Raw genomic sequence first — 72089 nt, 5'->3', positions numbered from 1 at the left:
ATTTTGTTCATCATTTCTATTCTTCCAACCTTTATCTTAGTTTAGTCTTTCTCCACAGTATATCCAGAAGTAGCATCCTAAGAAGGCCTTTCCATCTCTACTTTATTTCCTGTTTTATAATATCTTCTGTATCATGGCCAAAATTATATTTCTTTTATATTAATCAAAAATATCACTCCTCTGTTTGGCACTTCTCACAGGATGTCCTTTGAATACAGAGTAAAGTTTCAATTATTTAGTCTGACATTTAGATTATTTTGCAATTTTCATGAGGAAAAAGGCTGTGATTTATGAATGAATGAAAACCATTTATTTAACACTTACTGTGTTGCAAACACTATGCTAAGTGCTGGAAATTAAAATAAGACAATTCTTGCTCTCAAGAAGCTCTCATTCTAATAAAAAATTGTTGTTATTGTTTATCCTTAGTTCTTGAAAAGGACCAAAGACATCAGGAAGAGGATGCTTTGACTTGCAAGTGAATTGGATTTAAGTGAGACAGGACTGTATCGGAGAAGACAATGCATGTAAGAGAATTCAGTGTCAGAGAAGATGGAAAGGCCTGGAATTCCTAGGGGTGCAAAAGCAGAAAATATGGCAAGACTTCTGTGTCTTTATGGTACATTAACTGATGGTGGATATAGTGGCAAGGCAGATGGTAAGATCTAGTGATCCTCCTTTTCACCAGAAGAATTGTAGTTGGTAAGTTCCAGCTTCTCCAGGTATGGGCAGCTCTGTTGCTATTTTGGTGGGGAAAAGAGAATGTAAAGGGAAGGGCTTCCTTCTTGGTCAGCTGAGATCTCAGGTTTGTATTTCTCTGAGCACCTTGCACAGTGATCTATATCCACTAGGAACTTAATAAATGGTTGTATAATTGCACTAGCTCAAAACTTGGTCCCCTCAGTCTTTTATAGAACATGTTGACACTCAGACCTACACTCATTGAACTCTTCCTGGACTTAATCCTTATAGAAGTGTGATTCTGAACCTAGATGATCCTTTTTGATTCTGGTTTTTGTTTCAGCATGAAATCATTCTCTTAGCAGTTATCTGCATGACCCTGGAATCTTCTGACTAGTCATTTTACTTTTTAAGGGAACTTAGCCATTTACTCAATTTTCTTGAGTTTTGTTCATTTGATCAGTATGTTCTGGATTCCCTTTCACTTTATTTCCTGGTTTTCCAGTCTTTTCTTCTTAGCAGATTGTCCCTGATACTTCACATTAGGTCAGCTTAATCTTAAATTCATTTTCTCTACTTTTAAAATTTTTCCTAGTTCCAGCTACTGGTTTTATTTGCTCATTGGGTCAAGCCCAAAAGTCTCATTCTGTACTTCAAATTCACCAGAAACATAATTAGCAAAAAATGGATTTCTTTCAACCTTATCCTTCATCTTGCATTTAAGATGTTGATTTTTTAAAGCCCAACTATAAATTCTTTTTGCGTATTTTAACTCTTGAAAAGGAGTGGGGAATAATGAAGAGTGTTGGGTTTGGAGGGATAAGTTCTTGTTGGTCAATTCTATCTAATTCTTTGTAACCCCATTTGAGATTTTCTTGGCAAAGATACTGGATCAGTTTGTCATTTCCTTCTCCAGATCATTTTATAGATGAGGAAACTGAGGCAAATAGGGTTAAGTGACTTGTCCAGGGTCACACAGCTAGAAAATGTCTGAGACAGGATTTGAACTCCTGTCTTCTAGACTACAGGCCTGGCACTGTATCCATGATGCCATCTAGCTGCCGAAGGAGGCATAAGATTATGGATTTCAATCTTACTACTTTTACTTGATACCTATATGAATTTGGATAAGTCACTTAAAATCATTATGATCCAGCAAATGAATAATTTGGACCCGATGATTTCCAGTGTTCCTTGCAGCTGTAGATCTACCATTCCTGAAGTGCTATTTATTCTAGCTGCATTTTCATTTCATTTCATTCATTCCAGGTCCTTGACCGAAGTCAACCCAAAGACTCCTAATCTAGGAGGATGTTCTTTGCCAAGGAGAACACCAAGTGATTTGCATTGGAATAGGTCTAAAAGGACTGTTTTGATCTATGGAAAATATCAGACAATGAAGCTGGCTTCCAAATTATATCTACCCAAAGGGTTCTAGGACTGCCCATATCTCAATGGTTCCAAATTTCCAAAGCAGTCTAAGAGCCAACATAACTTTTGGTGGCTTCAAAGCTTGGAACTAGTTTGGTCTCTGGAGATGCAAGTATATGGAGACAGTTAATCTTCAATTTATCTGTTGGCATTTTTCCTCTATGGGGAATCCAGTACTGTGCCAATGGCCATGGGGATTATGTTTACTGTGTCCCTTTATCAGTATTTTGTTATTTTTTTCTCAACTGATGGGGTACAATTAGTAAGATAGATCCATGAAAACATTCTACTCATAATATTTAAAAGGCTTTATTCACATAATCACAGAAACATATCGAACTCCAGAAATGTATTTATATCTTTCTTAGAAACACAGATGTAGTCTAGGTAAATAACACAAAACAGTTATTCTTCTGCCAAGGGGAAATGCTGTGTTTGTATTAATCTATTTTTTATAAAGGCAAAACAGAACCACTCATATCACAGAATGATACAAGGAAGATCAAGATTTTAACCATATTGGCTTCTTATTAGTCTGTATCATTATTCATCTCTAGCAGTTAAAGTTTATATCTTTTTTATCTCACTGTACAATGCTATAGGAAGGCCTCCATACTTTTAACTCAGCATGGCTAAAACACCCAATTATCATGTTATCTTGGCTCGTACTCCAATTAACTTCTATCTTCCATTTTTTCCCCTCCACTATCAGTATGCAACAAAATGACATTTTGAAGACAGTGACTTGCAGCATTTGTGTGAATTACAGAAAGAGAGATATCTGGATTAAGGATTGTCCTATCTTTGGTAATGCTTTAGGATTATTTAGGAAATTGAAATTATACTGATTATGAATTTGAACTGCAATGGAGAGGACAAGTAAATACAGATCTCTGCAGTAGGCAAGAGAGAGCAAAACTCTTTCTCCTTTTCTAACCAGATTATCCAAGAACTCTCTACATCCTGGCTCCCATTCATGGAAAGAGTACATTGACTTCCTGAAGTCATGTCCAAATGAGATGGCAATTTCTTATTGTGACCCTACTATACACTAGGGAAAAATAGAAATTTTTTCATTATAGAATTCTAGGAGTAGGGACATAATATATACACATATGTATATATGTAGGTTTATACATATGTGTGTATTATACACAATATATACATACAGTATATATGTATGTGTATGTATGTATCTATATATCTCCTTGCTCACAGAATGTTTGGTTTTAGAGCTGGAATAGATGAATGAATAAAAAAACATTTATTATGTGCCAGACTCTGTGCTAAATGCTAAGGATACAAATCCCTAAGGCAAGGCAGTCTCTACTCTCAAGATGCTTATGTACTAAGAAGGGAAATGATGCATATAAGGGAGGAGTGGTCAAGGAAGAGTAGTTTGCACTAGGAAATTACTGAGATGGTAAATGGAGTTAAAAGTCAATAATTTGACCATTATTATTTCAAGAAATGGTTATCTAATCCCCTTCCTTTTACAAATGAGGAAAGTGAGACCCAGGAATTTGAATGACTTTCATGATATTGCAAAGTTAGTAAATGGAAATCAGGTTTGAAATACAAATGATCCAATATCAAATTCCAGGTTCTTTTTACTGTATCTCATAGAATCACAAATATGTGATTTAAGGAGACCATGTATTTTTGTCACTTAAACTAATACATGATGCTGATTTTAATTTACTAGAATTACTTTATAATTTGAGTCCTCACTACTTTAACCATCCTATTTGCTTTACTGAATAGTTCTTGAGTACTCATCCCTCACAGGATCTCTATAGTAGACTTGCAAAAGAATACTGATGCAAATTGAATAATCTAGTCATGATGGGGAGGAGTGATATTTCTAGAGAAGTCTTTCCTGATGGAGGTCAGTGGAAAAAACTCCTAGCTGTAGGAGTTCCATGGCTCTACAATGAAATGTTTCCCCCCTCTCATTCATAGGTCCACAATCTGTAATGGCCCAGGGATGTGGAACTGAAACCATCATGTTGACTCCTGAGCCTCAGGCAGTTTCTTGTCATGCTCTGCAGTCTCATGGAGTCCATCCAAGTATGATTTGAACTTCTGAGGCAAACAGGAATACCATGGCTGGATTAACACGTAAAAGTGTATATATAGATGAGTGGCTAGCAACCTGACAGGTGTGATGTCCATCTATTATATGTTCTCTGACCTCATGCTCCTGGAATGCCCCTAATGGTTTCTTTCTTTTTTCTTCCCCTTCCTTCCTTCCTTTCTTCCTTCCTTCCTTCCTTCCTTCCTTCCTTCCTTCCTTCCTTCCTTCCTTCCTTCCTTCCTTCCTTCCTTCCTTCCTTCCTTCCTTCCTCCCTCCCTCTCCCAATCTCTATCTCTTCATTTATCTTTCTCTTTTATTAAAATAATTAATATAATTTACACAATCAAACGGAAAACTCAGAACCAAATGAAATATCTATTAATCCTCCTTATGAAGAGCTGAACTCATGCAATCTTAAAATCAGAGGTTAAGAAGTATGAACACTCTCAAAGGATCATTAATCTCTCTTTTTGCATAACTATTTTATATTACATGAGCATTCATGAGAAAAGTAGGTCTTTACAGACTCAAATTTTTGTGGGTTAAATGCCTCTTCTTGTGTGTGTCTAAGCACTCTATTCTGGGAAGTTCAGGGTTTCCCTAGTGCTCATTAATTCTTATTGCATTTCTGTACATTAGAACTTCCTCCTTTGCTATAGCTGAGAGTCTGACAGGAAGCATAAGGTAAAACCAAAAGTAGAATTTTCTCTTTTCTAGTATAAATCTCTTCCCTTTAGGATATTAATGTGCCAAAACTTCAAAAATCTGACAGATATACTTTTCTAAATTGTAGGCAGTTTGGTTCATCTTTTATAGGCATGCACTTTATTAAGGAATCACATTTGATACATTTTTAGGATTATTACTTATCGTTAACCAAGTATATAAATTAAATATAGTCTAACTTACAGTAGAACTAGTAATAGTCAATGTTGTCCATGAAATGATGCTGGCCTTTAAAGATGTTCTCTGGCCTTAGGATTGTAAATATTTTTATAGCGAAGGGATATCATAAGAAATGATGAACTTGAAGATTACTCAAGAGCATGAGAAAGTTTATTTGAATTGATGCAAAGTGAAGGAAGCAGTATCAGAGCAGTAGGGAGGGGTAAACTTATGGAATTGAAGATGAGATAAAAGCAAATCACCATTTAAAAATAAGGGAAATAGAAACTCTTTAGTGTGGATTCCTTATTAATTTATTTTTTGGTCTGTAACAGTGGCTTCCTAAGTGTGAGAAGCTTTGGATAAAGAAACTCCTTCCACTAATGCATGCCATTAATTTGTTTTTACTTTACAATTGTAGAGAGTTGAAAAGATCAGTGACTTAACCATGATCATATAGCATGTCTATGTCAGAGGTAGGACTTGAAGCCACATCATACTGACCCTAATATTGACCCTCTGTCTACTTCTTCATGTTGCCTCTCATAAATTCCTCACAAATCACACAGGAAATTTTAAAATAAACTAATTCTGCTAGAAATTAGATAACAGTACATATGTGTATATATATATATATATATATATATATATATATACATACACATACATACACTAAGATAAATATATCTATATATGTATATGCACATATATATGTACAATATGTGTACGTATATATACACACTGAGTGAATGCAATGTATATGAACATATGTACACCCGTGTATGTGTATAGATACATATATACAGGTCCTCCATCAGTAAGCCCCTCACTATCCATATATAGAAACATCAATTATGGCAAATGGTCAAGTTTTGAAGGCTATGGATAAGTTCACTTACCTTGGCAGTATACTTTCCAGGGATGTCCACATTGATAATAAGATTGACACATACATTGCCAGAGCTAGCTCAGAGTTTGGGGGGCTCCAAACGAAAATATGAGAGAAGAAAGGTATTAGACTGAAGGTCTACAGAGCCATTGTGCTGATCCAATTGTTGTATGCCCAGGAAATTGAATGGCTTCCATTTGAATTATCTTAGGAAGATTCTGAACATCATCTGGCAGGAATAGATACTAGATGCTGAGGTCCTCTTTAGAACTAAACTGCATCCAAACTCTCCTGCAGAGAGCACATCTCCCTTGGACTGGCTATGTTGTTCAAATGCCAGATGATCATTTTATGGAGAACTCACAGAGAGCAAGTGCTCACCAGGTGGTCAGAAAAGGTGATACAAGGACACTCTCAAGGCCTCCCTTGAGAACTTTAGAATTGATTGTGTGACATGGAAGACAGTGGCACAGGGATTGCCCAGCATGTTGTGCCCTCATCAGAAAAGGTGTTGTACTCTATGAACAAAACAGAGGTAAATAAGCTCAAAAGAAACATGAGATGTGCAGTTAGAGGAGTCCCTGAATGTTCATAGGGGCTATTTGTCTCCAAACCTGTGCCTGAGCCTTCATATTGGTCTGATTAGCTACAGTTAGATACAGTGTAACTCTATTCTTAACATAGTGATGTTTTGGTTCTCTGAGAATGAACAGCAACTAACCATGTGCAGACACTCATGTACAATACACACATAGATGTATATATGTATACCTGTGCATGGGCACACACACATACATACACTCATGCCTATATATATATGTATACACACACACACATACACTCCTTGCTGTTGTGTTACTCCTCCAGCCTTTATTGACTTTTTTGCTTATGAAATTTCTAACTTAATGAGGTTTTCCTAATAATTTCCCAAACCGAAAAAACTGCTTTTTGATGAATACAAGACATAGATCTGTTGAAAAGGAACAATTGAATATGTGTTTGTTTTAGAAATTTACTTGCACACTGAATTCTCATGTTCAGTCCCTTCGATAGGAATAAGCTTTCTTTGCTTTATGTAATTTCTAAGTGAATGAGGTTTTCCTAATCATTTCCAAAACTGAAAAAACTGCTTTTTGATGAATACTAGGCATAGATCTGATGAAAAGGAACAAATGAATATGTGTTTGTTTTAGAAATTTACTTGCACACTGAACTCCCATGTTCAGTCCCTTCAATAGGAAAAGTAACTGATTTATTGGTCCCGAATAGCACTTGATAATTTTGCCCTGATTTGAGTTATAAGGCTGCAAATTTAGTCCTATTATACATCATATTATTTGTTAGCTCTAACAAGAGAAAGAGAAATATCAAAATCTTGAACCAAAACATATTTGTTATTCTGTATATTTGGAGCACAAAACTCTTCAGAAGCTCTCAGCACAAGCAAGCAATGTCTATTTTAGTTTACATTAGTCTGGGAGCTGGAAATTTGCTGCAAATCAGTGTTCCTTATGTGATGTTCTGCCTTGGACCTTGACCTTGCTTTTTTTTCCTGAGAGTATTGGAGTCATATGACTTAGGGTGGCCACTTTCCACACTAAAAACCTTTCTTACTAAACTTCTACTAATTTTCCTATGTCTAGAAACATTCTGCTATTTAAAAAGCCTAATACTCTCTCTTTAATAAGCTTGCTTTTCTTTCAAGCTGCTCTCCCATTCCTCTTGTCCTCCTCACTGTCAGACTTCTAAGAGAAGTTGACATTCACTGGCTTCACTTCCTCATTTACACTTCAACTTATAAACTTTTAAAGTAAGTCTTCCCTGAGCACCCAACTGAACTGCCCTCTTGGAGATTACCATTAGCACTATGACCATTTGGTAAATTAAAATAATGAACTTTTCTCAATCTTAATCCTCCTTTATTATCTCTGGAGCAGATGCTGTTCCTACATCATAGGATCGTATACCTAGGGATGGAAGGGACATCAAAATTATTTAGTTCAACTCCTCATTTTATAAAAGAAACTGGGTTTTAAGGAAAGTAGTTGACTAATGCACAGCCATACACATGTATAAATATGTATATGTATATATACATATACACAAACATATACAATTTGTCTTTCCCTTTTTGATGCTTTCCCTGGCTTCCATAAAATTATAATCTCGTTGTAATTTTTCTCGTCGTTCTTCTTCTCCTTCTCCTTCTCCTTCTCCTTCTCCTTCTCCTTCTCCTTCCCTCTCTCTCCTTCCCTTCCTGCCCCCTAAATGTGCTTACCCCCCTCAAGTTTCCATCCTCAGATTTCTTCTACTCTCTATGTCTTCTTTTTCTTAGGGCCAGAGATTAATCATTCTTCTCCTCAGAGAGAGAGAACAGTGAGTTAGGATTATAGCTATCTTTTCCCTTAAATATTGTTAGAATAGGAGAGATACTTTTTAGATTCAAGTTGCACTCCTGACCATGGTCTCTTAGCAAGCAAGAAGTGCCCCAAGTAATATATCTAAGGCATGATTCTCTTGCCACCAATTATGAGTTCCACAATGAACACATATGGCAAATAGGGAATAAATCCATTAATGCAAATTGAGAGCAAAACAGAATTCAGAGAAAGTACACATAGGAGGCTATATATGAGACAATAAACAAGGGGAAATCAACTTTCCCATTGAGAATGGTTTAATTCATCTCAGAGAGTTTCAGATCTCACCTAAGGGGAAATTCTCTAAAGTCCCTTGGAGACTCTCCTACATGTTGGCTTCTTTCTAGAGTCTTTCTCTCCTTTTAGAGATTTAAAGGGAGTATTGATCTATATGTCTAATCTCTTAAAGCTAGAAGCCAGACAACCAGGCTCTTTTCTCTCAAGCTCTCTCACCAATTCTAGTTCTTACTCAGGCATGGAACATTGTTATCATTCTTCATCAATGAAGAGAGTCCTATACAAATGGTTCTAATTGTTTGGACTATATATACTACCAAGATCTTCAACTTAATATATCCATAGCTGAACTTGATGTGTTTTATCTTCAGATATGTCCCACCATTTGGAATTTCTAATGTGGATTTTTGCCTGTTTTCTCTGCCTCCAGATTCTTTCTTTTTCTAATCTATTACACAATTCATGTCAAATAAATCTTTCTAACTGAACCTTTGATGATTTCTTTCTCTCTCCTTCCTTCCTTCCTTCCTTCCTTCCTTCCTTCCTTCCTTCCTTCCCTCCTTCCTTCCTTCCTTCCTTCCTTCCTTCCTTCCTTCCTTCCTTCCTTCCTTCCTTCCTTCCTTCCTTCCTTTCCAGAATAAAGTTGAAATCCTTACCATGATAGTCTATGTAACACCATACTATAACTCCAGTCTATCATTTCCGAATTTAACTGGTAGTATGCCCTTTCTTATATTCTATAGTTCAGCCAAACCCAGCTACTTCTGTTCCCTGAAACATTCTGTACTTTCATCTTCTAGGCCTATATTCATGCCATATCTCATGCTAGGAATGGCTCCCTTTCCCTAGCTAGACTTTTTCCTTTGAGTCCCTGGCTCAGGATCCAGCTGCTTCATTAAGCCCTCCCTTCCAACAACAACAACAACAACAACAACAACAACAACAACAACAACAACAACAACAACAGTTTTCTGCTAGAAGCAAATTCTCTCTCCTCTCAATTGTCCCATCACATAATAAAAATCATATTTACATATTTATCATGTTCTACCTATTATATTTGTGTGTATACAAGTGTAAGTTGCAACTAGTTTGAAATGACTCAGGAGAGCTAATTGATGAACTTTTTGGTCTGAACATGTTCAGCCCAGATATTCACACTCCAGAAATCAACAAGTGCTACAAATTAGGGCTTGATTTATTGTTTTGCTTTTTTTCTACACTTAAGGGATGGAGAAAATGTTAATAATGTAGATTAAACTTGAAAATGTGTCATGCATACATATTTTTCCTTAGAAAGTCAGTTGTTCAACATTTACCAGCACTCCAATATGTATATTCTTTTATGCATATTTATTTTGTGCCTATGACTGGAAGATGATGTGAACTTTTTGTATAATAAGAAGAAAGCCTGTATATGCTACTTATATCCACACCGTATCAAGAGATCCAGGAGAAGATCCCAGCATGTTTATTGCATGCCTGTGTTTGATTGGTTTATGGGAGAACATGGACAAATAATTCACAGGATGAGAAAAGATAGATGGGCTGCATTCTGTACAACTGAAGAGAGTGCCTTCAATAATTAGGTTTCAGATGCATTGAAGTCTTTGTTTTAACATTCCTATTAGATTATTAACTCCTTGAGGGCATGAACCATGCCAGATTCATCTTTGTATTCTTCAATACCTGGCAATTTGCCTTGTGCAAAGTAGGTACTAGATAAATGTTTGCTGAATGAATAAGAAAATTACTAGATATCAAAGAGAAATTCTTGAAAGAAAAGGACTAGAGTAAGAATTAAAGGGCAGAGACTATACAGAAGTTGGGGTCATGAGAGGTAAGGAGCTCTGCAAGTGAAAATCTGAGATTCTTTTACAGCTGAGAAAAATAACTTCATGCCACCTTAGGGGGTGAAAAAGATTAAGTCAAATCAGTTGTGGGGTTTTATTTTGTTGGGATGTGAATGAGGAAAACAGTTTGTTAATGGTTTCCACAGAGACATCACTTAATAACTCATCACCTCCCCCATATTATCATTGAATCGTTTCTTGGGAATCAGGGAAGAGAAAAAAAAAATTTTTAATGACTCCAATGCCTTTTGAAATCTTAGGAGACTAGTGCTTCCTTTCCCTAATATAGATGCTGCCTCTGCAAGGCTTTTCTGAGATTAGAGGATAACCATTGTTTGTGTGTTAATCCTATGCAAAGCCAAACATGAAAATGGAAAAGATTTGGGGCAGGAGATGGAATTGAACATCAATCAGGATTTGGCTGTGCTCAGATTTAAATGATCACTATTTTGTAAGCAATGAGAACAGGTTTTTTCCTGGAATAGCTCAAATGACTCACCCAACCTTCTGAGGGCCCAAATTAGAGGTTTGGTGGCAAAGGAAAGGGAGGAAATTAAGCAGTTCTCTTATGGACTACAGAATTTGTTTATAAACATTTAGTACTCTCTAGGATGCAGCTTTAGTGGGGAAGCTGAATGACATTTTTAGGAATAAGAAGCATTCATTAAGAAACCAATTCTTGATTAAAAACTACTTTAAATAATTGAACACAGATTTTTGGAGCTCAAAGGAGTCTTAGATGTCATTTAGTTCAATGCCCTTATTTTACAGTTGGGGAAACTGAGGCCCAAAAAGTATTTAGAATGTGGAAAAGGTTGAATTTGGAACCAGATTCAACACTGCTTTCTTAATACCATGCTGACTATTGGAAGGGTGTTTAGAGATCATTTAATTCAATCCCTACCTGGTCAATCATTCAGTAAGAATTTATTGTTTTCACTATATGCTGGTCACCGTACAGAGACAAAAATAAAACAGTCCCTCTCCACAAAGAATTTACATTCTATCAAGGAAGACAAAGTTAGGCAGCATGGTACAGTGGGAAAAACAATGGTTCTAAAGTCATATTACCCTGATTTGGATCTTCCACTTTTTACTTCCATGTACAAGCAAGTCATTTAATATCTCCAGGACTCAGTTTTCTCATCTGTAAAATGAAGGACCTGAACTTTCCACCTTTAAATCTTTGTCTGCACATGTGTTATACAAAATAAATGCAAATTATTTTTTAAAAATTTAGTTATGTTTTTTAAAGAGGAAGGTACTGGCTGCTGGAGGAAAAAAAAGGCTCAAGAAAGGGAAAAGGTAGCTTATGATTCTTAACTACTAGGCATCAAATCTTTGCTTCAATACCTCAAGGAACAAGTGTTGAATCCTGCTCTTTACTGTTATAGAGGCAGTCCATTACATTTTTGAATATGTTGAATTATCACGACGTCATTTTATTAATATTTTGAACCAAATTGGGATGAAGTATTTGCCAGTCTTCTTACAGATAGATATTACAGAGAGTATGCACAGATGTACCTTAGCCCTGTTCCAACCTTTATTTCTAGACAACAACTAAAATTCAACAAGACAGGGTAATTAGTGTGGGTCAGCTGCTGATCAGAACAGCTGTTTCCTAATATAGTGAGTTTCTAATATATTTCAGGACTTGCGTATTTGAAATGTACTTACTTTTTGAAAGCATTTAAATTAAAAAGTCAAACATTCAAGAATGTAATGAAGTACCTCAGGACACCTCCCTTTCCCCTTATTACCCCCTCATCTTCTAACTCACATTTAAGTTGTGCAAATAAGACTTTGTCAGGTTCAGAGTATTCTTTGGGTCTGCATATATTCAAAACCATAATAAGCCCCCACCAATGTGCACTCTTTTATTGGTCAGTCAATGTGTTTAGTATTTAGTGTAATAGCATAATAATAAAAGCAGTCATAAAATATTTCTTCTATAGATATGGGACACCTTCTATAAATACACACAGCATTCATAGGAGGAACGGACATGTGTAGAAAATTCATATGGAGAACACACGTGGAGAAGATGCATGTCTAGGGCTCAAGGGCAAAAAGGACACTAATTTCACTGATGCTGAAAGATCACCAGTGTTTTTAGACAATATAATTGAATTCCTCCCACTAGACATATTCCCTATTAATCTTATATGTCAACAGATATTGGGCATGTAATTTCTCCCAGGTGTGAAGGTGTGGCAAATAGATCTTGCTGGAAATTGCTTTATGATGCTGTTGTGTAGTTTCTGCTTGGCAATATCTAATGGTCCTGTGGTCGCCCCCTGTTTGCTCCCCATGCAATTCTACAGTACTAGGAAAAATGGGATCTGCCAAGGCTTTCTCACTTTCTTTTTAAAAGGCAAGGCCCTAACATGTGTAATCATTTGAACAGGGGGAAAATCCCTACTTAGCTTTGCTTGTCATAATGAGTTTTTAGAGTCTTGGCTGAAATGGTCATTTTCTCTCTCAAAGGAAATTTCTTGCCCCTCACGCTAAGCTCTTTGGAAAACAGCTCAGTACAAAATCAAGTCTAATTTTAAACTTTGACTTCCTGGTCACTAAAGGAAACATCTGTCAGGCTCTCACTTCAGGTTGGTGTTTGAAATGATCTTTTGGTTCCCTGATAAACTTTTTGATCACTAATCTATATCAAGTTAACACCAGTTTAGATTCTATACTTTAAAGGCTGCTTTTTTTTCAGAAAACTACCAAGTGTTTTCTGGGTTCAAATCCCTATAGCACTCTTTTGAATAGAAAAAGGAAAAGATACCAGGATAAAATGGAATTCAGGTGGCAAGGTCATTCATTGACCTCCTCCAGCCTTTATTACAAATATTTCGTTACCATTAAGTTGTCTTACAGTAATATCTGAAGCTATCAGGTAATCAGTCAATTGCACAGTCTTTAAACATTTTATTTACATAGAAAAGGATTGAATCTGGGTCTCGAGAATAACCAAATGTGATAAAACTTTTTGCGTTTTATGGGAGACATTGTGTTAACAAGTATTTTGAGGATAGATCTTTTTAAAGTGAATTTGTGACAGGCAAATTCATTAAGAATGTTTGATTTGCAAAAATGGAATATATGAATTATAGAATAATAATAGTAATAACAATAGCTAGTGTTTACATAGCACTTTAAATATAGAATATTTAACATAGTAATTTTTTTTAACTGTCTAAAGACTTTTGGTCCCTATTCTTGTCAACGACAGTTAGGTGGTTCACTAGACAGAGTACTAGAACCTGAATTAGAAAGATGAGTTCATATCTGACCTTAGATACTTTATAGCTGTGTGAGTATGAACAAATCATTTAACCCTGTTTGCCTTAGTTTTCTTACCTGTAAAATGAGCTGGAGATGGAAATGGCAAACCATGAAAGGTCAGATGGTACTGAAACAATTAAAGAAAATAAAAAATGCCATTTTGTCCCTGTTCATGCCAATACAACAAATTTAATTACTTTTGAAGAATATGTAGGTTTAAGAATATAGTTTTTCACTATTTCTCTACTTTATTTATTACTTTCAGATCTTTATTCATCAGTAAAGTAGAGCTGAGTTTTGCAATAACTTGGTAGCCTCATCATTCTGTAATTAATAAACTATAAGACATGAGCATTTCTTAAGCACTTATAGAAGAAATATCCACAAAAGTACTACAACCTAAGGTCTTCAAAAGGGGGTATATCTTAAACTAAGTCAGTGTTCCCTAATTGTCTTCAGTAACCCTTATTCAACTTCTGAACAATCACAAATTTAGGAATGGAGTGTTGAAGCTGGAGGAAGGTGAACCCAGATTCATATTCTGGCCCTGACATATACTAGCTATTTCTCAATTCAATCATCCTTTCAGAGCCTTAATTTTCTTATCTATAAGATGGAGGTAATAATACTAAAGTAACTGATTCATAGAATTGTTATGAGATGTAAATGAGATAATATTTGCCAGGTGTGTTACAAACCTTAAAGTCTTATATAAATATCAGGTTTTTTATAGGGATCGATTACATAGATCTGAAGAAGACCATAGATGTCATCATCATCATCATCATCATCATGATGTCTATTTTGCAGATAAGGAAATTGAAACCTAGGGATTTCAAGTGACTTTTAAGATCACAGAAGTAATGAGCAGCAAAGTCTAGTTTGAAGCAAAAGCACTCTGATCCCAGTTTCATCATTCTTTATGCTATACTATGTTGACTTTCTATCACTATCTATCATCTTGATCTATCTCTTTTTCTGGGGTGGTGGTGGCAGAATCATAGAATCTTAGTATATCTCTCAAAAAATAGATCAAGCATCTATCTTCCTCATGGGTTCAATCAATACTTGTCTAAAAAAGGAATCAAGATTTGAAGCCTGTAACTATTCTCTTCTGCCTTTAAATATGCCTAAGTCACCACTATCTTTAAAAAAGGAAATACCAAAAACCAGAACCCAGTTCTCATGATTTTTTTTCTATTCTTTTCGGCTAAACTCCTTATAAAAACCATCTATGCTTAGTGTCTCTACTTCTTTTATAATTTTTCTAAATTTTCATTCTGGTTTCCTGTGTTATCATTCAACTGAAACCATACTCAAAGTTACCAATGATCTCATCATCATCAAATCTACTGGATTTTTCTTAAATTATCCCTTTTGATAATCCCTTTCTGTAGCATTTGATTTTTCCTATACATTATCTCTTCTCTATATTTTCCTGACATAGTCTATCCTGGTTTTCCCCCTATTGGCCAATATGTTCCTTTTTAGAATTCTTTACTAGATTTTCTTCCATATCATGGGACACCCCGAGTGGCCCCTAAGGTTCAGTCCTGGGCCTCCTTCTGTATTCTCTCTATACTTTCTCACTTGCTTATTTCCTCATCTCCCATAGGTTCAATTATTGTCTCTCTGCAGATGATTTCCAGATCTATTTTTCTAACTGTAGTCTCTTTCTTGAGCTCTAGCTTTGCATCACTAACTGCCACTGGCCATTTTGAATTGGAGATCTCAGATTCTACAGTTCCAACAAATTATTATTTTTTTCAATAATATATAGAAAATGGGTAACAAATATCTGTTCTAGTTATGTCCACATTTATCTAATTTAACAAATCTATATTTTTCCCTTAGTTCCACCTTGTATGGTTCACCTAGAGCTGAATTCTCTTATACCCCAAGCTCAGAATTTTAAACATTGTACTTAATGCAGTCAATCATGTTTTGTAACTTAAGGGGAAGACTAGGTCTTCTTGAATTCATCTATCTCAGCTTCTGGTAAAATATTTCAAAAATATTTAGTAGACACTAAATATGTTTGGTAAAAATGATATAAAGAAAAGGAAACCTTAGAGTTTAACTCAAGATAAAATTTTTAACCCCACTCTTTGTATTCCCCAAAAGGAAAAAAAAAAAAGAGAATACCATTTTTCAGGAAAATGTTATCATTTTCTTTATCAACATTTCTTTTTTTTCCCCTACCTTCCTTTCCACAATAGAAATAGCTCTTCTCTGCTTCCCATTGGAAATTTTAGTTATTCTATAACAGGTATAACCTCCTCACTTTTTGCCTCTTCTTATGTTATAAAACAAATTTTAGTAAATAGTGGCAAGAATAAGCAACTTGCCAGAAATAAAAGAAACATGTAAATCCTTCATGCATTTTTAAGACTAAATTTTTGAAGGAGAGAGTTTCACACCTTAACAACATGCACTATTTGCATTGATCCAATTAGTACATTTGTGTTCAGAGGATTAGTGTCATTGGGGACTCCAGAATAGAACTTGTGGCAGGCAGCTTCTTGAGTTTCATGAACTTTTATGACATTTGCATAACTTTTTGTGTCAATATAATTATAAATGGAGAAGAACTACACATAACAACTCAACAACCAAGACAATCCATTTTGGGGCTGATATTTGATTCAGTCCTTCTCTGGAGATAGAAAACTTGATGCTTCAGGGAAAGGGCTTCATTAAAAGTTTAAATCTTTTTCAATTCAATTCAATAAACTTTTATCAAATATCTATTATGTTCAAGGATCAGTTCTAGCTGAAAGGATGACAAACAACACAATCTCTGCTCTTAAGGAATGTAAAATCTGCTAGTAAGGATGGGGTATAAGCAAATTATCAAGAAGGAATAAGGGTGGGGGATGATGCAAACAAAGTATTCCAAGAAAATGAGGAGTAAGAAATTGCATTGGGCAAGATACAAGAGGAAGGGAATAAGGAAAGATTCAGAAAGAGGTATAACTTATCTGGTCGATCTTAAAAGGAAGAGAAGGATTTCAAAAGGTAAAGGTAAGTGGGTTAGACCTTGACTTCTCTTTCTCAAGATCTGGACTTTTCTCCTTCTATTCTTTATTCTAACTCATTTGGAAGAGGTCTGAAAAATGTTAGGCAGAGAGAGAGAGGGAGAGATAGACAGACAAAGAGACAGACAGAGACACACAGACAGCAGACACAGAAAGGCATAAAAAGAGAGAGAAAATATTATTCCACAAAGTAGTTTTGTCATTTGCATGCCAAAGTCCTAACCAGTTCCCTAATAGCTCCATAGCTTCATACAAACTTTTAGATTGACTAAACATGAGCAGAAATAGCAATTAAAATTTTTTTTCCCTATATAGGTAAATTATTCTATGTGACCAGGTGAACTCTTAAACTGTGTCCCCTTTAATCTGTAAAATAATCACTCTGAAACTGTCTCCTTCAAGATCTGTAAAAGAAGGGAGATTCAGAGTCTCAGACTCCAGAGAGTCTGGGAGGAGGCATACTTCCCAAAGGGCCTTTTCTAAGATAAGTGGCTCATTCAATTGGAGATCTTGTGCAAATCACTCCCGCCCCCCCATTGATATTTTGGGGTAGCCGGATACCCATTCAGGAAATTCCAAATTCTGGGAAAAAAGCCTTTAAAGTGATTTCATTCAACTGGGAGATCTTGGTCTGATAATCAGCTAAAACCAGCTCCCAAGATTTGCTCATAAAATAGGTTTCTGTTCACACATTCTTTGCAAATCTCCTCATTAAGAGATTTGTTCGCTAAGAGAAAGCTTCTTAGTGAAAAAATAAAAACTTCCTTTTTTTGCCACTAAGATTTCAGGTTCATGAATTCTCACATTCCACCTGCAGCCTCCAACTAAAGAGAATATTCTCACATCAATTTTCTACCATTAGAATCACATCATATGGGATTTATTTTTCCAAAACAAGGGCATTCCTGTAAAAATAAGTGCATATAAAAAAGTGTGGGTATATGGAAGCAAGAGGAAATCAAATTAAGGAGAGGACATATTTTACTTACGAACATAATGTGTTAAATGAGGATCTGAAGACCTACAAAATATCCTTTTGTCCACAAGGGAACCTCTGATCCAATAGAGAGAGGGATGATTATAACTTGGTACATATATGTCCAAACTCATCCAGGTGGGTTTGGTGGTCCCTTGAATGGCAGTTTCTGTCTCTGTCTACACACACACACACACATATACACATGCACATATGCACAGTATGATCTCTCTCTCTCATTCTTTTTCTGTTTCTGTTTCTATCGGTGTCTTTCTCTTGTTACATACAAAGAGAGATTGGATTTTTTGACAGGATGAGCAATCTCTTAATTGGCTGAGGACCTTCTGAGAGAGACAATGAAAAGAAAGAATTGTGAATTAAAAAAAAACCTAATGGGAACCTCCTCCCCAAATGGTAAGCATATGCGAAGGAATTGGCAGCTCAACAAGTTCCTTGTTTCCTAGAAACTTTATCCCCAAAGACTGCTAAGAGTTAATTTCTTGGGTGAGATCTTTCTCTCTCTGAAAGAAAGATTAAGCTGAGACTCCATCTCACTTCCAATTCCTGTATTCTATCACCTAAACTAAACCATGTAGTTTTTCTGATTGCTGTCTTATTTTAAATATGTTTACTTGTTATCCATGATTGTCTTTTGTGCAATAAGCATTTGATGGGAAGGAAAAGAAGCTGGTGGAGATTAAGCTGTTACTTCCCAGGTATGGGAGGTATGGGAGGGACTACTTCCCATCCCCCTAGAAACCAGAGCAAGTGATTTTATTTTGAATCCCCTCTTCCCAGAAAGTATTACCCTAAATTGCAAATACCACATGTAACAGATACCTTCAATATAGGAGAATAAGGGAATCGTTACAAATCCATCCCTACCCTTTGCCTCAACACAAAGGTGAAACTCTAGTCTTCCCGAGTTTTAGAGTAAAGCATTCCAGATCTGTCTATATATTCATGCTATAGACTGATTCTATGTTTCATGGTCCATAATTGTTACACACACACACAAAAACATTTAATTTTTTTTTTAACTATACACTTTGTCACACACAGTGGCAAATAAAGGTCTATGAATTTCTATGTTATCCATCTAGGAATACTACAGAGACCATTCCTGAGATCTCTGAATAAACATATGTATATGTATGTGTATATATAAATACACACATACATGCACACATACACAAAACACAGATACACAGCACATTTATTCCTCAGTTAATCTTGGAGACATTCCCCTCCCCTCAGGATCACATCAGCATGAATCAATGAGATAGGAAAAGGCCCCCAGCTTATCTCCCAGAGAGGTGACACTCCCTGGCTGGTGTTCTCTTGTGAGAAGCTGCAATTACTTATTTTCTCTCCAAGGTCTGGCTGAGTGTGACATTTCCATTTGCTAGTGTGATCCTCACCCTGTCCCTGATTAGGGTTGTCAGCTCTAGTTGAGGCTTCTTACCTAGAGGAGATGAGATGAGACCAAGAAGGGAGAGAAAGGAGTGAGAAAGGAGGAAATAGGAGGATGGGGCATGAAGCCAGCTTTTTATCAAACAAATCCCCCAAACAAACCCCCATTCCATTGTCACTAATTTTGTAATTCTGAACTCCAAGACTTGGAGAGCCACTATTGATAGTATAATACTTTTACTATACTGATTAGTATTAATACATAAATACTGTCTATAAATACATAAGGCTAGCACATAAAATAAATTTTAAAAGTACATAAATGTTCATAAATAATTGAAAGGTGAGCAAGATACTGGAAGGCTATAAGACTGGGCTCCTTCTCTGATTTCCTGACTGTAGATAGTCTTTTCTCATAGCTTTAGGCAGTCTGATTCTGCAGTTCCACTTACCTTTGTTTTTATACATTTTGTTCAGAAGTTAGTGTTTATTGTACTGTATGTTCATACTTAACCCCAGTTTAGGCAACTCGATAAATCTTTGAAACTGAAATATAAACTGTTCTCTTATATTCCAGAACTGGAGCTCTAGTTGGGTCCTATATGTCTAGCTTATAAACAACTCATATTTTGAAATTTAATTAAAATTCTGCCTCCTCCAGGAACCCTTCCTGGATAGCTTCTAGCTGATGACCATGCTCCCTCACAAAGCATTTATTTCTGCAACTCTCTAATGAATCAATTGTAAGATTGTGTGAATGCCTATGGATATTTTATCTCTCAATTAGACTATAAATTCCTTGACAGCAGAGATTGAGTCTCATTTAACCTTTCGAATTCTTTAGATGTTTTCTGCACACAGCTGTTTAAAAATGCTTAAAAATGTTTGTCAGTTGATTTAACTGAGGAATAAAACAGGTATAAGTTAGCTATGTAGGAATTTGGGCAGCTAGGTAGTACAGTAAATAGGGTGTGGGCTCTGGAGTCAGTAAGACTCATTTTCCTAAGTTCAAATCTGGCCACATTTATTTATTAGTCTTTGTGACTCTGGGCAAGTCACTTGATACTGTTTGCCTCAGTTTCCTCAAATATAAAATAAGCTGGAGAAGGAAATGACAAACTATTCTTGTACCCTTGCCAAGAAAACTTCAAATAAGATCAAAGAGTCAAACATAACTGAAAAAAATGACTGAACAATAACACCTCTCTAGGTATGACTGAACTAGAAACAACCCCTAAGTGGGTATGATATAAGATTGTTGAACTAAGGAAGGAATACGTTTGCACCCGAATTAGGAAGAGGAGTCACTGAATCAGACTAGATTTAATTCTTGTTCTGGGGGAGTTTAGATAAAGCTTTGGCCTGGAGGTATTAGAGTAGGTAAGGATAATCTCAATGGAAAAGTAGAATTTAAGAGAGATATGTAGTTTTCTGGTAGCCAAGGAGAAAATAACCAGGATTAAAATAAACAAATAAATAAGAAGTTTATTTTTTAGGCTGACCAAAGCATTCACAGTCAAAGGATTTTTAAATAAGTCATAGAACAGTCTGCACCTAGAATCATTGATTGGGTTAGAGCTAAAGGGACCCCATGAGTAACCTGGGACAGTCACTTTATTTAACAGTTAAAGAAACTGAGGCTGGGAGAAGTTGACTTGCCTTTGTTCCAGGGGTTGTTGGAGGTGAATTGCTCTTGAGAACCAATTATTAAATTTTCCATGTGAGCATTTAGACCTCAGAAATAGCTACAGAAGTCCAACAAATCTGGGCTTGGTTTATTGCTTAGTTAATTATCTATACTTAAAGTGATGGAGAAAATGTTAGTAATGCAGACTAAATTTAAAAATTGTAATGCTGGAGAAACTGAGGCAAGATAGAGATTAGAGAGTTTTTAATATTTTATTTGGATTTCTGATAGGGAGAGATTTTTCAGCATCAAATGGGAGATTCCAGAGTTCTTTATAGGACTTAAGTGATAAGGGGAAAACAAAGACAGAAGAGGGGATAGGCAGAGTGAGCACTGGACATTCTGATAAATTGGGAAGGTCTGGAGCCATGATATCTAAAGTAGAAGATCTTCCCCTTATCTGTGATTAAAGATTTACAATTTATAATCTTGGAGTAGCTAGCTCTAAATTATATCAGTCCTAATAATCAGGAGGGTATTGCAACCAGGGGAATTGAGGCAGAAAATTCAAGGAACTGAGGCAGAACAATTTAGGGAAACTGAGGCAGGACAATAAAAGTAAACTATGGTGCAACAAAATGTGTTTTCATATATAACCCTCCCTCTCCCCCAAACACACACTAGATCATACAAGTAGTAAGAATAGGTTTTGAATTCAGGTCTCATGACTCCAGTGTTCCATTTTGGCACTTTTTCCACTGAGACCTATAAATGCCAGCTCCTTGATTGATTGATTAACTAAACAAACCTGTCTCTTAACTATAGTCTGTCTCTCTCTCTCTCTCTCTCTCTTTCTCTCTCTCTCTCTCTCTCTCTCTTTCTCTCTCTCTCTCTCTCTCTATATATATATGTATATGTATAGTCTCATATACCTGGTATTGGGTTCCAAGATCCACATTCAGTTTTCCCCTCTGACACAACCTGTGTGAAACTTGGCGCATCATCCAACTTCTCTAGCCCCAGTTCCTAAAATATAAAATGGGGATAGTAATAATTATATGACTTAATATTTTGGGGATTGTTGTAAGATAAAGCACTTTGTAAATTTTAAGGCACTATAAACATGCTGTATAAATGTGTTGTTGCTATTTGGTTGTCTCATTTTCATATGACTTTTCATGTCCCCATTTGGGTTTTCTTGGTAAAAATATTAGGATGTTTGCTATTTTTTTCTCTGGCACATGTTACAGATAAGGAAACTGAGGCAAGTAGGGTTAAATGACTTGCCCAAGGTGACACAATTAGTGCCTGAGGCACTATAAATGCAAGGTTTTATCTATTATAGTATATAATACATGTGTGTGCATATGATAGATACACACACACACTATATATATATACACATATGTACATGTAAATATATATACTATATGTACACACACTAAAGACAAATACACATACATATATGTATGTATGCATATATACTTTTCTATCATATTCTTATGAATCCTCATGCTTATATAAACTCATTTTTGTGCATTCAAAATAAATAGCTTGAGAGTAAGTAACTACTATTGATTTACTATGAGAAAGAATTTCCAGGTTCCTAAGTCATAAGAAAAAGCTCCAGGTGGCTCTGGACTTTGCCAGTCTTGAAAGGCGCAGGGCTAAGGACATATGGATGGCCAGAATGCTATTAATGGAAAGTTAGCACAATTATTTCCTCTCTTTAAATAGTCCAACTGGCCCATTATATTTGTAGTGATGTTGATATTGCACACTTCACCACTCTTCGACTATTCCTGCAGTCACCCCATCTGGCAGCTCTCCAGACCTTTGATGAGGAGGGCTAGATACCAGACAAAACACCTATGTTTCAGGTGAATCTTAGGTGATGCCCTTAGATTCACATTTCCTCTGCTCAAACTATCTTATCAAGGTGCTTAAATGTCATCCACTGGGGAGACTGTTTTAATGAATTCAGTATTAACAGATGTTCCAATAAACATTGTCTCCACCTTTCCAGAAACTGTCTCAAGTCCAAATTGCTAGTTTCTATGAGGAAAAGTGCAGTTTTGTTTAAATGCTAATAAACAGACAAGTTCATACTTCTCTCTTTACCTTTATCTGAACCTGGAAGAAAGAACTCAAGTGGGAGTTTGGCTCAATGAAAAATGTATTGGAAGCGGCACCAATGCTACTGAGGGGCTACTTATTATTCACTATAATCTCAGGCAGCCAGGTAAATAAGTACTGGCCCATGAACTAAGGATCTACAAGAAATCAGGGTAGGCTTAGTGGGAGTCAGGCAGGAGACATCAAACAAATTAATATAAGCTGCCTTTTTATTAAAATTTTTTATTAAATTAAAAAATTATTAAATTTTAAAATTTCATGGAAATTTATGTTTACATGACATAGGAGGTAGAGCTCTGCTGCTGTAGAAAGACATCTTTGCTTGGTTATGCTTATGGATATAAAGATAAGGGGGGGTAGAAAGGTGGAAAAGAAAAATTGATGGTAAATGGAAGTTTAATCAATACAAAATTCAAAGGTCTGACAGAAGGTCTGTCTTCTAACCTGTCTTTTAAACAGGGTGAAAAGTGTAATGTAAGCAAGAACTGAAGTACGCCATGATTCAGGATTTTGACATTTCAATGGATCTGTGATCTCATAAATGTGGGCATTTCCTTCTGTGTCCTTTCACCCTTGTCCCGATCCTCCTTTAAATCCTCCACAAAAGTCCATCCAATGCCTTGGGAGCTTTCCTTTGACTCTGGACATTTTGTAAATAGCAGTGGTACACAGAGACTGCCCTTTATGTATCCTTCACTCTTGCCACATGTTTTGGTCTATCTTCCTTCACAGTCATATATCTTTTTGATGAAGTCCTTTATACTCTTTCTTTTGCACAATTCCTGGCTGGCAATATGTTGCAAGCTTCCTCTTCTCCTGCCATGTACCTCTTCATTGAGCCTTACTGGGCTTAAAATCAAGAAGATATGTGTTTAAATCCAGCCTCAGACACTTATTGCCTATGTGACCTTGAGTAAGTCACTTAAATGAGGCTATTTGCCTCAGTTTTTTTCAACTGTAAAATGGGAGTAATAATAGCATCTCCCTCCCAGGGTGGTTGTGAAGATCAAATGAGATGCTTGCAAAATGCTTTGTGAACTTTAAAATGTTATCTAAATGATAGCTATTATTATTGTTATTATTGTTTACAATTTTAATTCTTAAGAAATTGCTGGAAGATGATATGGCTTTCCATTATAGGCAGGAATAGAAAAAACACTGACTCAAATAGTTTATTAGGCATGAGACTAATTGTAGATTCCTAGTCTAAGTAAGTAATGACTAGTTTTTAATGATGATTTATGAAATATCTCATTACTTTGTGGACATATTATATATTTTCTTCCTTGATCCATTCTTAAATGATGACATAGTTCTACGATTTGCTACAATATAATATTGGTTTAAACTCAATATTATTTCAAAAGAGTTTGTTTCGGAAGAAAATGGGTCATTAAAATACTTTGTAGTTGTTGTTATTCAGTCATTCAATTGTGTCTAACTCTTTGTGACCTCATGAACCATATCACATCAGTATTATCCGTAGGATTTTCTTGGCAAAGACATTAAGTGTTTGGTCATTTCCTTCTTTAATCGATTAAGGCAAAATGTGCAAACTTTGCCCAGTACTTTATCCACTAAGCCACCCAGCTGCCATATTTTGCAATAGAACTTGCTCTCTTCCACTAAATCAGTTTTGCACTCAGGTTATTTTTGTGTATGATATCTGTCTAAAATACGAAAAGACCAGAGCTATAGACCATCCAACTATATATTATTGTCTTAAGAAAAGGTATCCTTCCCCATTTTATTTTTCCTGGTAGACTAAATTCTCAACATTAAGTATATTTAAGGAAATTCTTCAAAGTTCAGACAGAAGGGTTGCATCATCCCGTTTGCCATTTATTTGAAATAAGATTTTCTTCCCTCTAAAGAAACTTATTTTTGAAGAACAGCTTTATACAAATGAAGAGACAAATAAAATATGGCTCTTGGGTATCCTCATAAGCAAAATCTTTCCTGGTACTTTGAGCTTTCTCTTTTTTGACATTATCAATCAAGAAGGCTACAATGTAGTTATTCATTGTAGGATGGAATAACAGAACCATTCTTAGTAACTCATCAAGTGTGAGAATCATTTCAGAATCATTGCCTATGGAAGGAGAATAATTTTTATGTGTGGTTTGTGGAATTTTCCTCATTACATTATAGTCACATTGTATATTCTCCTGCTTGACCCATTCAGAAACCATGACATAGCTGCGCAGAAAAATGCTGCTACATGAATTGGATTGAATGTGAAGAACTCACTATGGAAGGAAATGACAGGCAGTGCCATTTACAATATTAACTCAATTTCCCCTTACTTATAATGGAAAACAGAACTCTTTATTGGCCTGGTGTTATTTCTTTCTTTCTCACTTATCATGATCAACAAAGGAAATGAATATCTGTGTGAAGCTTAATTTCCACTCCTTGGGAAAGCATGGGATTTCTGAGAAGCCTTCTAAAAAGGGTTATTCTAAGTTGGTGACTATACCACAGAGGCTGCAGGCAGCTTGTCAACACCCACTATGCCAAATTGATGTAGTTTTCAGGGCTTAATATAAAAATGAATGCTGAAGTCAGGTACTGGCACTCCACCTGAGAAAACACTCAAGTATCTCACATCTTTCTTGTCTGGTATAAAGTTAACTGATAAGTGGATAAGTGGGATCATACTTATTTCCTAATGGACAATTAATTAGGATAGAATGTATTTGCCTCAGGAAAATGAGGGTATTGTTTGAAATATTAAAATCTGGAGTTTCAGGAAATGTGAATCTCTATTAAATATTGTCTCATTTTGATTTGACCCACCATTTTACAATTTTGGATCCTCTATGTTATTCAACATATTAAGATATCAAATTATGAACAGGAAGACAGTGTAGGGGTCATTTAATCTAAATACCTCATTTTACCGATGAGGAAACTGAGAGCCATTAACAAAATAACTTGCCCCGAATTACCTCCTTTTAGTGGCAGAACTCGTAATTAAACTTAAGATCCTATAATGTCAAGATCAGCATAAGCAATCCCTCCTCCTCCTCTTATATCATCTTTAAATTTAAGAAGTATATTACCTATGACTTCATTCTATCATTGATAAAAATATTAATAGCAGAAGTCATGGACAAGTTCTCTAGAATCCTCCTATACCATAACACATTAATGACTACTCTTTGAAGCCAGTTCTTTAAACAATTCTTTACTCATATAACTAGTTGACCCACAACTTTTTACCTTGTCAACAAGAATAATATAAGAAACTTTGTAAGATTTTAAGCTGAAATCCATTGGGTAAGTTAAAATTTCAGCATTCTTCTCATCTACCATATCTAATCTAAACCTATCAAAAAGAAGAAAAGAGTTTAGTCTGGATTTACTTGTTTTGACAGTCATGTTGTTTCTCAGTGATTACTTTTGTTTCTTACACTCATACACCATTTTTTAAATAAGATATTATAGAATTTAATCAGGTGCAGATGGAACATAAAGTACATGCTATAATAAAACTTTAATAATAACATCTTAGATAATTGAGTCATTCTTGGGAATTTAGGATATTGATAATCAAAATCAACTTATTTTGTTCAAAATGACAAATTTCCATTAACAATGTTTTGTTTGTGTATTGCAACATAACCACTAAATTAAAGAAGGTATTTAAGGATATACCATCAGAGCCCTGTGAAAATGAAATAAACCTATTCCAAACTCATGTAAAAAGCGGTCTAAATTTGCTATCACCATTTTATCCCCATTCATTCATTTCTCTTCTTTTGCAACTTGACTTCCAATTTTGCCAGTTCAGAACAAAGCTCTTTTAAAGGTTGCTGATGATCTCTTCTTTAAATCTTTGTATCATATTTATTTGTATACACCTTTAACACTCTGATTAGACCAATGTTCTCCAAAATAAAAGCCAGAGCCTTCTGGAGGGTAATGGAATTATTCCAGAAATTCTAACCCAAAGGGGAATGTAATTGGCAAAATGAAAGATAGGAAGAGTGTATCTCACCCTCAGGGATAGGCAATTTAAAAAAATTTGTATCTATCCCATCCTACAACACTCCCCTATTCTCTCCTCCTTAGGCTGTACAAGTTCCCAAACATCTCCCTCCCTGTTTTTTAGGTTGGTGTCAAACTCTTAGAAGTCTGGAATCCAATATATTAAATCTAAGATTTATATTATAAATAATCTAAATCTCCTTAAGGTTATAGACTGTCATTAAAAAAAAATCTTTATATCCCCAGTGCTTTGCATAGTATAGTATGTATTTAAGAAATGTCTCTTGAGTAAGAAAGACAGTGTGGAATAGTGAAGGAAAACTGGTCCCAGCCAGAGTTACCTTCTATCTTTTATACATATTGGTTCTATGACTCAGGGTAGAATGCATCACCTTTCACTACCCTGGACAACACTCTAAAAATACAAATTGGAAAGAAGATGCCAGCCTGGATTGGTAAAAACAGTTTCCTTATCCAGAATTTGCCAACATCAATGGAGCCAAAGATCCAGTCTCTATTCCCATATTTTTATATATGTTCTTGTTGTTGCTCTACCTTCCTTTCTAATGGCAGTTCTAGGCTTTATTTCATTTTATACATAACACTAATAGGACTGGTAAATTAAGGAATTTTTTTTAGCATAATTAGAATTTTGAGTTAGTTTATGCACAATTTCTTCAATGAGAAATAGTGAGAAAACAGAAAAATGCATCACTTCCCATATTTCACAAACTACAACCCTTCCAATGCTCACTTTCACAAGCAAACTTCAAGTTCTTTGTATCTTTTTATCTTTTGGTTCAATAGAAGCAGTGGGTGAAGGAATGCTGGTCTATCTTCTCCCCCATCTCTTCCTTACTCCATGGCCTCCAGCCCCTGAAGCTAAAGTTGTGGTCAGCCCAATTTGGGAGAGACTTTGCTGTCTAACCTGGCTGAGGGGCTCAGAGTGCAGCCTGAGGCTGTGGACACCCAAGGGGGACACCTGAGGCCATAGACTCTGCCACTCATTACTGTAGTAAATTGTAAATGTACAGTACCATTTACTGTGCTACCTGTTAATAGTTCTCTCTCTCTCTTTCTTTCTCTTTCTCTCTCTCTCTCTCTCCCCCTCCTTCTGTCACTCTCTCTTTGTCTCTCTCTCTCTCTCTGTCTCTCTCTATTTGTGTTACTAATGAACTATTTTTTTGAGCATTGTACCCCTATTTCTATTTTCCCCATAGGTCCTGTGGTTTTTATTGAATGATTTTACATAGATGCTTTGGGGAAAACATATCAAATTATAGCAGAACTGAGTATATCTATATTCCAGGGCTTAATACAGAGACACTTAATATATGCTGGTTGATTGATTGGTTGATTGATTGATTCCAGCCTAGTTAAATTTCTAAGACTATAAAATTTAAATTATGAAGAAGGTACAGGAAGTGTCCTCACCCAGCCAAAGAAGGAGTTCCTTATATCAGTGAAATTACAGATGCAATCCTTGACTTTATTTATTGGAATAGAATAAAGCAGGCATTCCTGTTATAGTTCTCAGGATAGTCACAAGGTTCCTTGTTTCTGTAGAGTACGTAGTTCTTAGGCTTTCTTCTAAGGAACGGAAGAGAAGAATACCAACAATGCAAATAAATATTTAATAAAAATCTTAGTATTGTGCATTTGCTTCTATGAATTGATTACAATTATATTTTACAATAATTTTTAAACAATGCTTCTTACAGTGAAAGATTGTGGTTTTAGCAAAAAATGATGAAGATATAGTATAAAAACAGCCCTTTTTACCTCACTTTGTCTGGATTTGGTGATTTCCTTGAAGACCTTGTCAGTCCCTTAGGGTCAGAAGCAGATTGTAAGTCAAGGATTTTGCATCAGATATGGGTGCTCTATAAACATCCTATAGGGAATGGACACTGTTTAAGAGAGAGGGGGATGTTATAAGTAAGGGATAAATGAGGATTTTAGAGATAGAATGGAGAGAGAGAAAGAGAGAGGGGGAGGGAGGAAGAGAGAGGAGAAGAGAGAAAGAAGAAGAAAGATAGAGAGAATGAGAGAGAGAGAGAGAGAGAGAGAGAATTTTAAAATAGATGATCTAGATTTAAATATCAGTTTTGTCACTTTGGGTCTCAGTTTCTTCATCCAAAAAATGAATAGATTGTGCTACATGATCTCTGAAGTCCCTTCTACCCCAAAATAGATAATCCTATGATTTTTGTTATCTTTCAAAATTAAAATTTACCATTTTATGTCTATAATATTTCCTACATTCACCCCTTCCTTTCCACTTTACTTCCCTAGTTTAAGTCCTTATCACTTCTTAACTGCCATCCCTATTTGCAAGCTCTCCTCTCTTTAATACATCCATTGCTAGGATAATTTTCCTCGTTCACTTTTCTGACCATTCTTCCTAAACCTTTAGTGATTTCTCATTGCAGTATAGTAACATTTGGCAAAGTGTGAATCACCGAGATCCTTTCAATGGGTTCAGAAAGTCACGATTATTTTTATAATATTCTAATATTTTATTTGTCTATTGAAATGCTCCTTCCTTTTCCAACTAAATATTTGTGTATGGATTGATTTTCTTCATTGTACTTCAACTAAAATTATATGTCACAATAAATTGAATACAGAAATAGATAATCTGTTAAACTACACATTAAAAAAGATTTACAAAAGTTTGTAAAATACTGAGAGGCAAAGCCAAGATAGTGGAGTAAAGGCAGGAATTCACCAAGCCTTTCTCCTAAACTGCTCCAAATTCCTTTAAAAATTGACTCTAAACAAATTTTAGAGCATTAGAACACCCCAAATTTTCCAGCTGAAAGGCAACTTAGAAGCTTAGTACAAAAGGTCTGTGACCACAGGGTGGGAGTCCATCATGTAGTCCTGTTACAAACTGTGCCAGTGCAAACCTGGACCTGGCCCCAGCCCAGACTTCTGAATCAGTGACAGTATAGGAGACTTCTAGACTTCTCAGCCCAAAGACTCCAAAGAAGATTGAAAAATCAACAGAAAAGGTCTGTGGCAACAGAGGGGGAGCCCAGTTTGCATCCAGTGCAGGTTCTGCCAATGTAGCCCTGATCCAGCCCCAGCCTCTGCCTGGCCTTGTCCCCAGGGTTAGTGAGGAAGGACCTCTGAATTGACTGTGATGCTGGTGGCTTCTGGACCTCAGGGGGGGCTTGGAAGGTATGAAATATGCTTGAAAGGTTATAAATTTGTGGATTTCTTTTGACCTACCAATACCATTATTATGCATGAATACCAAAAAATATTAGTAAAAGGAGGGGGAAAGGAAAAGGACCTATAAGTACAAAAATATTTGTAGCAGCTCTTTTCTCAAGGCAAAAAATTGGAAATTTAAGTGATGTCCATTAGTTGGAAAAAGGATGAATAAATTGTGATGTATGATTCTCATGGAATATTATTGTTCTATAGGAAGTGATGAGCAAGATGCTCTTGGAAAAAAAATACTGAAAAGTCCTCTATGAATTCAAGCAAAATAAAATGTACTGTATACAAAATAATAGCAATGTTCCAGGATGACCAGTTGTAAATGACTTTGCTATTCTCAACATTACAATGATTCATGACTCCTCTGAAGGACTTATGATGAAAAATCCTATCCATACTCAGAGAGAAACTGATTGTGTCTGAATACAGATTGAATCATATTCCTTCTCTCTCTCTTTTAACTTTATTTATCTTGAGGGTATTTTTTATTAGGGTGGGAGATCTATGTTTTCTTTCAGAATGTGACTTTCATGTAGATGTTTTGCTTAACTTCCACATGTGATTTTTTTTAATGGGACTTGGGGGTGGGGATAAGGAAGAAAATCTGGAGCTCAAAAGTTTTAAAATATGTAAAAATTGTTTTAAATGTAAATGGGAAAATATTAAATAAATAAGATTTAAGAGAAAAAATTTTGTAAAATTTCTTAATTTTATTTTGAAAAAAATTCATAAAAGACATTGTTAGATTAGTAATAGCTTTATTATTATTTTAAATAATATATCTTAAAGTATCAATTTTTTAATGTATTTGTTTCTTTTTTTTCCTTTTTTTAAAGCTTTTTATTTTCAAAATGTAAGCATGGATAATTTTTCAACATTGGCCCTTGCATAGCCTTGTGTTTTAGATTTCCTCCTCTTTCTCCCCACTCCCTCTTGTAGATGGCAACCAATCCAATACATGTTATATATGTTAAAAATATATGATAAATCCAATATGTACAAACCTATTTATACAATTCTCTTGTTGCAGAAGAAAAATCAGATTAAAAAGGAAAGAAAATGAGTAAGAATGCAAGCAAACAACATCAAAAATATAAGTGAGAATATTATGTTGGGATTCACACTCAGTTCCCACAGTCCTCTCTCTGAGTATAGATGGTTCTCTTCATCACAGGATCGCTGGAACTCACATCAATCATCTCACTGTTGGAAAGAGTCATGTTCATCAGAATTGATTGTCATATTATATTGGTGTTGCCATGTACAATGATCTCCTGGTTCTGCTCATAAAATATGTTTTAATTTCTAATATGGAAAATTGATAAATAAAATCCACATAAATATAAGTTCATTGTGGTCCTAATAATTTTTAAAAGTATGAAGGGGTTCTAAGACTTTTGAGTTATATAGAGAATATAGACAAATTCTTTAGTGTGGCACATAAAGCTCACCATGATCTGCTTTATTCTACCTTTCTAACCTTATTCTCCATTACTTGTTCCCTAATAAACTCAGTTACCACCAAACAGATTTACTAGCTATTCTCCAACCCTATCTAACATTAATCTTATAATGGATGGAATACACTACCCCTTCATCTTCATCTGTTTAAAGCCTTCTCATTTATCAACACCTAGATCAAATACTGCCTGATTTGTCCTTCTTAGAGTATTTAGTCTACATTCCTTCTTGGTTTTATCACAATCTACTTTGTATTATATATAATTGTGATCCCACTGTATTAGACCATAAATTCTTTGAGATCAAGACCCGCATTATTTATTTATTTTTAATCTCTGCTTCTCACTAGTGCTTAATAAACATTTGTTAAATTGAATTGTCCTAAAATTTAGAGGAACAGGAGAATGTTGTTTTCCATTATGGATGAAAATGATTGTGAATTTTCAGAAGGTAGTGAGACTATATGGGCTTGTAATTAGGAGTCAGAGTTGAGTTTAAATGTTTAATATTAATATACTTAAAATTTGAGTTATCTCTATTTAATGAACCAGGGAAATTCCCAAAATGTTAGGCCCAAAGTAGAATTTCTTGGATTTCAACAATGTAAATACTACCTTTACCAAGACATATTTCATCAGCTCTTTAACTTGGAAGATGGACTTAGAATTGCTGTGACTAAAACATAGTGTATGAGGTGTTCAGGGAGGACCAGCACTTCTGGTGTGAGAGCTTGCTGAACATTTTCAAGGCTGCTCATCTGCCTTTGATGTCCCCCAATTCTCACTTGTGGCTCCAAGAAGCTGTAACAAGTACAGTGGCCACTCCACAGCTAAACCAGATTGGGATAATCGATAGTTCTGAAACCTGTCAATGAGTTAAGGGAATGTTGGCTCCATGCAAGTGACTATTTCCCCCAGTGGAATGGACAGATGAGATAAATTTATTCCAATAGTCATGAAGGCCCCTGAAGCAGGTGCTGGGGAGCACTTAGAGCTTAGTCAGACATCAAAGACCCCAAGGTCATTCACAACATCCTGGGCCATCCCCACTTGTCTTGACTTTTGTCCTGCCACTGGACTTTGGTACCATTGGAAGAGAGCGTGAGACTAATGACTTTGTGCAAGTCTGCCTCATTTAAATCCAATTCACATACAAATCATCATCCATCACCCATCAGGATATCATTGGTCTTTGAAAATGAAGGATGAACAATAGAAATCCTGCTAATGAACCTCTAAATCCATCTGGTTGGTTCTCAAAAGTGAATTATCGAACTTAACAGCAGAGCTTTGCTTTCTAGGTTCGTTGGACCTTCCTGAGTTTGCATTTTATCAGCATTGCTTTCAAGAAACAGTGATTGAAGCAGTCAGGAGAACCAAGTTCAAATATGACTTTAGCCACTTGACACTTCCTAGTTGTGTGACCCTGGAAAAGTCACTTAAACCTGACTGCTCCACCAAAAAAAAGTAGTCAACTTTAGATCCCCATGAAACATTGAATGAGGACCTTATGCTTGACTACGCTTTATGACAAAACTATTGTCCATGGTACATCCAGGAAGTGTGATATAATAGAAAGAACCTTAGATTTGGAGCCATTGACCTATTGGATCACCCATCTCTGCCATTTACCATCTGTGAGAGCTTGGTTAAAACCATTTAATCTGTTTGTCTCAGTTTCCTCATCTATAAAATGAAAGAGTAAGACTAAAAGACCTCCAGAGTTCTTTGAAGCTCTATACAGAATATACTTGATTAATACTTGTTTGTTAATCAACCAAAACCATGTTATTGGACCAGTCAGTAACTAGATGGTACAATGGACAAAGCACTGGGCCTAGAGCAGGAAGACCTGAATTCAAATCTGGCCTCAGGTAGTTATTGGCTGTATAATCATCAGCAAGTCACTAAACTCTGTTTGCCTGTAAACATCTGTAAAATGGACATAATAATAGCACCTACATCCCAGAGTTCTAAGGATCAGGTAATACATGTGAAGTGCTTAGCACAGAGCCTGCACTTAGTAGGTGCTATGTAATGATGATGATGATGTGCCTTCTGTGTCTCAAGTACTGGATATATAAACACACACACAAAAAATAGTCCTTGCACTTGAGTAACTTACAATCTAATGGGGGAAGTGAGGAGATTAAAGTTGTCCCACCTATGATAAAAAAGAGGTAGAGTTCTGAGACAATGTATTTTATTAAAGGGTCCAAGTCCCCTTCTATTGAAGTAGATTCAGATCTTCCTCAGTATTTTAGACAGTCCCTATTTGTATAGAACTAGATGTGTAAATATTCCAGATTGACTATGCCAAATACAGGATAATTCCATCAATTGACATAAGAGACATAAGCTAAAATAACAAAATAATCAACCAGGTCACAAGTTGGATGAAGCGAGAAGTATCTCCACTGATGAGGTAGTTATAAGATGAATGGGTTTTTCTTAGCTTAGGCAGGAGGAGATGACACAAGCTTTCTCAGGTTGGGTAAGGCGTCTAAGTCATCATTAACGTAGTCACCTGCTCCTACTGGACAAGAGAGAATGGTTCAAAGGTACAAAATTTATCTTGGGGAACTTTCCACATAGTTGTGTTATCTCTGCTTGGTCACCAAGAAAAGAAAAAACAAGGATAGAGGACCTTTAGTTGATTTCTTACAATTAAGCAAGTAAACTTAGAATCTGCAGTTCACATTTTTGGGGACTAATACTTAGAATTTTGATATGATTCCATTAAATATAATAATACTTATTGAATAAAATCCAAATAAATTATTTCTCACAGAAGACAATACACAAAAGGAAACTGAAAAGGGGGGGGAAGGAAGAAAGATACAGGATGGGAATGTGATGAAGAAATCCAAGCTGGTCTGGATATCCTTCTTACACTGAGGTTCTCAGAACACCTCTCTATTCAATCCTATAATCAGAGAGCATAGACATTGGTCACCACTCCAAGGTTTGAGTTGCTCACCACTTAACAAGATTTTATATATGGATTTGAGTTGGTCACTACTCCACAAGGTTTATATATGGATTTGAATAGGTATTCATCTGTATTGTATGACTGAGCAAAAAGCAGCTTTCATTGTCCTGTTCTTGCTATCAATGCAACAGTATTTGAAGTTAATTCTTCTGCAGAAATCTCCTCAAGACCCTCCCCCTTATAAATGTGAATTTACTTAAGAAAAATAATGCATTAAATTAATTCAAATTGAAGTGTTAATGACTAATCTGGTTTTTCTTTTGACCAGGGTGGAGAATAAATTCTTGGTCCTGGGAAGAAGATGAAGGTTGTACAGAAAGGAGAGGGGGCAACTAGGAAATTTCAAAGGAAGGAGAGAGTATAGAAAGTAGAGGTCAGTACTCTTCAACAGTCTCGGGGCATGTGATATAAGCACAGATTATTTTTTTCCTAGTATGATAAAAGTGTTGAACATCATTTTGCCAATGGATAGGCACTCTGAGGCTTTTATGGGTGGACTCCCGTTAGAGTTTAAATAGCTTTAGTTTTCTGAAATGGATTAAAGGCTCTATCATCCTTTTTAAACAAAATGTGGCAAGGGTGCTTGGCTAACAGCTCTCTCTTCTGTTTCTTTTCCTCATTTGCTCTCACTTTCACTGTAACTTAGTATACAATATCTCTGCTTCATAGGTTCTGACCTTCTTAATCAGAGAGAAGTCTACTATCACATTTGCAAATGCTATTTTTCCATGATGCAAAAAATGGAATAAAAGATCTCATTAAGGGAGGACATATATGTCCAGAAGAGAGGGTGAATAATGTTTGAAAAATGGGGAATAAACCTGAATTCTGGACTGCTGCCATCTATGAAATATTGATAGAACCAGAGAGAGGTATCTATAGAGGATTTATGGATTAGCGTGAACAATAATCACCCAGGAAGAGATGAGAAGGCGTAGATGGCGAGGATCTGTACTGATAGAAGAAGAATTCACATGAATGAGATGTAGATACATGGATGAATATTGAAGTAAGAATGATGACTTTTTATACTGATCTATCTACATTTTTTGGCTATCCTTCCTATATGTAAAGGAATTTGTGAAGTACACGTCTATGACCACCAAGAAAAGTTGACATAGATTTAGTCAATGGACTATTGTAATAAATGTTAGCATGCTCACTGACAGAGCTAATGAGCTGCAGATAACATAAAGATATACAAGCTGTCATATGAAAGTGAGATCAAATTTATTCTATTTGCTTCTATAGAGAGGGGACCAGGAGCAAATCATGTAAGTTTCAGAGAAGAAAATTTGGATTTCATTTCAGGAAAAAAAGTTTCCACAATTATGTGTTTAGTTGTTTTCAATTATGTCCTGTTGTGCCACAGTCTCCTCAAAATGGTCCTGTCTCAGTTTCCCTAAATTGTTCTGCCTCAATTTCCCTAAATTGTCCTGCCTCAGTTTTCCTCAATTGTTCTGCCTCAATTTCCCTGGTTGCAATTCCTCTTATGTGCTCATTAGAACTGAGATAATTAGGGCTGTGGAGATCTGATATTCCAGAAGATAAGACTCCAGATGTCCTATTTTAGATGCCTAATTGACATTGTCTGTATTCTCTAAATCCAGACTTACCTCCTTAACTCTCAGTTTGTTAGAATTTATGGTCCTACCCCTCAACCTCTCAGAACCAGATTGGTGGTCCCTCCCTGGAAATTCCTGCTCACCAGAGTTTGGACTCCACCCCGCCCCCCTTTGTGTACCTGAGCTTGGAGCTTGTATATATTTCATTGAGAACTCACATTTGCTGCTGGATACTTTGGACATCAGTCCTGGAGGCATCATGCCCCCAGCACAATTTCTCCCTCTCAGAAATCCAAATAAAATATTAAAAACTCTCTAATCTCTATCTTGCCTCAGTTTCTATGGCAATACGGTTCAATTCTGTGTGACCCTATATAGGGTTTTCTTGGCAAAAATAACCTAGTAGTTTGCCATATCCTTTCCCCGGGTCATTTTAAAGATGAGGAAACTGAAGCAAAAAGGGTGACTTCCTTATGGTTACTTAGCTAGTAATTGCATTCAAATCTAGCATTCTATTCATTGTCACTTACTTGTCCCATATAATTAGAGCTGTGTAAAAGTAAAATGATCTGTCTCAGGTGGAAGAGCTTCCCTTCCTCTCCTTCACCCTGCCCCCAATATTTTTGAGCAGAGGATGAGTAGATGATTATTGTATTCATCTAATATATTGAACCAGAGTTTATTTTTCAGGATATTTCATACACAGACACAGACGCACACACATATATAAAATAATACATAGGAATAGATGCATTTACGCATTTGTATATATACTAGATCTAATATATGTATATATGTATATTATATAAGGTATATAATAGTTTAAATCTGTGCTAAGATTTTTTGAACATCTGTCCTTTACAACTCTAAAATTTTATGATTATGTGACACTGAGGGTATATAGTTTGCTAACATCAGTGCTGTCATTGAATTCAAGGAACCCAATCCTGTCTCTGCTATTTAGGATCTATGTGGCCTTGGATAAATTAACTTTATCTCATTCTATCTGAGTTTTTGCAACTGTCAAATAATCAGATTGAACTATATGACCTTGGAGATTCTAGCTCTAAATCTGTGATTCTCTGATCCTAAATAAGTCATGGGGAGGGGAAGGGGAGAGGGATCAGGAGGAAAAGGCAACAGAATAAAAAATTTTACATAGCATCTACTATGTGCCTTACACTGTGCTAATCACTGCTTATCTTATTATTTTATAAATATTATCTCATTTGAACCTCACAGCAAACCTGCAATGTAGATACTCTTATTACCCCCATGTTACAGATGAAGAAACTGAAGTAAACAGATTAAATGATTTGCTCAGGCTCACACAGCTAGTAAATGTCTGAGGCTGGATTTGAACACAAAGTCTTCCCAATTCCAGACCCAGCATTCTCCCTGTCATCTAGAAGATGATACTCTATAGAGGCACAAAGAATTTCAAATGAAGATAAGTGAATTTAAATGAGGATAAAGTGATAAAGAAACAAATACTAATAAAAGAATAATGAAATCTGACTATTTAAAAAAAAAACAACCCATTGAGGCCCTTAGGAATCTGATCTCATTTGAATTGAGAGGTGAAGGAGACGTATGAAAAATCATTGTTGTAAATCTCTGGATGAAAACAATTCTCTGAGTGCAGACTGCGATTATAATTATTAGCTTTACCCAAACCATGCCTCACCTCAGACCTTCACCGATAAAGAGGGAAAGCCCTTTTGCTCAAAATGATTAAAACATTTAGCACATAAAATGAACACAAGGGAGAAAGTCTTGTCTTCATTATACTCCGTGTTATGCTACACAATGAATATAATCTCCCCCAGGTTTTACTAAACATCCAAAGCTATTTAATTTATATTATTTTATTCACTTGAATTCACCTTAGACTTACTGAAGGGAAAAACCTTACAATAAATGGAAAGGTGTAGTTAACAAGATATTTTAATAATGGATCTTCATAAAAAACATGTAACAGTTAAAACTGAAATCAGTTCAACCTCTGTATCAGAGAAGTTGATACCAATGTACTTTTTATAAGGGGCAGAGTATGTTGGTCGTCATCATGTAAGATTAGGTAAGTACCCTATCAACCTGAAAGAAACTTTTACTAAAATACAGTCTGCACAAAGTCCTTCAAAATAAGTTATGATCATATAACATTTCATAATCTACAGTACTTGAGCATCATGGGGAGATGGTAATTACCCCATCAACCTGAAAGAAACTTTTACTAAAATACAGTCTACACAAAATCCTTCAAAATAAGTTATGATCATATAACATTTCATAATCAACAGTACTTGAGCATCATGGGGGGATGGTAATTACCCCATCAACCTGAAAGAAACTTTTACTAAAATAGAGTCTACACAAAATCCTTCAAAAAAGTTATGATCATATAACATTTCATAATCTACAGTACTTGAGCAAGAAAAGAAAACTTAATTTAGAGAAGAAAAAAACTCACTATATTATTGGTGAAGGAGAACATATACTACTCACTAAAGTAAGCTCATAGTTACCCAATAAGTGTTTAAACATCACCACCCATCTTATTTGGGTTTATGAAAACATGACATTGGGTGAATGACATCAGAGGGGGAATTTAGTTCAACTGGAAAAATGTTGCAAGTGTTAGGAATAAATAATCATGTAGAAGGTCTTTGACTTGAAATCAGCAAATCAGTAAATTTGAACCATAGTTCAAATATTTATGCACAACATGAAAACTAGACACATTGTTTAAACTCTATAGAACTATTAGCCCATCTGAAAATGGAGATAATAATCTTACTTCATTAAAATCCAATTTATGTACAAATCAAAAGGCATCACTATACCATTTCTACCCTCATCTACCTGTGGCAATGAGCAAGTGATAAAGCAGCAGGTGCATATATACTGGGAATTGTAGTCACAACCCTGTACACAGGTGGCCCAGACTATAAAGACATCTTGTCACTGAAAGCAGCAGTGGGATTTGGTGCATGATTTCTTGTTTGCAGATGATTGTGTGTTCAATACAGCTTCTGAAGCTGAAATACAACAAAGTATGGATTGATTCTCTGCTGCTTCTGCTAATTTTGGCCTAATAATTTACACCAAGAAAACACAGATACTCCATCACTAGCAGCACATCACCCATATGTGGAACCATCAATTACCACAAATGGTCAGATTTTGAATGTTGTGGATAAGTTCACTTACCTTGGCAATATACTTTCCAGGGATGTCCACATTGATAATAAGATTGACACATACATTGCCAGAGCTAGCTCAGAGTTTAGGAGATTTCAAAGAAAAGTTTGAGAGAAGAGAGGTATCAGACTGACTACCAAACTGAAGATCTACAGAGCCATTGTGCTGATCCAATTGTTGTATGTCCAGGAAACTGAATGGCTTCCATTTGAATTATCTTAGCAAGATTCTGAACATCACCCTGCAGGATAAGATACCAGATGCTGAGATGCTTTCTTGAACTAAATTGCATCCAAACTTTTTGCTTAGAGCACATCTCTGCTGAGCTGGCCACATTGTTTGAATGCCAGATGTATGCTTGCCAAAGTGATTATTTTATGGAGAACTCACAGAGAGCAAGTGCCCACCAGGTGGTCAGAAAAGGTGATATAAGGACACTCTCAAGGTTTCCCTTAAGAACTTTAGAATTGATTGTGTGACCTGAGAGACACTGGCACAGGGATTGCCCAACATGGCGTGAGCAGAGAAGGTGCTGTGCTCTATGAGCAAAGCAGAATTGAATTAGCTCAGAAGAAACATGAGATGTGCAGTTAGAGAATCCCCCCAAATATTCACAGGGACTATTTGTGTCTGACTTGTAGCAGAGCCTTCATATTGGTCTGATCAGCTATAGTCACTGCAGTTACACTGTAACTCTACTCTTAACATAGTGATGTCATTTTGTTCCTCTTTGAGAACAAAGGATAGCAACTACTACACATGAATCCTAAAAGAGATTTTCTTCTATGTTAAAAAAAAGTATTTCTAACAGCTGTTTTCTCAGGGCAAAGAATTGGAAATTGAGGGGATGTCCAACAATTGTGGAATATGATTGCAATGGAATACTATTGTTCTATCAGAAATGATGAGAGATGCTCTCAGAAAAACCTGAAAAGCTCATACAAAATAAAATGTACCATATACAAATAATAGCAGTGTTTGGGGATGATGTGAATGACTTTACTATTCTCAGCAATACAATGATCCAAAGCTACTCTGAAGGACTTATGATGAAAAATACTATCCATGCCCAGAAAAAGAACTGTTTGTGTCTGAATACAGATTGAAATATATATTTTTTAAACTTTTCTTTTTACTTTTTTTTTGGGGGGAGGGCAGGGAAAAGATCTATGTTTTCTTTTGCAACATGATTTTTATGGAAATGTTTTTCATAACTTCACATGTGTCTTCACAATGCAGGGGGTAAGTATGAATGGGGTTGAGGAGGGAGGAAAAAAGAGATCTAGAACTCAAATATTCAAAAATAAATTTAAAAAATTTACTTTCTGGAAAAATAAAATAAATTTATATCTCTATATCTCTATCTACATATATAAAATATAAACAAACAAAAAAAGAAATGGAGGGGAAAATAAAGTTGTTAATTGTTTCAAGTGATTTTTAGTTGATTTTCTAACTTTCCTAAGTATACCATCATATATATCATCTGTAAAGAGTACTGTAAAACTACTATTTCTAGTACAATTATGAATAATAATGGTACAAAAGTTTTTTTAAGTAGATTTATAGACCTCAGATTACAATACATTTTATGGTACATATGTGTGTGTGTGTGTGTGTGTGTGTGTGTGTATACACACACACACATATAAGCATGATTTATATATATATGTGTGATTATGCATGAATATGTGCATATATATAAAATATATATATATATATATATAATATACATAATGGTATACATGTATACATATACATTCATATATACATACACACGCTAGGGTAGTTAGGTAGTACAGTGCAGTGGATAGAGTGTCAGGCTTAGGTCAGGAAAGTAGTTTCGTATACAATCATCTTTTTTATTATAGTATGTTGTGAACATGCTTATTTTATTCTATAAATGAAAAATTATAAATTTTAAAGAAATCTATCCATACATATTTACTAACTGTGGAACCCTATGCAAATCACTTAAGCCTCTGTTTTCTCAAATGTAAAATGAAGCTAATAATAGGATGTACCTTTCAGAATTGTTGTGAGGAATAAAAGAGATATCTGTAAAGGTGCTTAGCACAATGTCTGTCACATAACAAACACTTCATAAATATTTATTCCCCTTCCTTCTCCTTCCATTTTTCACAATCAAGGTATAATCTAACCGGACTATAGATTTTAACAGATAGGATTCTGAATGTAAGTTATTTGAGGACATACCTTTTGTATTTGTATACTTAATCTAGGATAGTGCCACATATATATGCTTCTTTAGCCATCCTTATAAGGGAAAAAATAAGGAAGCAAGTATTTGTACTTTACATTGCATTAAGTATTTTACAAATATTATTTCATTTGATCCTCATAACAACTCTGAGAGTTAGATGCTATTATTATTCTGAGGAAGTGACTTACCTAGGATCACAAAGCTAAGAAATATCAGAATTTTCATTTAAACTCAGGTCTGCCTAATGCTCTTTTTTACTATATCACTTGACTGCTTCTTACCAGTACCATAAATTGCTAACACTGCTGCTTAGAACTGAGATAATAATTTACCCTTTTCCTACTTGTTTCTGATGAAAACAAAGAAATGAAGACTTAATAGTATTCATGAGAATATTTTTTTCTATTTATAAGTAAGGAAAACTATGTTCGATTCCAACTTTTGTACTTTGAAAATAGAGGGGACCCCTTTATTGAACTGGGCAATGTTAATTAAGCATGCAAGAATTATGAAATGGTCTCCAATTCTTGAGAACATATAGCTGACCCGATGTGGATTCTAACATGATGAGATGTCACTGGCAGTGGTAGGCAAAACAACTAGGTGACATCGTGGATAGAATGCTGAAGCTGGAATCAAAAAAAAAACCTAAGTTTAAATCCAGCTTCAGATACTTAATTAACCCTGTTGGCTTCATCTATACAATGAATTGGGGAAGGAAATAGTAAACTACTCTGTTATCTCTCCCAAGAAACCGTCCCCCAGTTCCCAAGGGATCAGAAAAAGTCAGACATGATTGAAAATGATTGAACAACAGCAATAACAAAATATACATTTATTCTGAAATCAGTTTGTCTTGACTTCTTTCTTTTGCTTTAAGTTGAAAAATATCACTTTGGGTTTTAATCATTCTTTTTTTTTTTTTTTTTTTTTTTTTTTTTTACTAAACGAAAGACAGAAAAAGAGACTTTTTCTCTTTTCTTTTGCGTTGTCCTGGCTTTTCCTAAGGAATATGGAATAGTAAAGAGACTCATCCTCTTAATCATCTTAGAATAGATATTAAAAGCTGATCTTTTGATAAACTAAGGAATTACTTGAAGTATTTTTTTGTTTGTTGTTTTTTCCCCCTCTTTCCTTAGGAGTTAGTTTGTGCAGCCAAGATAGGCCCAGGAGAGAATATCATTGTTATCCTCCTTTCAGAAATAATTGTGACTATCTGCTTAAGGCTGCTATGAGTTTAAAAAATCTGAATCTATGATTCCATAGATGTAGGTGACTTCATAATGGTTACTTTATTTCTTCACTCATTTGAAGGGTCAAATATTGGATTAAAGCTTCCCTATGTTTGAAGATAATTAGAAAAAAAAACTTATCTTTGTCATTTCTTGATCCTCTGTTCTTTTGCCTTCTATTGTATTGGTAGGTGTTATTGGAATCTTCTCATTTCAGAAATTGGGAGTAGAAACAACTTTCACTGATTTATTTTAGCAACTAATCTTCCAGTTATAAACCTAATGGGAGTGTTAAGGGTTAAGTCACTTGCCCAATTCACATAGCTAATATCTGTCAGAGGCAGGAATTCTATTTCTTCTAGACTATCCATTTCTATCCCTTCTATCACACTACCTACTCTCACTGTATACATAAATACTTGTGGAGTGTGGGTGTGTGATACAGAGTGTGAGCAACACTTCTTAGAGCTCTTGGGGACAAACACACCAATTTTTAGTAGGCTACTGGCTTATTTCCTTATTCTTTCTTACTGAATACTCCAAAAGGGTTTAGTGGATTTATTCTGGAATATAATTTAAAAAGTGACAAAATCTCTGAAAAGCTAAGTTCCTATCCTGAAATAAACTAAGGAAATCTCTACTAAGAGCTAGTATATCCTTTCATAATCTCAGACCCGAAGTTGATAGCCTTAAAGAAAAATCAGCATTAACAACCATATAATTTATTAGCAGCATCAAGTAACAAATAAATGTAAACATTTAAACAATATATAGAAAGCTGTGATGGCACTTTCAGCCAGATTCACCTCCACATTCAGTAAAACAGGAAAAAGAAATGCTAATTGGACTTTTGTTCTTACCAACTGTCACCAACTGCTGATTTGGACTTGTTTCAGCTCCATCTATTCCTTTGCCTTATTATGCCTTTCTTCTCTCTAACTCCTCTACTCATTTCTCTCTTTTGCTTCTTCATCTACTTATATGGGGGTACAAAATTTAGAGAAAAGTTTTTTTTCAAGCCAATAGAACCCTTCTACCTAAATGATATCCTAGCAAACCAAGTCCTCCTCAGAATGTCTATTTCTTGTCAGAATTTCCGTTTCCAGTCGAGCTTAATGACTCTCTCTTTGAGAAAGTCTTGTAAACTTTCTGTGATCCCATTCAAAGTATAGCATAAATCTCCAAAATTTCTGCAATTCTGTTAAAAGTATAGCAATGATATTCAGAGTGTTTGGTCTCAGCAATCTGGGGGCTACAATGAATTATTTCAAATGGATTTGAGGTTGTTCAGTGAGCTAGAAATATTGCTGATAGTACATGTGATTGAAGTCCTCATTAAATTCTTCTCTCTCTTGTCTCTCACTTATTTAGTGGGATTCACTTTTTATTGGTTATTATTCATAAATGATCTCTTGCTCTTAACAGATTTTGGGGGGTTCTTGTAGTTTCACAATCAATAATTGTTTCTGGTGAAAGGATGAAGGCATAGAATTTGTTACATATTAACCCAGTTCTTTGTAGAAAAATGTTGTCAATGTTTTCGCCCAAAATTTATATGTTCTGGTGTTCATAACATTTAATTGATGAAAAAAATAGGATGATCTAGTTAAAATTTTATTGCTATTGATTATAAATTGAGATTAGTGAGGCAGCCTTATCAGGAAGCCCAGTTGTAGTTGACACAGACAGCAAGATACAGATATCTTTGGTTTTAGTATTTAATAGATTGAGTTATTTGAAGAGAGTATCTGCAGTTACTTGAAGTCTAGTCTCTTGCAGTTGAAGCCTAACTCTTTTGTCAGCAAGTTGGATGAAATTTCAGTTGATGAAGGCATTTCATTGCACTGAACAGATCAGTAACTCATCCCAAACCTCATTTTGAAAGTAAATACACCTGATACATTGATGTATCTTCTGAGAGTGTCAAGTTAGAAAGGATGTAAGATCATAGGGCTTAACAAAAAATGTGTGAGATCATTTTGATGAACCACTGCAAGCTCATTTGTGTCAAATGGGGAATTTGGAAATAAAATAGTCATCTACTATCAATTGTAGAAATGAAAGGATTCCTAAATACTGAACTAAGAGAGGGAGAGAAACCACAGGACCCAGAAATGACAAATGGGACTTTTTCCATTATCTCCAGACACAGAGTGAGCTTTAATCCAAATGTGTGACCTCTCTGATAGGCAGGGAATATAAAGTGGCCATTGTAGAAGTCTGAATATTTCAAAAAATCCTTAAATTTATTTTTAAAAATAGTTCATTAACGCAGCTTAGTTCCACATGAAATAGCACAAACTTCTTCATTTTGGAGTAATAAGGAAAAAAGGAAATAACATTATGAAAGTTTAATTAAAATCTACTATGTCAATGAATCTAAATAAACAAAACTTGGAGAACTGAGATGATGACATACACTCAAAGACAGGAAGAACAAAAGATGAACAATGAGGATATGTTCACTGATTACTTAGTAAAAATAATGTTCAATTATAAGAATATGTTTGAGGAAAAAAAAGAAGAGATGATTTTTTTAGCCTGGTTAATCTTAAAGCAATTTGCTCTATAATTACAGTCTAATGGATATTAAAATAAGACCTTTTTTATCTTATATGATGGCTCTCATTCATATATCCCAAGACAAAGAGATGCATTGGAAAAAGTTCTCAGTATAGAATCCTTGTATTTCTGATTAAATCTCAGCTCTGTTGCTTACTATCTATGTGAGCTTCACCAAATCAATTAATCTTTATTTATAAAATGAGAAGGTTGGAGTAGACTATTTCAAAGGTCTATTCAAGCATTACATTTTTTTTTGTGAAACCCCTCCCCTCCACCTCTCAACAGGGAAGTTCTTGAGTCAATTTCCAACTGAAGAAGGCAGGAAATGGAAAATTGATGAAGGAAATGACAAAAAAAAAAAACTGAATTGAATGAATGAATACTTTGGATTACAGATTCCCAGGAGAAAAAGGAAGAAATCTAATATTTCCTCTAATCAGAGCATTATAGGAGGACATTATTCAAACAGATGTAGGGTTTTGGATAGCAGGAAATCTCATGAACTTCATTCATTCTTACTGGGCTATGTCAGGGAGGGCTAATGCAAATTTTAAAAAAAATAAAAATTAGGGATAGAAATGAAGTGAAGTCATTAAATGACTTATCTGAGACAGAGTTTGAGAAAAGGAGTTTAAAAGAAAAAAATAGAGTTTGGAAAGGACTAACCTTCAACAGAAATGGGTAGGGATAGGGAAAGAAAACAAAATTTTTACTAGGATTATGTAAGGGGAAAACCAAAACAAATCAATCATAACTATAAATATAATTGGAATAAATGTACCCATTAAATGAAGGAGGATGACAAAACAGTTTAGAAAGCAAAACACAACAATGAACTGTTTACAGAAAACATATGATAGCAACAGCAATACAGAATTAATATGCAACTTTTTAAAGAATAAATTATGCATCAGCAGAATCTAAAAAAGCAGGTGTAACCTGGAGAACTGAAATGTTAAGTCACTTGTCCATAATCACAATTTGAATGTGTCAGAGGGAATAGTTCTTTGGTTGCCTCTTTATCCACTACAAGATGTTATCTTTTATAGATAATAAAATACTAATTATTATTAGTATTAAATATATGTGCACTGAATAGTATAGTATCTAAGGACTTAAACATTATGCTAACTCAATTATAGAAACATAATAAGGTCATATTTATTGGAAACTTCAATATCCCTTTCAGAGTTAGCATTAATAGTCAATAAAGATTTATTTACTTTTTACTATATACGAAGTACTGTGCTAAGCCCTAGTGCTACAATCAAAAAAAAAAAAAAAAAGACTATGCCCTTAAGGCATAATCAGAAAAAATAACATGAAAACGAAGATTAAAAAAAGGAGGAGGGTGGGAATACCAATGGAGGAGCATGGTGGAGACATAGGACAAGTTCCCAAGGAGTATAACCAGGTTGGAAAGGAGGAGATGTCTAACCTGAGCACTCTCCTTAAATGGAGGTTTTGGAATTCATGGTTTTGCCCTCTAGTCAAAATAGCAGAGAGTGATGATGAATTATGAGACCTAAGGCTGATTTAGACTTTCAGGATGATGAAGGTTTCCCAATATGAGGTGACCTAGAACATTGTGCAGAAGTTGAATTGATGTCCTAAAGTAGTGCAACCAGGTGGGAAATGAAACTTAAACAATCTAACAGAAAGATAAATAGGAGAGAAGTCAAAGATTTAAACACAATATTAGAAAAGCTATATATCATAAACCATAGGCAAGAACTAAATGGGAATCTAGGGAATCAGTGCCTTTTTAAAGCACTAATATCACCTTTATAAAAGCTCATGAAATACTAAGGCATAAAGAACTCATGAAGAAATGCAGAAGGACAGAAATATTAAACATATTTTTATGGACCATAACAAAAACTATAATCAATGAAGGAAGTATCAAAAAAGGGTTCAGATTTAAGTGCAGATTTAAATAATTTAATCTTAAATGAGTGAGACTGAAGAACAAAATAATATAAATAATGAAGGATTGCTTTGAAGAAACTTAAAACAATGAGAAAACCTGCTTATTTCTGGAATTTAGCTAAGGTAGGAATTAGGGGAAAATCCATATTTCTAAACACTTTTAGTAACAATGACAAAAAAGAAAGAAATGATCAATGAAAAGCCTGAGCATGTAAGTAAGAAAAGTAGAAAGTTAACAAATTAATAATAACCCCAAAGCAAATACAAAATTTGGTAATGAAAAAGTTAATCTGACAAGTCTGGCTCTTGGTAAACCCATACTGGCTTGTGATTACAATTGCTTACATTAAGTCTTTGATTTTTACTCATTTTTGTATTACATATATTGTATCTTCTCTGGTATTATAAATTTTAATTAAATTTAATGAATATAGGAAATAAGTAGTATATACATCTATGATCTTTAAAATTACAATACTGAAAGGCAAACAGTTTTGGTATCATTTACTTACTACCTTTTCATGGTGTAAATAATGACTTTTATTTAAACTTGTTCTTGAGAGGCTACAGAGAAAAAAGAAGAAATTATTTTTATAATTTTGAAAGCAATAGATGAAGACCTTCATTTTCTTCATCTAATCATGAACAAGATAGAAAAAGAAATTCTAAAAGCGGTTTCTACCTACAAGTTAACGATGAGAATTCTGATAGAACAATTGATTCAAGACAAACGTAGAGAGTGCTTGTCCCTACAGGAGCTAGAAGGTATAGTACATAGAGTTGCAGGTCTGGAACCAGGAAGACTTATCTTCCTGAGTTCAAATCTGACCTTAGACATTTACTAGCTCTATGATCCTATACAAAACATTTAACTCTATCTCCATGTCTCATCTGTAAAAAGAGCTGAAGATGGAAATGGCAAACCACTCCAATGTCTTTCCCAAGAAATCTCCAAATGGGGTCACCAAGAGTTGGACATGACTGAAACACTGAACAATAATTGTCACTCAGTAATTTTTGGTATCTGAGAACAATGAAATAGTGAAAAAAGTCTGTGTATAATCCTTATTTCACAAGCAGAAGAGGGAGGAATAAATGCTGAAAATCTGTAACTGTTTTTGAGCCATCTGTAAATACATTAGTTTAACTTTTGCTTCAATCAATGTAAGCTCTTTGTCCAATTATGAGTAAGTTAAACGTTATTAAATAATCTTAAGGCACAAGCTGGTAAATCTTGTTATTTTCTGACTGTGGCTTCACCATACATGAATTATTTCTTTTTCAATGCTTGCAATATTTTGTTCTTGATCTGGGAGTTATGGAATTTGGCTATGATATTCCTGGAAGTTTTCATTTGAAGATCTCTTTCAGGAGGTGATAGGTGGATTCTTTCAATTTCTATCTTATCCTTTGATTCTAAAGGATCAAAACAATTTTCCTTGATAATTTCTGGAAAGATGATATCTAAGCTGTATTTTTGATCATGGTGTTCAGGTAGTCCATTAATTTTAAAATTATCTCTCCTGGAACTATTTTCCAGGTCAGTTGTTTTTTGAATGAAATATTTCACATTGTTTCCTATTTTTTTTCATTTTTCTTTTATTGTTTCTTGATTTCTCATAAAGCCATTACTTTTCATTTGCTCATTTCTAATTTTTAAGGAATTATTTTCCTTAGTGAATTTTTGTATCCCTTCTTCATTTAGCCAGTGTTTCTTTTTAAATCATTCTTCTCCTTAATGGCTTTTTGTACTTTCTTTTGCATCACTCTCATTTATCTTCCCAATTTGACTTCTACCTTTTCTAATTGATTTCCAAAATCCCCTTTTATGTCTTTTATGACCTAAGAAAATACTTATTTTTCTTGGAGGCTTTGGATGTAGGAGATTTGATTTTGTTATCTCTTTCTGATCTTCCTTGTCACCTATTTTGATCTTCCTTGTCACCATAGTAACTTTCTATAGTCAGAATCCCTTTATGTTGTTTACTCATTTCCCCAACTTATTATTTAACTTTTAACTCTTTGTTAAAGTAGGGCTCTGTTTTCAGGGTGAAGATAATAAATCATAGAAAGGGTAAATGGTATTTTCAGGATTAGGTAGCTATTACTATTCTTTTTTGGGGGAGGGTTGTAGGCAATAGGGCAATTAGGATTAATTGATATTGCTAGAGTCACACAGCTAGAGCGTGTTAAATATCTGAGGTCAAATTTGAACTCAGATCCTCCAGATTCCAGCCCTGGTGCTCTGTCCACTGTGCCATCTAGTTGCCCCATTAGGTAACTATTATGTGGCAGAGATAGGATACAAACAAATCCTCAAACTTCAAAGCTGTGGACTGTCTGAAACATTATGTTGCCTTTTCAGGGGGTACTTTTACCTAAAATAGGTAACAGAGAAGTCATTAAGAACAAATTTCCTACAAATTTTCTTTCTCGTCTTCAAAAAACATGATAATGGTTTATATATGCATTGAGAATAAATTCTATGAAAACCTAGGAAAGGAATTTGTGGACAAGTTCTTATGGCTGGAAATTTCATCATGGTCATACCAGTAACTGGGAACTGCAGAGAAGAACATACTCTCCTGCTGTTTCTAATGTTTGTTGATTTTTTAAAAAGCATGTAACATAACAGAAAACAATGCAGCCTTATTTTGTTTCCCAGGCATACACTAAAATATAAAAGACTTTACAACAAATAAGATAATGGAAATAGTTTGGAGATAATTTTGTTCAGCTCTCTGCTAAGCATTAATATCAAGTAAGGCATGAAGTAAGCATTAATCTACTAATATAAAATTTAATGGGGATAAATATATAGTTCAAATGAGAATGATTTCAGAATGTAAGCTCCATGAGAGCAGGTGTTGTTTCATTTTTTATTTCATGTCTCAAGCACATAGTAGGTTTCCCATAAACATTTATTTATTGTCTTTAAGTTCAGTATGACTTGATGGTATAATATATAGTAAATATATATATAATATAATATAGTATAATATATAGTATATAGTAAAAAAAAAAACCTAACTCAGTCTTAAACTGCACTAAAGAACATATGTTATATCTACAGACAAGCAAAAGAATCAGGCTTGTGGCCAAAAATATCATAGCCAGCAAAATTATATAAATTTTCAATGAGAAAAAAATGGACATTCAATGAACTTGCATATTTTCAGAACTTTCTATCAAACAAACCCGAACTTAACAGAAAATTTAACATTGAAGAGCCAATATCAAACAGTAATTTTAAGGAACTCAATATGGAAAAACTATTTAAACATGGACAAATTGTTTATGTTTTTTCTACAAGGGAAATGTATACTTTATGTTTAAGATGTATATAAGCCATAGGGTAAGCTCAAAAGAAAGATTGGCGGAGTAAAGGTAAAAATAATAATCATACAAATGAGGTGTGGAGGAAGAATAGACATAGAGGCATTAAAGGTGGGAGGAGGGCTCATAGTTCTGAAATCCTATTCACATCTAGACTGGGTTCAATTAGCAACTTTATATTTATACCATGAAGCATATAGCAACCTCCAAAATCTATAAAGAAACAAGGGGATATGGATAGGTGGATAGAGAAGTAAAGGTGAGAAAAGAAGACAAGGAAGGGATGCTTTGGATGGGGGGAGGTTAAGTAATAGCAAGGCAAATTAGGAGCAGAATTTAATAAAATAGTAGGGATAGGAAATACATGTCTATATGGGGTATGTGTGTGTAAGTGTATGTATGTATATATCTATGTATATGTATGTATATATCCATATATATATGTATGTATATGTATATACGTATACATATATATGTATGTATATATATATGTGTGTATATATATAAATATGTTTTCTTAACTATAGCTTGTTTGGGAGTGGGGGTGGGATAAAAGGGAGATATGTGTGTGTATGTATGTATGTGTATGTATATATTTACATTTGTATATATAAATATATTCTTTGTTAATATAACCTGCTTGGGGATTTTGGGGGGAGGATAAAAGGGAAAAAAAGAATAAAGTAAATAAAAGTAGCAGAGAACAAAAGAATAATTTACCCAGAAGTAAAGAAAAGACAGACACTCATGAATATAATTTCTTCTACAAAAAATATATATATTTATATATACTTTCTTAAATTGATATATGTTATTATATATTTTGAATCCTCTCTGATGTACTGCTGGGTACATGATAATGTTCTCTTTTTTGTTTCATTTTGTTTTGTATTGCTTTTCTGTTTCTTTTTACTTATTCTGTTTCTTCAAATAAAATAAATTTGGATGAAAAAAGAATGTATGTTCTCCACAATTATAGAAGATAATATTTCACTCTCTGCTGCCTTGTCAAATCACATCAAGTGTACTGGGTCCAGTTCTGGCAGTTTTAGGCAGGTCATGAATTATTTAGGGGAAAGTTACCAATACAGTAAGGGTGACTAAAAATTTTATCATACAAGTGCCTATGAATAGCAACTAAGAGTACATAACCAGGAGATGAAAAGACTTGAGAGGGTGTGTGTGTGTGTGTGTGTGTGTGTGTGTGTGTTTGCATGATTTTGCCCCCTGATCCTCTGTCTTAGATTGGCTTCTCTCTCTCTCTATGCTTTCTCCTTAGCTTTAGTGGGTTCAATTTTCATCTTTATATAGCAAACCATGAAATCTATATAAATAGCCTTCATTTCTTAACTGAACTCCAGTGACCATTGGACACCTCCACCTATATGTTCTATAGGTATATCAACAAGTCCAAAAAAAGAACTCATCTCCTACTCAAAATTCCACTTCTTTTTAATATTGTTCTTTTTTATTACTAGTTTGACAAACATCAATGAACATGGAATTATCCTTAAACAAAGAAAAGGGTAATGTATTATAAATGAAACTTTGAATTTGTATTATACAGTTTGTTTTTTTAACTATATTAAATTTAACATGATAATATTAACCACTGTGCTTATCATCTGTGTTGCCTTTTCAATGTAATTCTCCTTCTGTGTATTTTTAAAATGTTTTATTGACACTTTCCTTTTTTCATCTTGAATCACTGTCATTACAGTCTCCATGGATGCTGAAAAGGCTCAGAAAAGTCGATTTGGATCTGAATATACTCAACAACATCCCTAAAATCTTCTGCTTGAAGACTTACAATGATAGCAAACCCATTACCTTCAGAGGCATCACAACATAATAAAATAACCAAAAATAAAATAAAATGAAATAACTACAATTACTTAGACAGGAACAACTTGAAAGACTTAGAACTCTGATCTTAGCCATGCCCAATCATGACTCCAGAAGACTGATGATAAATGAGGCTCTTCCCCCTCTTATTAGAGAGATTATAGAGCAGGGATACAAAACAGGACTTATGGATTTCTTTATCTGACTATACTTACTAGTATAAATTGTTTTCATAATTCTGCTCACTTAACTCTTCATCATTTTATATATCTGAATCCATCTCCCTTTTGACATTTCTTATAGCCTAATAATATTACAGTATGTTCACATATTGTAATTTGTTTATTCAGTGCATGTGAGTCTTTTCCCTATTTCTTTTTATCTCTTTGGGCTATAAGCCTATTAATGTTATCACTGATTCAAAGGCTATTCCCAGTTCATTGGGTATCATTCTAAATTGTTTCCCAGAATCTCTTGCTGTGATTCTGAGAGTGGTATTGGTTTCATGACACCTGACTATGCAAACTCTGTTAGGCTACTTTAAGTGCCCTAAAACTTGTTCTGATTCTTAGGCATCGAATGATCAGGGGCTGACCCTATCCCCTACTGCTGTTCCATTCTTCCTGGGTTGAGATTCTGCTGGCTTCCAATCCTATTATGGGAGTTTGTGTTTGTTCCTTCTTTCCCTAGCCCATATCCTCTTAAAGCCTGCAGGCTTCTTGTTATTATCTTGTGTAGCCCTGAATTAGATAGAGGAGCCAATTGGTGTTGATCTTGATCATTGTTCCATTTGGTGTTTGTTTTTAAGATCTTGGTTGGGGACATTTATGAGAGAGCTAGGCTCTTTGGGGATTTTTACATTGCTATCTTATCTAGAAACTCCATCATTTCTTAGCTTTTCCTATGTTTGTTACACAGGTTGCAAACTGATCATCCTTGGCTTTCTCTCTTCCTTTATTTCCCCATATCAATCAATTATTAAGTCCTATTTGTTCCACCCCCATAATATCTCTCCTATACATTTTCTCTTCAACCATATAATCTCCTTCTTAATTCATAGTCTTCAGATTGTTCTCCTTTTTTTAAATTCATCCTACACACAACTGAGAAATTGAGGTGCCTAAAATGCAGTTCCTGCATTTCTGCTTAAAAGTCAACTCTCAACAGTTCCTTTTTACCTTGAAGGATAAAATAAAAAGGCTTCTATCTTGCATTTAGAGCTTTTACCATCTGGCTACAACCTATTTTTCCAGCATAATCTCGTGGCACAATACTCTCCTTTAACCAAGATGGTCCAGCTGCTATTCTCCATAGCTTACTATCCCTTTTTCACTTCCACACCTTGATATAAGGTATCTTCTATGCCTGGAGGGCTCCACTTCCTTCCCTCTGTTTTGCAAAATTTTTAAACTTTTCTTAAACCACAGTTAGAAAGCCTTTTTCTGAACTTCCCAGTTGGAGTCCTTTCTCCCCACTCTATGGAATCTACTTTATCTTTACTCTGCATATGAGAAATTCAAGGTTCTGTATCTGGCTGCAGCCTCCTGCCTATAGTACCAACTCCAAAGTTGTCATGACTTGGATTTTCAAGTCCAGTAGGTATAGTGGGGATTATGACCTACTCTAGAAACTAAGGAAGACAAACAATGCAAAACTAAAATGGTCCCATTTCTCAGGCTGGGTAAAAGAGAGGGAGAATAGGAAAAGGAAGTCCTTCCCATTTCACTCATCTAGTTCATAACAGCTGGGCTGTGGGTGAACAATGATTTTTATCTTGTAGATACAGTAGGAAGGAGTGTGTAGGGGGAAAAAAGAGTGATTGTTTCAGTATAGCCAATTTTAAATATGTAGCCTGTACCAGTCACATAACCAATTGAAGGAGGCTACTATCATGCACATGGTGTAGAGCCTCTGTTTGGAGATATTGACATGTCCAGGATAGCACCAAACACATTGATCTACATACATGTTCTTTTCCTCTTTCACATAGTAGGTGTTTGATCTATATGAGTTGTATTGAATTGAAATTAGATCAGATAACCATAGGAGTTCATTCAGACTTTGAGTTAATATGACAGAATCCCTTACTTTATGGAATGTACAATCTAGTAGAAGAAATAAGGGGCTAAATATGAACTGTAATTATTTTTAGAAATTAAATTGAGAAAAATATTAGCCCCTAAGGATCTTGTTCAACTAATGCAGTAAAACAAATGTATATTATTTATTGCTTACCATGTGCAAGGCATTATGGTAGGCAATTATTATAAAAAGACAAAAATGAAGAGAAAAAACAATCCCTGATTTTAAGGTACTATTGAGTGGACTATGAGAATAGTGTGTGGAGGCAGATATGTATTCGATTTATCTGCAGATAAATATAATACAAGACAGCAAATGATGGTGCAAAGAAAAGCTCTAGACAAGATGTCCCACTATTCTTTAAAGAGGAAGGGATGACAATTGACAGAGATCCCTAAGCTTTTGAAATCTCCAAAGAACTGTCTGGAGGTTTGTTTCCATAAACCTTCCTTTCCTCCTAGAGCATTTTTTAAAGTAGAAGACAGTATCAGCATTTTGATTAAATTTGTTCTCTTATTTTTAAAGTTAGCTGGTGATATTACTGAGCTCTTTTCTGAAATTTGCTTTTAAAACAGCTTTTTGTTTTTTCTGTCTCTTCTCCCTTGCTGGGCTAACAGAAAATAGATGGAGAATTGACAGGTAAGCAAAGCAGTGGGCAAAATATTAGGCATGGAGTCATTAAGACCTGAGTTTGAATCTTGCCTCATTTATTAGCTGCATGATATTGGGCAAAAGTCATTCTTTTTCTCTCACCCTCATTTTCTACATGTGGTAAAATAAGGATAATATTAACAACAACCACACAGAGTTTAATATTTATAAAAAAATTGTAAATCTTAAAATTCCATTGAAATGCTGGTAATAATAATGAGACTGCTAACAATGATGATACAGAGCCTGCTCCTATATGTTGTGATCCAGGGTAAGAGTACTCTGTTTTCTGGTGCAGAAATTCATCTGATTTTATGGAAGGAAAACCCACAGGATATAGGTCAAATTCTAAAAATATCTAACAAAAGTACATTTAAAAAATCACAAACAATTAGCTGTTAAAATAATCCAATTAACCATCTTTCAAATGCTGTTATATATTGTGTTTCTCTTTTCCTTCTGATAGGTAACTCCCTGGTTAAATATACACCAACATCACTGAATTAACTTTGCTCTATTACGATGTTAATATGATTTATTTTTAATTATAAGTTAAGTGAATATTTGATGTTTGCTAAGAAGATGACTGCATGGGAAACAGCTAGATGGCACTATAGGGTAGTTGTCCAAATCAAGAGATTTTCTTAATTGTAATCTATTTCCTTAATTCAGGCTGCAGGAAATGCCATGTCTGGACTAGAGACTCAAGGAGTCAAATTAAATTTGATTATTGTGAATCATTTGTTTATTCACACTAAACTCTGGGTGCATTTTTGTGAAATTCATTGAAATTCTCCATCTATATGTACTGTGGTATCCAGTTCCTTGAGAGAGTATACTGGAATGAAGTATCCCTTTTAAAAGCGGAAGCAAAATAGCAAATAATACTAATTTTCCAAATGAAACACAAAACCTATTTATTCATCTTTTTCTGAGGAGCTACATTATTCTTTAATATTTTAGAAAATAGCATTGGTTTGTTTGGAAGCCATGAAGATTTTCATCACTTTATTTTCCAGTAAATGCATTCTACAACTGTAAAGTCCCAAAATATAATTCAGCTATTTTCTTATTCTATCTTTGCCCCTCCGGTGGTCAAATGGTTAACCAGATCCACATTCTACAAATCCTCCTGCAGGGTTATTATTCTTTTCTGTGAAATTCAATTAGAAGGAATGAGAGAGTGCTGGAAGTAGGATGCTTGGGTTTTTTTTTTTTTAAACAATCTATTACTTTATAACTAAAGTAGGCCTTTGTCCCCAGTGACCTATTAACTTCAAAGTTTTAATAGGTTAGTGTGCTTCCTCAAAATGCTAGATCCTAGGGTGTAAATCCAGATTTGAGAAATCAGGACTCTTCTATAAGAATGTTGGTCACATGAGGATTTGTCACTGGATTAGTGATGAATTCCATTCCCGTGTTTCCTGTTCTCAAAGGTTTGAGAGGAATTGGTGTTGAGCCATGCCAGGCATGCTGCTTACAGTTGTTCCAAATGAATATTTTGGCAACCCTTAAAGTCTTGCTGTAGAATTCCCCCTCCATCTCTATTGAGGGCAACACTGACCATCAGAAGGTCAAGTGAGAATCAATCTAGCAAGTGAAATTGGACCACATAGTGAGATTTTGGTTGTGGATACTTTTAGTGTCCAATTAAATTGAAAATATTTTGTATTTTGAACATCCTTTGCCATTGCATTTACGAGGTATTCTTGGAATGAAAAACATTGAGGTATATATGAGGCAGCTGTTGTAGTGACAGGCAGGTGGTATAGTCAGAGGTAGTTGTAGTCAGAAGCAGCATGAGCCTTTGAATCTTATGTAGTGGAAAAAGCATTTGGCTTGGAGTCAAGAGACCTGGATTTGATCCACATTTATGCCATTTATTAGTGGTGTGATTCCCAGAAAAGTTATATGACTACTTTAAGGCTCAGTTTTCTCATCTGTAACATAGGTCTATTAATGCTTGTCTTAACTGGCACATAGATTTGCTATGAGAAAAAGTGCATTTCAAAGTGTAAAATTCCAAAATAAATGTAATTTATTATAGTTATTCTAAAAAGTCCTGTTTTTTAAATTTTTGATAGTACTTACACATTAAAATCTTTACACTTGGAAGGTGAATAATGACAATCTGTTGTTTCATAGGTAAACTTATTACACTGGTATTTCAGAGATAGATTATGAAACTAACAAATGTGGGAAAGGCTGGTCCAAAGTTTTGCTTCAGAGATAGCAAAGACCATTTCCTATGTTTCTTTTCACAGGTGGGGAACAATGGATGTGCATATAATTAGACTTTTTCTGGATCGTTGGGTAAAATTTTTTTTCCTCTACACTTCTTAGTATTCTTTATGTAACCTGACTTCCACCCAGCTGGAGGTAGTTTTGCATGCTGGGGTGTATTGATAGGGAAATGTTACTCTTGATCAGCTCCTGACATTGAAACTTCCACAAGCTGTTTCAGGAATGCTGCTAAGCAGGCTGATAATAAGATGGGAAGTACTTCAGTCCTCCAGAATGTCTTTGATGCTCTCCTCTGACCAAAGTTTGGAAGAGGGGAAGAAAGATGAGCTGAAGCCTGAACTATTCAATTTCTTCCCAGGGAGTTCTTTCTCAGGGCAGCTAAATGACATAGGGGATAAAGTGTCTGAAGTTATAAAAACTCACCTTCCTGGGGTTCAAATCTGGCCTCAGAAATTTACCAGCTGTGTGACATTGGACAAGTCACTAAATCCTCATAGTTCCTTTATCCGTAAACTGAACTGGAGAAGGAAATGGCAAACTACTTCAGTGTCTTTGCCAGGAAAACCCCAAAATAAGCTTGTGAAGAGTTGGATGTGACTGAAAAATGACAGCAAACAAAGCAGTCATAATCTCTGGCAAAGTAAAGAATAAAACAGACCTAATTAAAATAAACAAATAGGGAAATTATATCTTGCTGAAAAATATCATGGGCAATCGTGTATAAGCACCAAACAACATGGCATCTATATTCTCAAAAGAAAAAGTTAAATGAGTTATAGGTTAAAATATGCAATAGACACATGCAGAAAAGCAGAAATATTAAATGCTTCTTTTAAAGAACATAATAAGTAACATTATGCTCAATAAGGGCTATGTAAGCATAGTTCAAAAATTAATCAGAAACTAAATAATTAACTTGTAAAGAACTAGTAGATTAAATTACAAATCATAGTGACAACATTTGTGGGATGTGCCCAAAGCAGTACTTAGGGGAAATTTTATATCTCTAAATACATACATCAATAAAAGAGAAACAGAACAAATGACAGATCACTCTCTAAATACCAAAAAAAGAAAGAAAGAAAGAAATCTTGAAAAAAGAGAAATTAATAAAATTGGAAGTAAAAAATATTGAACTAATGATTAAAATATGAGCTGATTTTATGAAAAAAGATGAACCATTGATTAATTTGATTTTTAAAAGAATGCTTAAATAAACCTATCTTAGAAAAAGAAGTTGAACAAGCAATAAATAAGTTTATTTAGAAAAAATTGACAAGACCAGATAGATTTACAAGTAAATTCTACCAAACATTTAAGGACAATTAATCCCAGTACTGTATAAGTTATTTGAAAAAATAGGCAAAGAAGGTGTCCTACCAAATTCATTTTTTGACAAAGATAAGATTTTGATACCTAAACCAGGGACAGTAAAACCAAAGTAAGAAAACCAAAGTAAGTTAGTTCAGAAAAGAAAAAAAAAGGCCAATTTTCTTAATTTATATTGACACAAAATTTTTAAATAGAATGCTAGCAAGGAGATGGTAGCAATATATAATGAACATCAAATACCAGGGGGTATTTATACCAGGAATGTAGCCTTATTTTGATACTAGGAAAAAACTCTCATCATAATTGACCATATCAATAACTAAAACAACAAAAATAAAGTTAAAATTAAAAAATCAATAATATTGATATTATTATATCAATAAACATGGGGAAAGCTATTGACAAAACATAACACTCATTCCTATTAAAAATACTGAAAACTATAGGAGTAAATGGAACCTTTCTCAAAATAATAAATAGTAGCTATTTAAAATCAAGAGCAAACACTAAATTCAATGGTATTAAGCTAAAATCCTTCCCACTAAGTTCAGAGGTGAAGAAAGGATGTCTATTATCATTGCTATTATTCAATATGGTATTAAAAATTCTAGTTCTAGCAGTGAATTAGGCAAAGAAATTGAAGGAATAAATATCAGCAATGAGGAAAAAAAAACTATTACTCTTTACAGATGATATAATGATATAGTTAAAGAATCTTCAAGATTCAGCTAAAACTAGTTGAAACAATGAATAACTTTTGCAAAGTAACCAGATGTAAAATAAACCTATATAAATCATTAACATTTCTACAAAATTCCAGTAAAACCCAGAAGGAAGGGATAGAAAAAGAAATTTTACTTAAAATAATTATAGATATTATAAAATACTTGGGATTCTTTCTGTCAAGACAAATCCATATTCTATAGGCACACAATTACAAAAGAATTTTTACACAAACACAGATTTAAACAAATGAACAAATATTAATTGTTCATGGGCAGGCCAAGTAAATATAATAAAATAACAATTTTACACAAAATAATTTGCTTATTCAGTGCCATACCAATCAAACACCTAAAGAATTATTTTATAGAGCAAGAAAAAAATAACAAAATTCATCTGGAAGAATAAAAAGCCAAGGATAGCAATGGGATCAATAAAAAAGAAAGTAAACATAGGCAACTTAATAGTATCATATTCCAAATTGTATTACAAAACAGTAATCATCAAAGTAATTTGGCACTGACTAAGAAATAGAATAATGGATAAAATGGAATGGATTATTTATATACAATATACAGTAATAAATTACCAAAGTAATCTGTTGTATGATAATACCAAAGATCCAAACTTTTAGAGTGTGAACTCACCATTTGACAAGAATTGCTGGAAGAACTTGAAAGCATTTTGGAAGAAATTAGGCATAGATCATCATTTCACACTATATACTAAGATAAATTAAAAATACATACATAATTTATATTATTGAATAATATCATAAGTAAATTATGGGAATATGGAAAATTTTACCTGTTAAATATCTGAATAAGAGGGCAATTTGTGACCAAATAAGAAATAGAAGAGATTATAAAAAATGAAGTGGATAATTTTGATTACATGAAATTAAAACAGTTTTGCATAAAGGAAACCAATGTAGCCAAAATTAGAAGTAAAGCAAGAAATGGGGAGGGGAATTATAGCAAGTTTCTTCAATAAAAGCCTCTTTTCTCAATTATATAGTGAATTGAGCCAAATTTTTTTTATAAATTTGAGCCACTCTCCAATTGACACATGGTCAAAGGATATAAGTAGGAAGTTGTCAGAAGAAGAAATCAACGTTATCAATAATTACATTTTTTAAATAGTCTAAATCTTTAAGAGATGATGAGCAGGATGATTTATCTTTGCCTCTCTGTCTCTTTCTGTGTTTCTTTTTTGTTCTGAGATGAATTAGTATGAGAGAAAAATGGACTACTTTATGTCCTTGTGAGCTTTAAAAGTCAAAAAGGATATGAGATCCAACAATAGATGTCCATTGAAAAATCTACTAGTAACAAGAGTAGCTAAATCCAAAGAGAAGCCAGCTCTGAAGAAGGATACAATGTGTTTACTTGATGCTTGATCCAGCCTTGTAGTGTTGCTGTGCAGTTCTTTAAGTAACATCTTACTCTGTGTGAATTCATTTGAGGTTTTCTTGGCAAAGATACTGAAATGATTTGCTTTTTCTTCTCCCACTTCATTTTACAGATGAGAAACTGAGGCAAATAGGGTTAAGTATTTTGCATAAGGTTACACAGCTATAAGCATCTAAGGCCATATGTGAACAAACTTATGAGTCTTCCTGATTCCAAAACCAGTACTCTATTTACTGAGCCACCTAGCTTCCTGTAGCATTGTAGTAGACTTCTCTGAAAGTCAAAATACTGTCTTGTAAACAAGAGAATGTCTTCTCAATTAGCTATGCTACTTCAGATATGAACTTGGTAGGAGAGAACATTTGTGGAATTCATTTTAAGTTTGAGCCCATTCTCCCCATAAATCAAATAGTAGAAAATGATGTGCTTCCATTTTTCAAAGTTGTTATGCTTAATTTTTTTGTCTTATTTTCTCAGTATATGTCACTTTTTAAAACATAATTAATATTAATTAGTTCATTTTCATAGTGTAAATTTTAATTGGTTAAATGATATTGAGAAAATATTAACTTGTGATTGATAGATGGGGAAACATACTGAATTGTGTCTGGAGCAGCAATATTTGAAAAACACTTCCCATTCTATCAAGATCATCCCTAGATTTCTGTTGGGTGATAAAGCTCACTAGTTCTGTGGAATCAATTTGACAATGAAAAAATGAGAGAAGGAGCTCCAGAATTTATCATTTGGATAATAAATTTAGAGTTGGAAGGGAACTGAGAGGTCATTCAATTCAATCCCCTCATTTTACAGATGAGGAAACTGAGACCTACAGAGAGTAAATGTCTTTCTCAAAGTTTTACTTGTAGCAGGTAGCTTATTTGGAATTCAAAACTAGGTCTTCTGATATCAGAAGTCCTTTCCACCACACTGCACTGCTGCCTTTTGAGTGCTGCCTCCAATTGGATATCTTTCCAGATTTCCCTTTTTTACTCCCCCTTCAAATTACATTGTGGTATATACTTTATAGGGATAGATCTAAAATGGATAGAACACTGACTTAAACTCAGTAAAACTCATCTTTTTGAGTTCAAATTTGGTCTCAGACACTTACTAGCTATGTGATCTTGGGCAACTCATTTAATCCTGTTTGCTTCAGTTAATTCCTTTTCTGTAAAAAGGTTGGAGAAGGAAATGTAAAGTTACTCCAGTAACTCTGTCAAGAAAATGCCAAAGAAGAGTCATGAAGAGTCGGACACAATTGAACAACAAACCTACTTTACAGAATGTAAGCGCCTTGAAGGAAGAGACCATTTTGCATTTTACATTTGCATGCCAGGTCTTGTACAGTAAGTATTGAATGACTGCTTTTTGGATCCAATGAAGTTAAACTCCTTTTTTCTGCTTTGTCTGTTGTGGGACAGTATGCTTAGCCCATCCAAAAGCACAAAAAAGATTTTTTAATGACATAAGGGAATTTTGGGGTATATTCTACAAATGGAATCCTATTTATAGACTCAAATTGTTCAGTTTAGGATAGGTGTAAAGCATTAAGGTTGTTGTTGTTGTTATTGTTTGTCCTTTCTTCTCAAAGAGGACCATGACATCAGGGAGGTGATGCTATGACATGCAAATGAATTGGATTTGAGGGAGAATGATCCTTTTGCTACTACTTCCATGCCCCACAATCTTCCCCACTTTTAAATCAGCAAATATCTCTTTGCCTTATTTGCCTTTCCTTTCTCATCCTCTTGTCCTAGCAAAATATTTGTTTGAAACTTTCGTCTGGTCTCTGAATAAGTAAGGTGCTTTACTTAGTAAGTAATGCATTATTTGAAGTGAAGCTTCACTATTTTCAATTTCTAATTGAAACTTCTGTTCATAATGACAGGCTGGGTTTTATTTTCTCTATATTTTCTTTCTTTGTCCATTTTCTTAGTGAAGTTTTAATAGTTTAAAGACACTTGAACTCAGAGTCTCCCTAACTCCAAGGCCAGTCCTCTCTTTTCAGTCAATTGCTCCATTCTATGTGGCACATTTATATTTATTCACATCATCATTCAAAGTATTTTATATAATAAAATCCACTCCCAGAGAGCTTTTAGCATATAGAAATGACTCATCAGCCAAAAATGTAAAGTTATGTTGATCCATAGAAGCCCACAGTACAATAAAATAGGTATTTTACCAACTAATCACAGGCTGCTGAATTTGATTTAAATCTGCTCCTACTGCTCCCATAACATTTTACAAATCACTATCCTCACTTCAATAGGCTGTCTGTGCCCATGGTGCTAGTAGAAATCTATTTCTGTCAGTAAAGACCTTCCTATCTCTGGAATGACATTAATGATTATCTTTCCCTTTCACATGGGCGCCCACCAGCTGAATTACCTAGGTGACTTCCTGCCCGCTTGGATGATTAGAATCCTGCACGAAGCACAGACAGACTCATGCAGCTGGATCCAATTCTCCAACTCAACTCAGCAGCTTTGTGGCTCAGTGTCCCAGTCCTTAAGGACAAAGAGATTGTAGAGGCATCTCTGACCTGCTTTTTTTTTTGGGGGGGGTATGGGCTAGAATTTTACATTTAATAAATGTGAAGTCAGCAAGGCGTTGCTTCATTCTAGGTGAACATTAATATTGAACAATGGGATTCCATTGGGAGTGGGTGGCTGCTGCTGGAACACTAGGTCAATTCATCATGCCTGGTGGGGAACAAAAACAAGAAGGAATATTAGACCAAGAAGGGCTGCTGAAGGACTAAAGCAAGTGAGATTTTGTATAGACTTGTCAAATAATTCTAAGGGCATTAAGTGGAACAGAAAATATTGGGGTCTATTATTGAATTATAATCCTAAAAGGTATAAAATTGCTCATAGTCTTACCAGAAACTCAAAATATTCTAGAATTACAAAGAATATAATTTAAACTTTGATATTTTATATTTAAGGGCTAATAAAAAGTATCATATTTTGAATTAGCCTCACTATCTTTTGTGGTTAGAAAGATGGTTATAAATTCATAGGATTAAGAACTGGAAGGGGCTTTAGGGACTGTTTAATTTGATCACCCCTCCTCCTTCATTTTATAGAGAGGTAAAGTTCCTCCCATAAGGTCACACAGAAAGGAGACGACAGAAATGAGATTCAAGGCTGAATCTTTTGGATTAAAGTCTAGGGCTCTTTCAGGACTACTATTTAGAAAACTAATAATTATCCCTAACCAATAGGAAAATACTAGTTTTAATAAATTTATCCTATTTTTAATTTATAAAACAAGCATTTATATATGTAGTATACAATATATGTAGTATAATAAAAAAGATGATTGTATATGAAACTATAAATCTACTATACACAACTCACGATTCCTTTGAAATATACAAAGTTGGACTTTAACATTGTTGATAACAGATTACTTTGATACTTTATACACTATTAAATTATCTGAGAATTATATCAATGCAAATATAACTGCAATATAACTGCAATTCTATCCTACTATGGATCTTCAATCAATCAAGCAAGTAAGCAATAAACATTTATTAAGTACTAACTAGATACGAAGCATTGTTCTAGGCACTGAGAATGCAAAGAAAAATCATTAATAAACAATCTGTACTCACAAGAAACTTAATTTTTAGGAGGAAACAACAAAAACATAAATATGTATGTATAGTATAAATAATTCTCAAATCTTCAAATGGATATGTGATTTTATCAGTTCAGAAGTTTTTTGTATCTTGGCCAGATGTATTGCTGCTTTGTGAATCTCTCCACATGTCCTGCCTATGAGTGTCCATTCTTTTAATTGATGGTTTATATTTGTGGAAGAGAATATGCCAGATTTATTGGAGAAATATTTTATTATTTTCCTTAGATTTTTTTGGTTTTGATCTGAATCCTCTGACTAGAGAAGATATACAGATTGATATTTGTGAATTGTCTTTTTGAATTATTACAAACCCATGGAGTAACTTGCATCACTGTGGATCAATGGAGTCACATACTGAGTAAAAACTTGTCAATAGTAAAAGGTTTCTATACATGCAGCAACCAAAAATTAATTCAAAATAAAAACCATAATGCATCTGAGGTGTTTTATGCAATGCTTGCCCATTGCCTGATTTCCCTGCAGCCTTGGTTCTAATCATCCAACATGATCACTTAGCACTGCGCATGTACTAATGTTGCCTGCAATACCTAGGTTCAGATTCAAGACAGGATGCATAAAAATTTCTCTAGGGAAAAGAAATTGTAAGTGGAAAATATTTAAGAATCCCTGGTCTAGAGAACTCACTCTACAAACTGGGAAGGTGGTGTACACCAGTGCTATAAAATATTTATCCTTATAACATTCACATTATTAATAGGTTACTAAATAATTTGTTAAAACATACAGTTATGATCTATAAATTTTTTTCCAATTTTGAAGTTTCTTCCTATGGATATATAAAAAGTTATTTTAATTCATATGAATATTTTTCCAGATTAGAAATTTCACACAAAAAAAAGTTGCCTTCTTCTTCTTCCACTCTATCAAATTCTTCTCAAGAGCAGTACAAATCTTCCTTCCACATCATGGATATTATACAAGCAGCACCCCTGCAATTTGGAAAATTTGTATAAAATGTTTTTACCCTTCCTTCATTCCAAAGAGGTCTGATTTTTTTTTTCTTTTATGGGGTGTTTACAGTACCTTATTGCAAAATTTGGATTGATATTATAAAATATTTTGTACATATATTTATGCATTGTTGATGTCCTAAATTTTTTGTCATCTTTTGATCTTAGTGTGTTGTCTGAGGTTTCCACAAAATTCCTCCTCAAATTCTTGTTTAAATTTTTAGATTTAACTATGATATATCGAAACTGAAATGGAGCAAGATGTGATGTGTAAGGGATAATTATAATCATTTTTCCACTATTCTCTCCTCCCACCCTGGCCTTGTGCTCTTCGTGAAGTTTGTTTGCCAGCACCTAAAGCAGCTAAATGAATAGTGGATAGAGAGGCTGAGTTGGGAGTTCAAATATTATCTCAGATACTTACTAGCTGTGTGACCCTGGGCAAGTCACTTTTTTAGTCTTTTCCCTCATTTGTAATATTGCAAACCTTAAAGAGCGATATGAATGTCAACTATTGAAGCACCTGAAACGTTAAGGATGCCAAGAATTTGGTCTTAACATTTCTTTGGTTCATCCTTTATATAAACTTATGGCAGTTCTGCCATGATGTTTGGGAGTAAAAATTGGTTTTGAAGAGGCCTCTCTCAACTTTAATCATATTTACAATGTGGATAACTTCTAAATGGAATATAATAAGATTTTAAATGTTATTATCAAACAGAAGTTTTCTAATATCAGTTGCTATTTTTGTTCCCATCAACTTTTCTATTAACATCCAAAAAACTATATTATGTCTTGGAGGGGATCATGTGTTCACAAAAGGTATGCCAAGGAGAGACAAATTTTAAAATCCTTCCAATCTGGAAAGATTTGAGTCCAGGTCTTGACATGAATTATGTATCTTATATGTGAGAATCACAGAAACTGTTTCAATTGGAAAAGATCTCAGACCTCATTCAATCCTCCCCTTCTATTAAGCAGTCTATAATATAATCAAATAGTCATCTGGTATTCCTTTGAAGACTTCCTGATGAATCTTATCATCACCCAAGGCAACCATTTTTGAATACCTTTAATCGTTAGCAAATTTTCCCCTTATTTTAAATTAAAAATCCTTTTTCTATAGCTTCTGTGATTTCTTCCCTAATTATCATTGAGCCAAATAGAATAAGGATAATTTCTATTTCATATGTCAGCCAGTTCTTTCAGCTATTGGATACATTCTTTTTTTCAGGCTAAGTATCCCCCTTTCCTTGAAACAATCTTTATATAGCATGTTCTTCAGTTCTTTCACCATCCTGGTTACTCTTTTAAGTATATACTTTTCTTTGTTATTATTCTTCCCAAAATGTAGAACCCAAACTGAGTAGAGGCAGCAGTAGTGGTATAATGGGTAGAGAGCTCCAGGTCTGGAGTTAGCTACACCTGAGTTCAAATCCAGCTTCAGACACTTAGGAGCAATGTGACCGTGGGTAAATTTCCTCATCTAAAAAATAGCTGAAGAAGAAAATGGAAAATCCCAAATATGGTCATGCAGAATTGGACATGACTAGAATAACTGAACAACAGGTTTATGTCTTTTATCTTCATAATACTCTAATATGGTCTTTAGAAGTACTGGGCAGGGTTGAATATTATACTTATTTAAAGTACAGGTACAGCTTGAGTTCTCTCTTTTTCCATCCCTCCTTCCCTCTTTCCTCTTCCTCCTCCTCTTCCTTTTCCTTCTCTTCCTCTCATTCTTCTCCTTTTCTCCTTCTCTTCCTCTCCCTCCTTGTTCTCTTCCTCTTTCTTGTTCTTATTCTTGTTCTTCTTGTTCTTATTTTTGTTCTTCTTGTTCTAGTTCTTGTTCTTCTCTCTTTCTCTCTCTTTCCCTCTTTTTCAGTTCCTTCCTTCCTTCCTTTTTCTTTTCTCTTTTTCTTTCTCTCTCTTTTTATTTCTTTTATAACACACCTTAACAAAATACATTGTTGAGATTTTAGGTATGTTATTCTAATAACATTCTTCTGCACTAGTCTAGTCTAGTGACTTCACTGAAATTAGCATAGTTTTCTCTGACCTACTCTGATACTACTTTTTCTAGATATCCATAAGCTGTCCCACATCATACATTTTTAAATTTTTCTAAGCATCAAAATGAAGAAATTTTGCTAACTACTTTTTCTTTCAAGGGGGAGAGTATGTGTGAAAAAAATTGGGGGGAGGGGTTAGTAATGAGTGTGTAACACTCATTGTTAAATTTATATTATATATTGTTAAATTTATTGTTCAGTCATTCCAGTCATGTCCAACTTTTTATGACCCCATTTGAGGTGTTCATACCAAAGATATTGGAGTGGCTTGCCATTCCCTTATTTAGCTCATTTTTACCAATAAGGAAATTGAGGCAAACAGGTTTAAGTGATGTACCTAGGGTTACAGTAAATGCGAGTGTGATTTTACACCTTTTACAAAGAGTATTTACATCCTTTGACCCCTCTTCCATTCTCTGCAGCTTTTTTCAAAGATTACTGGTTTAACAAGCACATCTAACAGTTGATTCAGCACCCTTTGACTAAGTTTATCTCGGCTCTGGTGAAAATTCATCAAGAATCTCTAAATGGTCTTTTACTGTTGCCTCACTTTTCTTGAGTTTCAGCTACTAGTTAATTTTTATTTAGTCCTTTCTTGGCTAATCATCATTGAGTCTATGATAATAATAAATTGATAATGATTAACAGACTATTTAGAACACAAGATAAAAACCTCAAACTCTATAGAAATACTTTGGGGAAAAGCAGATGTCATTTCCCCTAACAAAAGTAGACTTGATATATGCCATTTAATTTGCCAAATGTAACCAAAAATAGTTTACCTTCATTAAAGTCTATGAAATTATTAAGATCAGAGTGTAGAATCAAAAAGCCTTCCCTGGTCAACAACCAAATTAACTGGTCCAACCATATGTCAACAATATTAAACATTAAACCATGCATTAAACAAATGGTTGTATCATATGGATTTGTTTTGTAGAAATAGAGGGGTTTATGATGACAATTCAAGATCAGGTCATTGCTATCAGAAGATATAGAGGAATTTTTGTTAAGAAGCCCAGACTTGGCAAGCATGCAAAGAAATAGTTGAAGTTAATGCATCACTCCACTCTGGATCAAAAAATCTAGTTTCTTCTGAATCCGTAGCAAAACATGACTTGCTGGTCAGAATGACATATCAGAAGCTCATTATCTTTCATGGATTACCAGACAACAAATTCCCACTCCACTAATATAGACTTTACAATATCCTGGAGAAGTAAACTAATAAACTAAACCAATAGAATTACATGCTCATTATTCCAGATAAACTATTGGAATATAACAATCACTAGAATATAACATTGAGCCATAATAACTGCAAAATATGTTTTTGTTAAAAAATAGATATAACCATACAAAATATTCATAATCCCTGAACTGCAGGGAACACAAAAAGATTTCAAAATATACACATCAAGTAAAAGAAATAAAAAACATAAGGAAATAAGTGTATATTATTCATGTCATCCCATGTTGTAATGAGAATACTTTATTGAATATACAGATGAAAATCTTGCATCCTAATACTTTTATCCAACTACAAAAAATACCTTATTTTATTCACATGTCATATAATCTGCAGAATATTTAAAAATAAAAGATAATAGCAGGATAGTGACTTGTCACAGGACATTGTCTATCTGAATTCTACAAAACAGGAGGAGAAGAAAAATATGAGTTGAGTAACTCCACTTTTCCTTTATCATCTGCCATAATAATACTATTTACTCTGAACAGATGTTCTACCCATTCCTTGATCTTAGCTTAAAATCAGTTTAACTTCATTCTGAGCTTTGATGTTTTTGCTCTTGAATCTATCTTACCTATGTCTTTTTTTAGATCTAAATTGATTGGAGAATGCCTTGAATAAAGAAGAGAGATTTATAAAGATACATGAAACAAGGTAACATAACTACAATGCGTGGATTAAAACAAAATACTGTACTGTTTTCAAAACAATCTTTTAAATTTTCACTAACATTTTTTTAGTACTTACTGTGTGCAGGGTATTGTGCAGAAAGGGTTATAGTGAAGAATAAAGGAAGCTTCACCTCTGCTTTCACGGAATTTAGGGATATATCCATATATACAAGTAACCATAATACAAAATTGGATAGATTTGCAGCACATTCTAAAGCATTCTAAGGCACCTCCCTTAGGCACAAAGCTAGTGCTGTATCTATGGAAAAACGAAGAGCTATACTAAGTCTTGGGAAAAGAGAGGTCATGGAGGCTGGTATGTTGTATTCCATAAGGCACTTATGTGTCTGATATGGTAAGTATTGAATTGTGCTTTCTAGCAGCTCTCAAGATATTTTGACAGTTGATCACCTATCCTCAAAAGACAATGGACTGAATCCTAGCAGCATTTATGTGATTTTGTATGAGCAAGATTCCTATTTTGGGTATTTTAATTGCTTCTCCTGAGGAACCCTATGAAAGTAAAATGTTGTCTTTTATGAGGTTTTCCCAGGGCACTAAATCTTAAAATAATCAATACTATATATGTTAACTAGTCTCAGTATGTCTGTAGTAAGTATGAATTATTAGATGCCTGCTTAGTCTGGCCTATTTTTCTTTCAGCTATCACTCACCATTTATCTATCCATATATATTATCTAGATGTTTTACAGGAATATCTCTGCTTACATAAATAAATTATGTGGCAGGTGGCAAAGACTGGCTGTGATTGCAGGGCTCTCCTGTGTATTATATTTAACAATATAACATACGATTGAGGGGAATGAGGTAGAAAGTGGACTGACTGCCTTGGGCCCTCTCTATGGTAGTTTATTACTAGAAACACCAAAAGCACTTTCTTTTGCAACGGTTTCACCTATAATACCACTCCATCATGTAGGAAAGCATTTTGAAAAACAAAAATCACAAAAAAGTAATGCATTATTATTTAATCCAGTATCATCGACTCTTGAAGTTGGAACATCAGAAGCCATCTAGCCTAATGCCTTTTACAATACCCCTGAGAATCTGTCATCTAACCATTGATAGAAGAATTCTAATGGGGAGGGGTACAGAGATGCTACTACCTGCTGAGATAGCACACTGAACTTTGCGATAACTAATTCTAAGGAAGTTTTTTATTAAAGCAAAACTAAATTTTTCCTTATTATTCCTACTTTTGCTCTTTGGAGACAAAATAGTTAAATTTCTCTGCCATATAACAGTTCTTCAAATTCTTGAAGGCAGTGCCATACTTCCTTTACATGTTCTCTTCTCTAAATTCACTCCTAGATCCCTAAATTCATTTTTAAATGAAAAAATGTCTTAGTTCCTTATAATCCCAGTTTCTATCCTCTAAATGCCCTCTGTCAATCAATGTCCTTTCTAAAATGTGCTAACCAGAACTTAATACAATATTATAGATGACATAATGTCCAGTGTAGGTTACAGTAGATTACAGCACTGATAGTCTACCTAATTTTGCACTCAATGTCTATTTCAAATCATATTAGGTTTTTCAATTGCCTGCTCATAATGTTGACTCATATTGAGCTTGCAATTCACTAAAATTCCCACACTGAGGAATTGCAACCTCTTCATCATATCTTACCATCTTATTCTTATAAAATTAATATTTTGTACCCAAGTATAACACTTTACATTTATCGCAATTACTTTTTATCTTCCTACATCTAGCCCAGTATTCTAACTTGATAAGAATTTATTTTGATCCATAATGCATTATCTATGTTGGCTATTCCTTCTAGTTTGTGTCAGCTCATAATTGATGAACATGTCATTTCTGTATTCCATAAATGGCAAAAAAAATTAAGTAGCATAGAACCAAAGGCAGATACCTGGAACATTCCAAATTGATATAGAAATTTTAGTGACTACACATGATTTTAAAGCTTTTCCAAATCTACTTAACTATATGATTGCTTAGCTCAAACATGTGGCAATGTGGCCCACAATAGTTTAATCTAACCAGATTAAAATATAATTGGGAACAATTTAACAATATGCATACAGTTCAGGAGAACATAAGTAATGTGTGGCTTTCTATGTTCATATGTGGCCCATAGGGATATTTATGTATGGTCTAGTGGCCCCTTTCTATTTTAGTTTGCTACTAGTTATAATTCACTATCTTGTCTGCAAGAGAACTATAACAGACATTTTCAAATGTTTTATTGATATTTAGGGAAATTATGTCTACAGAATTCCTCTAATCAACCAATATAGCAACCTAGCAAAAAAGGAAAATGGTGTTAACCTGACATAATCTCTTGTTGATGAATCTCATCCTGATTCTTTATGATTATCCATTGGGTAGTTAGGTGGTGCAATGGATAAAGTCAGGAAGACTTATCTTCCCGAGTTCAAATAGAGTTTTAGGTAATTACTAGTTAGGTGTCTCTGAGAAAGTGACTTAATCCTGTTTGCTTTAGTTC

The 72089-nt window shown here is 34.4% G+C and overlaps 1 long non-coding RNA gene across 1 annotated transcript; it reads right to left on the bottom strand.

Annotated features, from left to right (window-relative positions):
* Window positions 1-21750: 21750 nt before the first annotated feature.
* LOC116423013 lies at window positions 21751-43913 on the bottom strand. The gene is made up of 4 exons (XR_004233503.1): window positions 43713-43913; window positions 28727-28854; window positions 28379-28534; window positions 21751-21841 (listed from the first exon to the last, which is right to left on the bottom strand). It is a non-coding gene; the product is annotated as an uncharacterized LOC116423013 (long non-coding RNA).
* Between the last annotated feature and the right edge of the window lie 28176 nt (window positions 43914-72089).

Source organism: Sarcophilus harrisii, chromosome 3 (assembly GCF_902635505.1).
Source record: "Sarcophilus harrisii chromosome 3, mSarHar1.11, whole genome shotgun sequence".
Lineage (NCBI taxonomy): Eukaryota > Metazoa > Chordata > Mammalia > Dasyuromorphia > Dasyuridae > Sarcophilus > Sarcophilus harrisii.
Note: the sequence above shows the minus strand (reverse complement) of the source record. Positions and strands in the feature narration are given on the sequence as shown.